Here is a 72,089-nt window from a genome sequence, read left to right as displayed (position 1 = left end):
TGAGGGTTAAAATTTTACACAATGCCACTTGCGTTGACCTTGCATTGGATAGTTGAGTAGAATATTTGTGAACTTGAAAGGCCTGTTAGGTGCTGTAATATCTGGTCCCCTTAATTTAGAGGGCTAACATTTAACAAAACACACTTTAATTGTAGTGAGTAGGTGAGTAGACTATTCCCCTTCTTGGGTTCATCCCATCGATTTATCAGGGAACTTCAAATACAATATATTATTCAGTGCTGTATCATTTGGTATACCATTAATTTCGAGAGTTACCACTTTCTGAACAACACTTGAATTGGCCCTATATTTGGGGAGGTGAGTAAAATATGTGTCTGCATTATATTGTCCTTCTTGGAGACAACTCATCCTTTTTTTGTGAGGATGCTAAATATAGCTGCCAAATCAGTGCTGTAATATTTTGTATAATCATTATTACGAGTGATCCATTTTATGAAAACATTGAACTCCCATTTATTGGAGATGCATATACATCATTTGTCAGCACTTTAATTTCCTTCTTGTAGTTCTCCTATGCTTTTTGGTGAGGATACTAAATATAATAACTGTTATGCTGCTGTAATATTTGGTATCCAATTTTTTGAGGGTTAACATTTAACACAATGCTGCTTGACATGACTTATACTGGGTAGATGTGTAGAGTATGTGCCCACACAATATCCTTCTCAGAGTCCTTCCATCCTTTGTTGGGGGATGCTAACTGTAGCAGCTGGTTTAATGCTGCAATATCCCTTTGATTTCAAGAGTTAACATTTTATAAAGCCCTGCTTGAAATTCCTTTGTATTTTGGAAGGGAGTACATCATTTGTCTGCATTATGTTGTCCTTCTTGGTGTCCTCTTATCCTGTTTTGTGGGGATACCAAATATAATAGCTGGTATGGTGCTAAAATATTTGGTATCCCCTTAATTTCAGGGGATAGCATTTAACACTTGAATTGGCTTTTGGGGCTGTGAGTACAGTATCTGTCTACATTATAGCCTCCTTCTCAGAGGCATCTCTTCATTTTTGGGGGGAGATATCAACTATAATATCTAATACAGTGCTGTAATATTTGGTATGCCCTTGTTTAAGACGGTGAACATTTAATAAAATGCTGCTTGAACATTCTTTGTGTTGTGGGTGAGTAGAGTATGTGCTTAAACTATTTACCCCTTTCTAGAGACCTTCCAGTGTTTCTTGTGGTGTTTCTAACTATAATAGCTGATATGGTGCTGTAATATTTGGTATCCCCTTGATTTTGAGGGGTAAGGTTCAAGTGCCACTTGAAAAGGTCTTGTGTGGGGTATGTGCATAGAATATTTATTTACACTCTATTCCCATTCTTGGGTCCTCACATTCTGTCTTGGGGGCCTAACCAACCAAAATAGCTAAACACATGCTGCAATATTTGAGATACCCTTGATTTTGAGAGAACATTTTTAACAAAACGCTGCTTGAGCTGACTTGTATTTTGAATGTAAGCAGAGTCTCTCCCTGCACTATATTAGCCTTCTTGAAGTCCTCCCATTCTTTTTGTTGTTTCGGAGATACTTGAAAAGATGATAATGTTCTGTAATATTTGGTATCCCCTTGATTTGTAGGGCTAACGTTTAAAAAAACACCCCTTGAACTGTTCTTGTATTAGCCAGGTGAGTAGAATATGTTCCTCCACTTTAGCCCCTTTCTTGGTGTCCTCCCATCCATTTTTGGAGGAATGCCAACCATAATTCCAAATTCTTTGCTGTAATATTTTCTATTCTTGTGATTTTGTGGGTTAATGTTTAACAAAACATCACTTGAACTGGCCTTGTTTATGGTTAGGTAGGTCAATAGGGTATTTGCGTGCTCTCGTTCTTGCACTGCTCCATCCATTTTTGTGGGGGTGGGCAACTTGATTCAGTGTTGTAACTTTTGGTGTCCCCTTTATTTCAAGGGCTAACATTTAAGAAAACACTACTTGAATTAGCCTTATATTGACAAGCTGAGCAGAGTATGTGCCCACACTATTTCCTTCTTGTACTCCTCATATCCATTTGTGTGAGGTTACCAAATATTATAGGTAAGATAGGGCTGTAAGGCTGGTACTGCGTTTGATTTTGAGAGCTAATGCTTCATACAATGCTGCTTGAACGGGGCCCTTTGGTCAATGAGTTGAGTACAGACCCTCATTATGTTCTCCTTCTCAGAGTTCTTCCATAATTTTTTGTTGAGATGCTAACTATAATAACAGATTCAGTGTTACAATATTCAGTATCCGTTTGATGTCAATGGTTAACATTTAACAAACCACCACAGGAACTGGGCTTGTATTGGGGAGGAGCGGAGAGTAAGTGCCTGAACTATAATCGTCTTCTTGCATTCCTTTGGTCTAATATTGTAGGGGATTCCAACTATAATAGCTGATTCAGTGCTCTGTTTGCTCGCCACTTGATATTGAAGGGTTAACATGTAACAACAATGCTGCTTGAACAGTATTTGTATTATGGAGGTGATTATTATTATTTTTTATTATACTGGATTTAACTATTTTACTAGTTTTTACAAGTTATGTGGGCCTTTAAAATTCTTTATCTTTCTTTAGTCCTTTAAATGAAGAAAATGCAAAGTTTCTAGAAGGTCTTTCTTTGCTGACGACAAAAGAAAGAAAGTTTCCTTAAGTCTTGATTGAAAGTGATTATTCTGGGTCCTTTCCTGTTTCAGCAGATTGTTTGGTGTCCAGGTTAAGACTTTCTATAAAGTTTGCTACTGTAATCACCGGTTTGATGTCTTCTCCGCTCATCAGATACGCCAACCAGTATTCTTCGTCCAAGCTATAGCAGTACGCAAAAAGGAGACCGAGATGTGTGCTTCTATTCGCCGATAGGCCTTTACAGTTAAAAAGCAGATGTTTTAGTGTTTAAACTGTTTGAGGCTTGTCACAATTCGGCATTTGTTGGATTTGGTTTTGTCCCGGATTGCTTGGATTTCTTTGGTTTTTAAAACGTTTAGCTTGGCTCTCATGAAGACTGAGCAAATTCTTTTGTTGGGAAATTTCATTAGATAGTTTACAGTCACATTTAGTTTCTGGGCCGATATAGGTAAGTGCCTTGTTAGCTTATTCCTTCCAGCCAACTCAGCTGTTTGGCACCAACCCATTTCTCTCCGTTATTTTGCTGTTTTCGTTGGATTCTTGTCAAGCTCCTCCGCACAGCTCCCGATTTCCTCCAAGAGCTGCAGATTATTACGAATTTATTGTCTCCTTTGTTTATTTCTGTCTGGATAATCGGCTACATTTTCTGGTTTGGTGCACACATTTTTCTAAATAGCATTAAGCCATTGAGGTCAACGGTAGCCTTTAATGAACTTAGTCTTAACTCTCGTCTGATTGATGCTATGGGAGTTGAAGATGGCAAGTGCAGTATTTTTCTCCAAAATAATCCTTCTATTTTTGGCCAGAGTTCCGATGGTATGGATGGCATAGCTTCTGCCCCGTAAACTATTGCCAGTACTACTTTCGTTTTGTAGAAGGTTATTGATGCTTTGAGGGAAAAACAACCTGAATTTCTGTCCATCATCTGGGTCTGGATGGTTAGATTTTTGTTTTTTTGGCAGATGGTTACCTGCATGGGTTTTTCTTGCGGATTGGTGCTGAAGGTTACACCTAAGTATCTGAAGGCTTGAACTCTTTCTAGTTGTTCTTTGACTAGGTGCCATGTTGGTATGTTTTTTTGTTTTTGTTTTAGAAGCCTTTTCGATGATCATCACCTTGGTTTTTGTTATATTGATCTCTAGGTCGTTCGATGTAAGATAGGCTAAAAGGTTGTCAAGTTTTCTTTAGAGGCCTACAGCAGTTTGATCGATTAAGATAATGTCATCTGCGTATAGGAGTCTAGAGATCTTTGCATTGCCCACAGATGACGGGAAGGTTCTGATGGTACTCTCTGCGGTTTGGAGGTCACCAATATAGGCTTTATAAAGCGCAGGACCAGGGGACAACCTTGTTTGACCCCTCTGTAGGCGGAAATACTTCGGGAGAGGAGCCCCGCCTAGTTGAGGCGTACTCTCATAGAGGTATCTGTGTGAAGGGGTTTGATTGGGGCTAGTATAGATGTAGGACAGCCCCAATTGGTGAGTTTGTCGCAGAGTTTGGCTCTGTTCACCTTATCAAAAGCCTGAGAGAGATCAATGAAGGCCAGCATGAGATGAGGAGAACCTTCTAGCACTTTAGATTTCAAGATGCTGAGTGTCATTATGTTGGCTGAGGTTCCAAGGTTTTTTGTGAAACCTGTTTGGAAATGATCATGGCCTTTTGAGGATGATGACCATGATAAAAAAAATTCTAGAAGAAAGGCTTTGAAAAGTTTACTGATGCAGTCCAATAATGTGATGGGGCGATAGCTGACCGGATTTCCCTTGTCCCCCTTTTTGTGAATCGGGACAATATTGGCACTTTTCCAAGATTTCGGTATTGTGTTTGTCTCGTCGCATGTTTTAAAGATTTTGGCGATCAAGGTCGACCATGCTTCAGGGTTAGCTTTTAAGTCAGCGTTTGAAAGCTCATCTGGGCCACACGCTCTAGATGATTTTAACTTGTTGATCTTGTGCATAATGGTCGTCTTGTCTTGCTCTATATCCCATTTGTCGTTGCTAAGAACTTGCTCCCGATGGTTTAGTTGAAGTTTATCAAAGAGTTTTGTGAAGTGTAGGATCCACTCATGCTCACTGACGCTGTTCGATAGATTATCTTCAGTCGATTTTCTATCTGATGACACTAAGGACCAAAAAGCTTTGGCTTGTTTCCCGCTCAGTGTTCTCAGCATGTTTTCTGAGCCATTTCGATATAAAGTGATCTTATGTGCTTTGAGCCAATGTTTGTAATTCTTCAAGGTGTCTGCTAAGGAGATAGAGCGATGTTTCTTGGCGTTTTGAGTTAAATGCCTCAATTCCAAGCGTTTCAGTCTCAGAATTTGATTGTTCGAGTGATGGTGGGCCGATGTAGGTTTAGTTCTTGAAGCCGGACACTGGTACAGGATGAGCAAGAGACAGTAATATGTTGGTAGTGATTCACTGGTCAATTTATCTTGGTCTTTGGTCACCAGGTATCGCCTTCTTATTTCCGCGATTGCTGTGTCGTTTAATCTGAGCCTGGTTACAGTTAAGTTGGTCTCCACATTTGCCTCCATTTTTCGGTCCATGGTTGGTGGTTCAGGGTGTTTTCCATTTCCCATTTAGTCTTGAGGAGATTGTGGTCGCTGTTCAGTGTACGAATAACTTTGAAACAGGTTATTTTTGTCAAGAGAATTCTGGAAGTGTAGATGTGATCTAGAGTAGCTTGTCTTCCTGCAAGTTCCCATGTTAGAATTATCGGGTTGTTCTGGTTTGTTAACCAATGGAGAGTATGTAGGTCCCAGGAGTCCATAGTTACGCTCCATTGTTTCCCTCTGGTTATTGATTCCGGATCGGAGTAAGTTTGATTCCTTTTGGGTTTGTTGGTGAAATCTGTATTTTGGCTGGTAAATTGTCCTAGCGAATCGATTGTCGCGTTTAGATCCCCGCACAAGATGATGTTGTCTACTGGGCAGGCATCATTTGAGCCATCAAGCAGGGATTCAATTTTTGTAACGAAGTAGTCCACTGAGAAGTCTTTGGGATTGCAGTAGAGGTTGATCACCAAGTAGGTTTTAGGTTTGGTCTTGTGTTTCTCCGTAAATCTTGGTTGCCAAAAAAAAAAGGGTAGCGAGGATGTGTGGATCTCTTGTTAGAATTTTTTCTAGGTGAAGGGAACCCCCTAACCTAATGGCAGTCAGGAGCCCAGCTCAAGGTCTTCCAAGTGGACCTTTTAGTGCTGGAGAAAAGGCGAGTTCGTAACCATCAATGAATGGTTTGTGCATCATCCAAGTCTCTTGCAGACACAATAGGTCGAAGGAACCTAGATTTATGTCTGAAGTGGACATCAAGTGAGAATAACCCCTTGTGTTCCATGACCCGAGTGTTATAAAGTTGGTTGGGTTTTTTCCTACATGGGTCCGTGGGTTTGGACGACAGAACAATTTACTTCGTTGCTAGGATTTGTTGGCAATCAGGGCTACCGGGAGCCAGGACCAACTTTTTAATTCTTCGGTTGTCTTCCTTTGTTGCGTAAACTGGTGATCTTCATTGATTCTTTTGTTTTTTTAAATGTCTTGGTCGATAGTAATAAACAAGTTTTTCTGGGGGCCTGCTGGTATTCGCTCTTTCTCGAACAAACTCTCCCAATGAGAGTTTGCATCAGTTTGGTTATTTGAGTACGGTCTAAAGTTGATTTTTTGGATTGTTCTGTCACTTCTAGTTGGGGTTTTGGATTGTCGGTTTTTGATGTCCTCTCGAGTTCTACTGTGTATTTTCCTAACAGCTATCGGCTTCCGATGTCTAGAGTTCTGTCTCATGTTGGAAACAGATTTGGACCGGTGTTGGCTGTTCGCATGGGTTTTCGTTCTTCCATCAGTCATGTTGCTTATTTTTCTGGATCCTGACTTGAGACAGTGTTGTCTACTCACGCTTGAGCACCTTCGATGTGAATCAGTCTGTGCTTCGTAGGTAGATTTAATCAAGTCAAACGATCTCTTGGCCCTTTGATCGTTTCTTCTTTTTGAGCGTGATGGAAATCTGGACTTGATTCCACTAGGTGACCTAAGTTCTGTTAGATCGTATCCAAGTTTGTGGAGATTTTTGGTAGCTTTACTTAATAGTTTCTTTGTTGTAGAAGATTAAAATATGCAAGTAGATTGGATCTGTGTCTTTGTCATTCATAAACTCCACTATATCAATGTCTCTTGTGACAAGTTTTCTCAGGGGCTGGACATGATGCAGAAGATTGAGAGTGGTCTTCCTGTTCAGAATCACATGATCTCCATCTTTCAGAACACGTTCCAATGCAAAAGATCTCACTAGTCTCTTTCTTTTATCTTCTCGATAGTAATCTTTTCCTTCCTGCCTTCTGTTGCTTCTAGATTTTTGGAAGCAGGAGTGTTCTATTGTTCGAACGCTTATCCGGGCTTTAGATATCCATCTTGAGGTCGGGCGACAATCTCGAGACCCTCTCACGGCAACATCTTTTTAAGTCTTGTTAGACTTTATCTCTCTGTTCGCTAGAGGACTTGTGATAGGACTATTTGCCTTTCGGTTTCTGATGGTTGAAGTCTTATTGGAGCTCTTATTGGAGCTCCTGTTGGTCGGCTTTTTAATTGGGGTCCCTTCTTTTCTTTCCCTCGAAGTGAGGACCCTAGTCGGTTTGCTATGCAGAGCTATGAATTTTGCTTCTGGTTCTAGTGTAGATAGACTTTCGCGGGATGGAGTAGCTTTTCTTTTGCCCCGTGATGTGGTCACCAGTTCTGGTTTAGAGGACTCTATAGAGTGTTGATTCAGGTTCAGGGCGGCTTCCATCAATTCACTTTCCGTGGGCGACGGTGGGGCCAAACGACTATGTCGGGTTGCTGGTAGTTGCTGGTAGTTGTCCTGTCGCCAATTCTTGGAGTTGTCTATGAGCCTCATTACACGGTAGGCAGTAAGGGTTTACCGGTACCGGTATTTTACCGGTAAATCCTTACCGCCTTACTATGAGGTCCCTTTGCGGGTTGGGGAATTTAACGCTTTTTGCAGGCGTTAAAAATCCAACCCGCAAAGGGACCAGGGAGCTAATTACGGTACCGCAATTACACACTTTAATTGTAGTGAGTAGGTGAGTAGACTATTCCCCTTCTTGGGTTCATCCCATCGATTTATCAGGGAACTTCAAATACAATATATTATTCAGTGCTGTATCATTTGGTATACCATTAATTTCGAGAGTTACCACTTTCTGAACAACACTTGAATTGGCCCTATATTTGGGGAGGTGAGTAAAATATGTGTCTGCATTATATTGTCCTTCTTGGAGACAACTCATCCTTTTTTTGTGAGGATGCTAAATATAGCTGCCAAATCAGTGCTGTAATATTTTGTATAATCATTATTACGAGTGATCCATTTTATGAAAACATTGAACTCCCATTTATTGGAGATGCATATACATCATTTGTCAGCACTTTAATTTCCTTCTTGTAGTTCTCCTATGCTTTTTGGTGAGGATACTAAATATAATAACTGTTATGCTGCTGTAATATTTGGTATCCAATTGTTTGAGGGTTAACATTTAACACAATGCTGCTTGACATGACTTATACTGGGTAGATGTGTAGAGTATGTGCCCACACAATATCCTTCTCAGAGTCCTTCCATCCTTTGTTGGGGGATGCTAACTGTAGCAGCTGGTTTAATGCTGCAATATCCCTTTGATTTCAAGAGTTAACATTTTATAAAGCCCTGCTTGAAATTCCTTTGTATTTTGGAAGGGAGTACATCATTTGTCTGCATTATGTTGTCCTTCTTGGTGTCCTCTTATCCTGTTTTGTGGGGATACCAAATATAATAGCTGGTATGGTGCTAAAATATTTGGTATCCCCTTAATTTCAGGGGATAGCATTTAACACTTGAATTGGCTTTTGGGGCTGTGAGTACAGTATCTGTCTACATTATAGCCTCCTTCTCAGAGGCATCTCTTCATTTTTTGGGGGGAGATATCAACTATAATATCTAATACAGTGCTGTAATATTTGGTATGCCCTTGTTTAAGACGGTGAACATTTAATAAAATGCTGCTTGAACATTCTTTGTGTTGTGGGTGAGTAGAGTATGTGCTTAAACTATTTACCCCTTTCTAGAGACCTTCCAGTGTTTCTTGTGGTGTTTCTAACTATAATAGCTGATATGGTGCTGTAATATTTGGTATCCCCTTGATTTTGAGGGGTAAGGTTCAAGTGCCACTTGAAAAGGTCTTGTGTGGGGTATGTGCATAGAATATTTATTTACACTCTATTCCCATTCTTGGGTCCTCACATTCTGTCTTGGGGGCCTAACCAACCAAAATAGCTAAACACATGCTGCAATATTTGAGATACCCTTGATTTTGAGAGAACATTTTTAACAAAACGCTGCTTGAGCTGACTTGTATTTTGAATGTAAGCAGAGTCTCTCCCTGCACTATATTAGCCTTCTTGAAGTCCTCCCATTCTTTTTGTTGTTTCGGAGATACTTGAAAAGATGATAATGTTCTGTAATATTTGGTATCCCCTTGATTTGTAGGGCTAACGTTTAAAAAAACACCCCTTGAACTGTTCTTGTATTAGCCAGGTGAGTAGAATATGTGCCTCCACTTTAGCCCCTTTCTTGGTGTCCTCCCATCCATTTTTGGAGGAATGCCAACCATAATTCCAAATTCTTTGCTGTAATATTTTCTATTCTTGTGATTTTGTGGGTTAATGTTTAACAAAACATCACTTGAACTGGCCTTGTTTATGGTTAGGTAGGTCAATAGGGTATTTGTGTGCTCTCGTTCTTGCACTGCTCCATCCATTTTTGTGGGGGTGGGCAACTTGATTCAGTGTTGTAACTTTTGGTGTCCCCTTTATTTCAAGGGCTAACATTTAAGAAAACACTACTTGAATTAGCCTTATATTGACAAGCTGAGCAGAGTATGTGCCCACACTATTTCCTTCTTGTACTCCTCATATCCATTTGTGTGAGGTTACCAAATATTATAGGTAAGATAGGGCTGTAAGGCTGGTACTGCGTTTGATTTTGAGAGCTAATGCTTCATACAATGCTGCTTGAACGGGGCCCTTTGGTCAATGAGTTGAGTACAGACCCTCATTATGTTCTCCTTCTCAGAGTTCTTCCATAATTTTTTGTTGAGATGCTAACTATAATAACAGATTCAGTGTTACAATATTCAGTATCCGTTTGATGTCAATGGTTAACATTTAACAAACCACCACAGGAACTGGGCTTGTATTGGGGAGGAGCGGAGAGTAAGTGCCTGAACTATAATCGTCTTCTTGCATTCCTTTGGTCTAATATTGTAGGGGATTCCAACTATAATAGCTGATTCAGTGCTCTGTTTGCTCGCCACTTGATATTGAAGGGTTAACATGTAACAACAATGCTGCTTGAACAGTATTTGTATTATGGAGGTGATTATTATTATTTTTTATTATACTGGATTTAACTATTTTACTAGTTTTTACAAGTTATGTGGGCCTTATAAAATTCTTTATCTTTCTTTAGTCCTTTAAATGAAGAAAATGCAAAGTTTCTAGAAGGTCTTTCTTTGCTGACGACAAAAGAAAGAAAGTTTCCTTAAGTCTTGATTGAAAGTGATTATTCTGGGTCCTTTCCTGTTTCAGCAGATTGTTTGGTGTCCAGGTTAAGACTTTCTATAAAGTTTGCTACTGTAATCACCGGTTTGATGTCTTCTCCGCTCATCAGATACGCCAACCAGTATTCTTCGTCCAAGCTATAGCAGTACGCAAAAAGGAGACCGAGATGTGTGCTTCTATTCGCCGATAGGCCTTTACAGTTAAAAAGCAGATGTTTTAGTGTTTAAACTGTTTGAGGCTTGTCACAATTCGGCATTTGTTGGATTTGGTTTTGTCCCGGATTGCTTGGATTTCTTTGGTTTTTAAAACGTTTAGCTTGGCTCTCATGAAGACTGAGCAAATTCTTTTGTTGGGAAATTTCATTAGATAGTTTACAGTCACATTTAGTTTCTGGGCCGATATAGGTAAGTGCCTTGTTAGCTTATTCCTTCCAGCCAACTCAGCTGTTTGGCACCAACCCATTTCTCTCCGTTATTTTGCTGTTTTCGTTGGATTCTTGTCAAGCTCCTCCGCACAGCTCCCGATTTCCTCCAAGAGCTGCAGATTATTACGAATTTATTGTCTCCTTTGTTTATTTCTGTCTGGATAATCGGCTACATTTTCTGGTTTGGTGCACACATTTTTCTAAATAGCATTAAGCCATTGAGGTCAACGGTAGCCTTTAATGAACTTAGTCTTAACTCTCGTCTGATTGATGCTATGGGAGTTGAAGATGGCAAGTGCAGTATTTTTCTCCAAAATAATCCTTCTATTTTTGGCCAGAGTTCCGATGGTATGGATGGCATAGCTTCTGCCCCGTAAACTATTGCCAGTACTACTTTCGTTTTGTAGAAGGTTATTGATGCTTTGAGGGAAAAACAACCTGAATTTCTGTCCATCATCTGGGTCTGGATGGTTAGATTTTTGTTTTTTTGGCAGATGGTTACCTGCATGGGTTTTTCTTGCGGATTGGTGCTGAAGGTTACACCTAAGTATCTGAAGGCTTGAACTCTTTCTAGTTGTTCTTTGACTAGGTGCCATGTTGGTATGTTTTTTTGTTTTTGTTTTAGAAGCCTTTTCGATGATCATCACCTTGGTTTTTGTTATATTGATCTCTAGGTCGTTCGATGTAAGATAGGCTAAAAGGTTGTCAAGTTTTCTTTAGAGGCCTACAGCAGTTTGATCGATTAAGATAATGTCATCTGCGTATAGGAGTCTAGAGATCTTTGCATTGCCCACAGATGACGGGAAGGTTCTGATGGTACTCTCTGCGGTTTGGAGGTCACCAATATAGGCTTTATAAAGCGCAGGACCAGGGGACAACCTTGTTTGACCCCTCTGTAGGCGGAAATACTTCGGGAGAGGAGCCCCGCCTAGTTGAGGCGTACTCTCATAGAGGTATCTGTGTGAAGGGGTTTGATTGGGGCTAGTATAGATGTAGGACAGCCCCAATTGGTGAGTTTGTCGCAGAGTTTGGCTCTGTTCACCTTATCAAAAGCCTGAGAGAGATCAATGAAGGCCAGCATGAGATGAGGAGAACCTTCTAGCACTTTAGATTTCAAGATGCTGAGTGTCATTATGTTGGCTGAGGTTCCAAGGTTTTTTGTGAAACCTGTTTGGAAATGATCATGGCCTTTTGAGGATGATGACCATGATAAAAAAAATTCTAGAAGAAAGGCTTTGAAAAGTTTACTGATGCAGTCCAATAATGTGATGGGGCGATAGCTGACCGGATTTCCCTTGTCCCCCTTTTTGTGAATCGGGACAATATTGGCACTTTTCCAAGATTTCGGTATTGTGTTTGTCTCGTCGCATGTTTTAAAGATTTTGGCGATCAAGGTCGACCATGCTTCAGGGTTAGCTTTTAAGGCAGCGTTTGAAAGCTCATCTGGGCCACACACTCTAGATGATTTTAACTTGTTGATCTTGTGCATAATGGTCGTCTTGTCTTGCTCTATATCCCATTTGTCGTTGCTAAGAACTTGCTCCCGATGGTTTAGTTGAAGTTTATCAAAGAGTTTTGTGAAGTGTAGGATCCACTCATGCTCACTGACGCTGTTCGATAGATTATCTTCAGTCGATTTTCTATCTGATGACACTAAGGACCAAAAAGCTTTGGCTTGTTTCCCGCTCAGTGTTCTCAGCATGTTTTCTGAGCCATTTCGATATAAAGTGATCTTATGTGCTTTGAGCCAATGTTTGTAATTCTTCAAGGTGTCTGCTAAGGAGATAGAGCGATGTTTCTTGGCGTTTTGAGTTAAATGCCTCAATTCCAAGCGTTTCAGTCTCAGAATTTGATTGTTCGAGTGATGGTGGGCCGATGTAGGTTTAGTTCTTGAAGCCGGACACTGGTACAGGATGAGCAAGAGACAGTAATATGTTGGTAGTGATTCACTGGTCAATTTATCTTGGTCTTTGGTCACCAGGTATCGCCTTCTTATTTCCGCGATTGCTGTGTCGTTTAATCTGAGCCTGGTTACAGTTAAGTTGGTCTCCACATTTGCCTCCATTTTTCGGTCCATGGTTGGTGGTTCAGGGTGTTTTCCATTTCCCATTTAGTCTTGAGGAGATTGTGGTCGCTGTTCAGTGTACGAATAACTTTGAAACAGGTTATTTTTGTCAAGAGAATTCTGGAAGTGTAGATGTGATCTAGAGTAGCTTGTCTTCCTGCAAGTTCCCATGTTAGAATTATCGGGTTGTTCTGGTTTGTTAACCAATGGAGAGTATGTAGGTCCCAGGAGTCCATAGTTACGCTCCATTGTTTCCCTCTGGTTATTGATTCCGGATCGGAGTAAGTTTGATTCCTTTTGGGTTTGTTGGTGAAATCTGTATTTTGGCTGGTAAATTGTCCTAGCGAATCGATTGTCGCGTTTAGATCCCCGCACAAGATGATGTTGTCTACTGGGCAGGCATCATTTGAGCCATCAAGCAGGGATTCAATTTTTGTAACGAAGTAGTCCACTGAGAAGTCTTTGGGATTGTAGTAGAGGTTGATCACCAAGTAGGTTTTAGGTTTGGTCTTGTGTTTCTCCGTAAATCTTGGTTGCCAAAAAAAAAGGGTAGCGAGGATGTGTGGATCTCTTGTTAGAATTTTTTCTAGGTGAAGGGAACCCCCTAACCTAATGGCAGTCAGGAGCCCAGCTCAAGGTCTTCCAAGTGGACCTTTTAGTGCTGGAGAAAAGGCGAGTTCGTAACCATCAATGAATGGTTTGTGCATCATCCAAGTCTCTTGCAGACACAATAGGTCGAAGGAACCTAGATTTATGTCTGAAGTGGACATCAAGTGAGAATAACCCCTTGTGTTCCATGACCCGAGTGTTATAAAGTTGGTTGGGTTTTTTCCTACATGGGTCCGTGGGTTTGGACGACAGAACAATTTACTTCGTTGCTAGGATTTGTTGGCAATCAGGGCTACCGGGAGCCAGGACCAACTTTTTAATTCTTCGGTTGTCTTCCTTTGTTGCGTAAACTGGTGATCTTCATTGATTCTTTTGTTTTTTTAAATGTCTTGGTCGATAGTAATAAACAAGTTTTTCTGGGGGCCTGCTGGTATTCGCTCTTTCTCGAACAAACTCTCCCAATGAGAGTTTGCATCAGTTTGGTTATTTGAGTACGGTCTAAAGTTGATTTTTTGGATTGTTCTGTCACTTCTAGTTGGGGTTTTGGATTGTCGGTTTTTGATGTCCTCTCGAGTTCTACTGTGTATTTTCCTAACAGCTATCGGCTTCCGATGTCTAGAGTTCTGTCTCATGTTGGAAACAGATTTGGACCGGTGTTGGCTGTTCGCATGGGTTTTCGTTCTTCCATCAGTCATGTTGCTTATTTTTCTGGATCCTGACTTGAGACAGTGTTGTCTACTCACGCTTGAGCACCTTCGATGTGAATCAGTCTGTGCTTCGTAGGTAGATTTAATCAAGTCAAACGATCTCTTGGCCCTTTGATCGTTTCTTCTTTTTGAGCGTGATGGAAATCTGGACTTGATTCCACTAGGTGACCTAAGTTCTGTTAGATCGTATCCAAGTTTGTGGAGATTTTTGGTAGCTTCACTTAATAGTTTCTTTGTTGTAGAAGATTAAAATATGCAAGTAGATTGGATCTGTGTCTTTGTCATTCATAAACTCCACTATATCAATGTCTCTTGTGACAAGTTTTCTCAGGGGCTGGACATGATGCAGAAGATTGAGAGTGGTCTTCCTGTTCAGAATCACATGATCTCCATCTTTCAGAACACGTTCCAATGCAAAAGATCTCACTAGTCTCTTTCTTTTATCTTCTCGATAGTAATCTTTTCCTTCCTGCCTTCTGTTGCTTCTAGATTTTTGGAAGCAGGAGTGTTCTATTGTTCGAACGCTTATCCGGGCTTTAGATATCCATCTTGAGGTCGGGCGACAATCTCGAGACCCTCTCACGGCAACATCTTTTTAAGTCTTGTTAGACTTTATCTCTCTGTTCGCTAGAGGACTTGTGATAGGACTATTTGCCTTTCGGTTTCTGATGGTTGAAGTCTTATTGGAGCTCTTATTGGAGCTCCTGTTGGTCGGCTTTTTAATTGGGGTCCCTTCTTTTCTTTCCCTCGAAGTGAGGACCCTAGTCGGTTTGCTATGCAGAGCTATGAATTTTGCTTCTGGTTCTAGTGTAGATAGACTTTCGCGGGATGGAGTAGCTTTTCTTTTGCCCCGTGATGTGGTCACCAGTTCTGGTTTAGAGGACTCTATAGAGTGTTGATTCAGGTTCAGGGCGGCTTCCATCAATTCACTTTCCGTGGGCGACGGTGGGGCCAAACGACTATGTCGGGTTGCTGGTAGTTGCTGGTAGTTGTCCTGTCGCCAATTCTTGGAGTTGTCTATGAGCCTCATTACACGGTAGGCAGTAAGGGTTTACCGGTACCGGTATTTTACCGGTAAATCCTTACCGCCTTACTATGAGGTCCCTTTGCGGGTTGGGGAATTTAACGCTTTTTGCAGGCGTTAAAAATCCAACCCGCAAAGGGACCAGGGAGCTAATTACGGTACCGCAATTTGCGGTACCGTAATTAGTGCCTTCCCCATTCCCATTATGCCCTATGGGGCAAAAATGGGAATGGGGAAGGGCAATGGAGGAAGGAGGATTTACCGCCTTCCCAACCTTGGAATAGGGCGGTAATTCCCCTTTCCTCCAAGGCGGTACTGGTAAATTACCGGCATGAACCATGGCGCTAATAGCGCCATGGTTTACCACCTACCGTGTAATGAGGCCCAGTGTCCTTTTAGCAAAGTTCTTTTTTCAAAGTTAAGGACTGCTTATTTAATGTGTTTGCAAGAGACCTGCTTGTTTGGTTTAATTTTGGTTGGAACCTCGCGATGTTTGTCAATGACAAGATCAGCCTCTTGTATGGAGCAACCATTTTATTTCTGTATGAAAAGGGATTTGTTTGAGGCTTTGACTTCAAGTTCAAACTTTGTGGGCCTTTCTTCTGGTTTTCTTTGTTTGTGCTCTTTTTCTGTTTTGAGTTTGGATTGGTGTTTTCTTGCCTTTGAGGTTTCATTTTCACCAGAGCAGAGGTTGATGGAAGACACACCGGGATTGCCAAAGCTGGGAGCGGGGCTCGAGCCGGGGCCAGCTCCGTAACCGTTGATGAGAAGAGGAATACTTTAGTGGTTAGGGGGTCCATTTGTGTCTCGGCGTTTCCATTGTGGGGTTGGAGTTTGTTTGTGTTTGAACAATTGAAGTAGAGATGGTTGATCTTGGCGCTTCTTTCGCTAATATCTAGCCTTCCAGAAAGTTGAGTCTGGGTGTATGCGACAATTGTTAGTTGGTCCTTCAAGGTGTCGTTTATGGCTTCATAAAGCTTGGTGAAGGGAGCCAAAGCTATTGTTAAGGTGCACATTATGGAAAAGAGGTCAATTTTTTTGTGTGGTGTTTCAAGTTCAGCCACTCCCTGAATCTTACTTAGGGCCTCATTAAGAGAAGTGCAGTAAAAATGGGGAAATTACCGGCACGGAGGAACTAGTGGGCCTGTGCTCGTTTGACGCTGCTAATAGCGGGTGATTATGAGTGCGTGAGCACGCGTGAACCCCCATGCTGGTAATGGCCATACCGCCATGGTGCTAATGGCCCTCCAACCCCCCGATAGCGCCATCACGGGACACGCCGATACCACCTCTGCCTAGGAGGCACCCCTTAATACTGACCCAGTAATAACATCATGCTAATACCGGGCTCGTAAAACCGGACCCGGAAGTAACGTCATTGTGTGGAAACAGGAAATGCCCAGGCGGCCATCTTTAAAAACACAATCCTTTGCAATCCTCCCAAACCACCAGTTGTGTACAGGAGAGACCAGTGCCAATCTATTCAACATGTCTAAGGCTACCAGGAAATCAAACCCCCACCTGCGCAAGAGGCGTTTTTCGGATGAAGAACTCAACACGTTTGGTGGACACCCTTGCTGCCCATGCTGAGGAGATTAACCAGCACAACATCAAAAAGGAGGTGCAGCAGAGAAAAAAGGAGATTTGGGAGGAGGTAGCCCGCAAGGTCTCGTCAGTCGGCACCACCCCACGGACAGTAAAAGACTGTAAGAAAAGGTGGTATGACCTCCACCTCAGGGTACGGAACATCCTGGCCAGCAATAGGAGGGAGGCCAGGGCCACAGGCGGGGGTCCCCACTCGCCCACAAAACTAATGCGCTGGGAGGAGACGTGCAATTCCTTTATCCAGATGGAGTCCATCGAGGGCTTCGGGGAGATGGAGATGGGTGCCGCAACATCTGGAGATGGAGGTGAGTGACCCTGCAGATCCCAGTAGGGGAAACCATGACGTAGCACAAGTGATCTGGAATAGAGTCTAGGCAGGGCAATGCATGTCCCAACACACACATCAACAATCCTTGTCCAGATGGAGGCCCAAACCCTGCCACACTAAAATGCTAAAATGCATGCTGAGTGCCAATCCCATTACCAACAGACAGCCAACACACACGGACCGTGCCCATGTAATACATCACACAAACCCCAATACAACAGCATGCCACCTGCCATGCAGCATTCCTGAATTGAGACATCACGGCAAATGCCAAAATGCCCCCTTCATGCTACCCTGTGTGACACACCTGTAAGATATGAATGCATGATAAATGAAATTCTCCACAACACCATATAATGCATCTTGCATGTAACACTATCACTGATGCCTTGCATCTCATCTACCCCCCCAGACACAGATGTAGAGGATGCCAGTGAGGAAACACCCACAAGGGCATCCACGTCCTGGCACAAGACAACTCCCACAGGCAAGACCACCTCCAGTGTAGCATCGCAGGCCACACCAAAACCCAGGGCGAGTGCCCAGGCCATGGCCGCACATGAGGGCCCCACATCTACGCCTGAGACCGGGACCACAGAGCTGGCAACACCAGTGGAAGGCGAGGCCAGTGGCACACATTCGGCAGCAACAAGTTCGGTGGGCGAGGCAGCAGCCACTGCCCCAATGAGCGACATTGAAACTGCAGTGGAGGAGTATGTGGACGAGGATGGACTAACCCATGTGGCATGTCCACCCTCCCCAAGCCCCGTGTCCACCCCCCAGCCCCACACTCAGGCCACACCTACCAGCAGTATTGAGGATCCTTTACTCCACAATTCGGACCTCAGCACCCCCCCGAGGACAGCCTTGCCAATGCACGCCCGGTCGCAGCACCCTCAACCACTGCTGCTCCCACCAACCTTGAGGCACGGCTAGCAAGGGTGGAGGCTAGACAGGACTCAATGCTGGACCTTGTCCGACAATATGTTGCGGATGGAGAGGACACGAGGCATGGATTGCGCAGGCCATATTGGCGAACACAGCCACCATTAATGCCTCTGCGTTGATAATGGGAGACAGTCTGGGGCCTGTCACGCAGGTCCTCACCTCAATCCTGCTGCACATGCAGCAGCAACAACCCGCACACGCCGTGCCAATCACCACGGCTTCCACCCCATCCACCACATCCCCATCCTCCACACCTGCTTCCTCTGCACCCTCCAGACCTGTGCGCCCGACAAGACGGAGTGCGAGGCAGTCAGAAATGCTGCCCCTGGACAAGAAAGCAAGGAAATAGTGTGGGAGAACAATGGGAGTGGGTCAGATGGTGTCGGTGGTGTATAGGTGTATTAGGGGGAGTTCATTGGGGGATGGGGAGTTCATTGGGGGGTATGGGGAGTTTTGGTGTTGTGGGGGGTGGGGGATAGCACATTTCTGTAGTTGATATTAATACACCCGTTCTGTGAAAAATCACTCAATGCCTGGACATTGTTCATTTCGTGTGTATACAATTTATTCATGACAGTGCACAGTGCCAAACTCTCCACATTCCCTGTGTTCATGTCCACATGGACCCAGTGTACAATGTGTTACTGACACATATCCATGAATGTCCCTGTGGGTCAGAAGTATTCGTCAATCAGTGATTGGCGTACTGCACAGCCATCTTGTGCATCACGTACTGGCAGGGGTTCTGCTTCTCCTCCGTCTTCATTCTCATCATCCTCACCCGGTGCATGCATGTCAATGTCAGGTGGCAGTGGTACATTTCTCCGGGCGCACATGTTGTGCAGCATGACACAGGCCATGGTGATCTTTGCCACCTTCTCAGGCCTATAAAGGAGTGCTCCACCAGACCTGCTTAGGAAGCGGAACCTCGCCTTCAACAGGCCAAAGGTCTGCTCAATCACAACACGGGTACTGGTATGAACCCGATTGTACTACTCTCCATGGCTGTTCCGCGGGTTCTGCACAGGGGTAAGTAGCCACGGCTTCAAGGGATATCCTCCATCACATGCAAGCGAATACAAATAGGTCTGTGTGAGTCACTCTGAGCTGCCACCATCAGGATTCACAGCCATGGCCGCAGCAATTGACATGCACATGTCCCTGTACGTATGCACAAATATTATCTAGATGCATTGTATACTGCAATATGGTGTGGTAGTCTGGATGGTGTTGTACAGATGATGGAGGGTGATTTCTTGCATGCTGATGCGGATGTACTGTGGATGCAGGACAATGTTTTGCCTCCCATTATTGCTGTGTATACTACACTGTGCATGATCACACTAGCCACATTGGCACAGTTGCAATCATGTTTAGTCATGCATTGCTTGACATACCCATGGTGGCCAGGTTGTGCGTCTTACATGTTGTCACTGATATACAGCATTGGTCCAATGTGTGGCAGTGATGTGTCATGTTCGGGTTGGGAGGTTCAGGTCAGGAGTGTTTAGCTCTGCGTGCATTTTCCACTCACCGCCCATTCCCACCCCGGTGGACTATGCATCCTCCCACCTCACAACCCCGTTGCACAGCCATGGGCCAGTCAGACAACTCACCAAGCAGCCAGGCACGTCATCCAGGATGTCGTTCCATGTAGCGGGGTAGCGTGGAGTTACGCAGCACCATGGCATCATGTGTTGATCCGGGATATCGGGCGCAACAATGTGTGATGATCTTTCTGGAGTCACATACCATCTGCACATTGATGGAGTGGTATTGCTTGTGATTGCGGTACACCGCCTCTAGGGCATGGGGGACTAACAATTCTACATGGGTGCAGTCGAGGGCACCAACACAATTGGGCATGCCTGCCAGTGCATGGAAGCCTACTTTGGAGTCGGTTATCTCCTGGGCAGTACGTTGTAGGGATATGTGGGTGCTAGTGTGCTTCAGGAGGACATCCAGCACTTGGGTCAGCATGCGTGAAAATAGTGGTTGTGAAATGCCATGCAGCTGGCCCACTGTGTGCTGGTAGGTGCCTATGGCCAGGAAGTGGAGCACAGACACCACCTTTAGTAGCGGGGGGATGGCAGTGCGTATTTCTATGAGGCTGACGATGTCGTCATGTTTCATGTCCACAATGGTGGTGATGGTGTCCCGGTCCAACCGGTACAGGGTGTGGATCTGCTCAGGGGTTAGACTGAATGGACTGGGTGTGATGCGAGGGATGGTGGCTGCCTACCAGGTATTACTGGCTGCACTGATGGTAATTGCTGGCCCTGCCTCCTTCTCCTCCTGCGTCTCCTGTGTGCTCCCTGTTGCTGTAGCTATAGTTGTTGTTGTGGTTGGTGTTGTTGCTGTAGTTGTAGCAGTATAGGCATGTCCTCCAGCCCCATGATTGCAACAGCTAGTGGCATCATTTTGGTGTAGGAAGGGGTGTGGTGTGTGGGTGTACTCCTTTTATACTGGGTCAGGCTCCATTGACTTCACCTGTGATGATTGTGTGCACCAGTTGGCAGTTGACTTGCTATTTACGGGTGCTCCGTGATGCCTGTATGGCCGCCATCGTGCAGGCCCTAATTACCGCCTTCGGGATGCCGGTAATTGCATGCCTGTGTGAGTTGTGATGTCCTCCTATTACCGGCATCCCGGTATTTACTTCGCGAAGTGGCGCGTGTACGGGCGGTGACAGTATTGGTGGGTTGTCGGGTCGTAATGGCCCGGATCCGTTGACGATGCCGGTATTACCATTCCACCTTCCTTTTTCCATTACCTCCATTCTCGTAATGAGGCCCTTAGTCTTGGTTTGCCTCTTGGAGCTTCAGAGAAAGAGGGAGCAGTGCAATGTTCTTGAGTAGGTGTAGTATTTAAGGGTATTTGATGATCTACTGATCCTGCCACCGACGGTGGAACCAGGGGAGCTTCATTCAAGGAGTCCGATTCAAGAGCTTTATTGATGTTTGCTGACTTTGCTTTGTCAGTTTCTTCCTCCTTGAGAGGTGGTAGATCAGCCTTTTGGTTTTGTTTGCTGTTGTGTTTTGTGATATTCAAAATGTGCTCCTTTGGCTTTTTCTTTTGTGAAATAAGTGAGTGTTGGGAGTAGATTTTAAGGCAGGAGCCCGACTCACTGGACAATTTTGAACAGTTGAAGTTTTCGACAGAAGGTTCCCACATGCCATGTTTTCTGAAAGAAGTTTTCATTTGTAGTGATGTTAAGAATTTTTTGGAGGCAAGTGGGTACCTGTTGAGGCTGAGTCGTGACTCCTTTTGAAGGCTCGACCTCTACCAGGAATCCTTCTAAAAGATCGGTGTCTGACATTTCATGTTTTCCATTGGTGATCATCAATCTTTTTTTTAAGGGAAAGAATCGCGTGATCTCTGTTTTGCTGGTTGAGGCTCGGTTTGGGTTATAATCCAATTTTGGAGAGTTTTTTGGGTGGATTTTCGATCTTTCAACAATGATTTGTATTTTTGTGCTCCAAGTGAAAGTTCCAGCTGGTGTGCATCCATTGAGGTTCCGGTCTCAAGACCTGTTGTCAGAGGGTCTATGTTGTTTATGTCCTGTTTTTGAGATGCTTTGCATTTGCTGGCAACCTTTAACAGGGTTGCATCCGGTATTTTGCCGTGAGGCGTTGTTGCCACTGAATCAGATTCAGAGTCCTCGATTGTAGTGTAAGAACATTCTTCTATAGCTGAGGACTCTCGGTCCATCAGGCTGCAGGTTGTGGGGGTTTTCAAGTCTGCCCCTGTCTTTGTAAAATGGATTTCTATGATAGTTTTCAGTGTGGAGGGTTGGAAGTTAGAGGCATCTCCTGAGTCCTCACCTAGATTCTCTCTCAGGGAGTCTCTAGTGTCAAGCGTCCCAGTCGGGACTTCATCCTCTACATAAGCCCGCCTCTCCAGAGCCCCGTCGCACGCCGGAGAGGCCGACCACTCCCTCAGTACATCCACAGGCTGTGCCCTCCGGTTGCCGTCCGAACGAGGCATCTCCAGGGGGGCTCCAATCTCCGGCCCAGGCAGCCCGAGCAAGACGGGAGCGCAAAGCCACCGACAGACCAACGCAGAGGGTAAACCCTCTGCCAACCCCGGCAAAGAACTCGTCGACTCCTCCACGATCGCTGACCCAGGAGACCCCGCCGCCTTCCCCTCATCCACCACGGCACCCACGACCGTCATCTCCATGACGGGCGTTGGACCGGGAGCGCCAGCCAAGTCCAGCGGCCCGAGGGCAGAGGAACTAGCGACGACGTCTGGCCCAAGGTGAGGAGGTCGTTCTGGGTGGATCTCAATTGGGGCGTTTATTGAGTTCCAGGCAGTATGCCTTGGTACTGATATTGTGTCGTTAGGTGGCTTCACTTCCGTGTGGGGTTTAGTCCAGGAAACGTATCCCTCATAAGAGGGTGGGGGGTTAGTGGTTATAGTTTGCGAGGCTCGTGCTAAATTAGCACGTTGTTTCGGTTTGATGCTTTCACTAACCCTGGGAGTTATGGGTCCCATGTTTTCCATGTTTTCTTCGCTGGTCTTGACAAATACTTCCTCGGACGTGGCTGTGAGCGTTGAACGAGAAAAGAACAAGTGGTCTTGCCACACTTTTTTCGGTGCAGACTTTGTGTCTTTAGTGCGACGGCCTCTAGAGTTGAGTGGTTTGAGAGGGCTTTGGCATTCTAAGCTGCTATCTTCACTTCTTGTTAGACGACTCCGGAGCCACGGCCCTGCTTCTGCTTGAGGGTCCGTTTAAATAGTTTGCATGATAGCTAGGTCGCGGATGGCCACGGACTGCCACTGACTGTAGCAACTCAGCTGCAACTCTGCAGCCGCTCCTCGGCCTTCCGGGGGTTTTGAATGATCTGTAGCCACTCCTTCAAAACGAACCGGATAGCAGAAAGACTGCTCTGCAAGGGGTGACTGCCACTGACTGCAGCAACACAGCTGCAACTCCGCCGCCGCTCCGCGGCCTTCCTGGGGTTTTGAATGATCTGTAGCCACTCCTTCAAAACAAACAGGATAGCAGAAGGACTGCTCTGCAAGGGGTGACTGCCACTGACTGCAGCAAATCAGCTGCAACAATTATAGCATGTGTCTACATCATGTCCTCGTTATAGGAGTCTGCCTAACCTTTGTTTGTGGGGATACCAAATATAATAGCTAATGTTGTGATGTAATATTTGGTATCCCCTTGATTTTGAGGGATAACATATAACAAAACACTGTTTCAACTATCCATTGTGTAGGGAAGGTGACCACATAATTTCTCCACACTATCACTCCTTCTGGAAGTCCTTCTATCCTTTTTCTCTGGGACTAAGCAGGATATAGTGTTGCCATATTTGGTATGCCCTTGATTTTGAGAGTTAGCATTTAACAAAACAATGATTGAACTATCCCTTGTATTGGGGCGGTGAGCACATCATTTGTCTACACTATGACTCCTTTGGTAAGTCCTCCCATCCTTTTTTCTGGGGATACCTGCTAGGGTAGATTTTCATTTTATGCATAATCTCATGGGAGTCCCCCAGCACGTTTTGCTGGATTTATGAATGTTTGCTCTGTTCCCTTGAGTGAGTGAGAAACTTTTTGGGATACCCTATCTTTTGGGATAATTTGTATTCCATTTTGTAACTCTCTCTTGGTGAAAAGCTTTCCTCCTAGTTATATGGCATCTATCATTGCTTTTTGCTACACACAGCACTCTCTGTGCAGTATGGCTGGGAGCCCCATGTGCTTCCCTTTTTTATTTCTTCTGTTATTTTCCTTGCGAGAACTCATGTTCCGGAGGGTAGGGAGATATTTAGTATCCTTCCTAACCTTTCCCCTTTTCCCCCTGTATCTCCTTTCTCACTGCTCCTGTAACTTTTTGGTTACAGTGGCAAGCTAACCTGAATGGCTGGTGGCAGTGGTTTTATCCTACCTGCTTTTGTGCCATTTGTACTCCCTAGCTGTACTCACAGCCGTGGTAATGCACAGAAGGGTCACCATTGACCCAACATGGTGGCTGTATTCTTTTTTCTTCAGTTCTTGTTTGCTTGTCTCTTTTTGGTCCTTCGTCTGCCGTGCTGGGTGTGGAGGCCCTGGTGTCACTTCTGTCTTCGGTGGGAATCCTTTGTGATTCCAACCAAGGCTGCAGTCTATCTGTGATGACAGGAAATGGGGGGGCGGGAGTCTGAAACTTCCCTGTTCTTTGTCTTCTGGTATGCCTGCCTGCCACCAGCTTCAAATGGTGGGGTGGCTGTCCTGAGGGCAGCCACCACCCAGAGTTTCAATGGTTCATGGGTGCTATTTGACTGGGTTCCTGTATAAAAGGCATGGATCCTGAGGATGAAGACAAGCTTACCCCTAGAACAGAAGAACCAACAAGGACGAAGAGGAGAAGATGTCCACAGCCACTTCCAGATGACCGGAGAAGCTCTCTGAGTAACTGCTGCTGTCTGACCCCTTCTTCCAAGTGTCAGGAGAACTACGAGGAGGGCAACTCTCTCCTATATACTGGTGGGACCAACCTACGACGGGCTGTGACCTTCACATGCTGCAAAACGCCAATATCCTGGGACCTATGCCCACTGTGCAGTGCATCATCTTCCGAAGATCGAATCCTCCCAAAACTTCTGTGGACTCCTTCTGGACCTCCAGAGGCAAGATACCACTCCTTGAAGTCTGCTCATCAGAGTGCAGGACCGAAAAAGTAAGATGTATGGCCCAGGCGGTAATCGTTCTTCATTGGTGCTTCCTAAAAGGTGCCAATCTCACAGAACCCCAGATAATCCTTTGCTGGAAGCCCCTTCACTTGACTGCTGCTGCGAGATCCATTTCAGTGTTCCTTCTTTCGTCTGCCTGACCGAGAATCCAGCAACCGGGTCTTCTGTTACTGCATCGTGCTGCAACTCCTTCTTCACTCCACCGGTATTGTGAGACTCTTAGTAGAGCGTATCTAGATTTTAATTGCTGCTCTTGTGTTGCTGGAGTGCTGATTTGTATGATTTAGCTGGTCAAGTGGCACAGCGAGTAGAGCGCTCGCTTTGACACCCGTGCAGAGCCTGTTAATGCAGGTTCGAATCCCGGCAGGGCCAAACTCAGCCTTTCATCCTTCCGAGGTCGATAAATGAGCACCACACACCGTGGGTAATAATAAGCAGCGCTCAGATACCTGAGGGTTTGTAGCGCTATATAAATGCCTAATTATTATTTATTATTATTATTGGGAGTATGCCCATAGATGTTCGCCCAGGCCTAACACCTGTGGGCCTGCAGGGAGATTTCTCTGAAGTCCCGGGGCCCGTTTGCCAACAAAGACTGTTACTTGCTACTGAAGATGTCCTCTGGAACTTTAGAACTTTCTACAGCGTGTGCCTACATGTATTTGCCCTCCAAACTGACTCTGAGACACTCATAACTTGTTAGGGATGGACTTCTAAAGTTTTAGGCCTCTAAGAAATGATTGCAAAGTATTAACTCAACTTGTGTTTGTTTTGTTTCATCCATTTGTACCTGAAACAGATATTCTGAAAAGCTGTTACACATGTTTTACTCAACTTTGTATTGAATACTGCCCTTCCAAAAGTATTACAAAGTGGTTTAATTAATGTGAATAATGCATTGGTTTTTGCTAAAGTTACTTATTGTGTGTTATAGTACTTACCTTTTAACTTTACCTTAGTGTATGAAATAAACCATTATTTTGATATAACTGCTAGTGTGTCAGTGTTTCTTTGGCCTATATATATACTCTAAGTTCTTTGTACCATCTACAGTCCCTTTCTCCCTCCTAAGAAAATCCTAGGTGCCCAGCCATTTCTACTAGTTTTTTGTGTGGTTTAGGCATATCCATTGTATTGGGGAGTTGAGCACACCATTCATGCACACTATCAGACTCATTACAAGTTTGGCGGTCTGGAAATAATAACAGGACCGCAAAACTACAAAAATGCCGGTAGGGGCACGGAACTCCCAGCAGGCCTGACCTTCGGAGTGATAAGGTACATGATAGAGCCACTCAATGTTCTTTTTCTGACAATATTCCAACTTGCCTTTTAAGTGTGAGCCATTGTCACTCTGGATTTGAAAGGGCACACAGTAATCCAACGTAATTTGATCTAACAACTTAATGGTGTTCAGTTGTGTGGCTCTCTTTATGGTAGTACCCTCAGATATCCAGAATATGTGCCCACAATTTTACATGCATACTGACAACCTTTACTGATTGGCAGGGGTCCAATATAATCGATTTGCCAGAATTTACCTGGTAACTTGCCTGTTCGTAAAGTGCCCTGGACAATAAGAGGGATGGGTCTATGTTGCTGATGTTGACACACAGGACATTGCAGAATGATTGTTTTCACTACCTCTAAAGGGATATTAATCCCTCGAGTCTGTGCCCACCTGCAAGCCTTCTCTGCCATGTGTCCACGGTTTTGGTGAGCCCACTTGGCCAAACCCTCCAAATTGCCCTCCTGAGACTCTGTGTCCACAGAGGAAATCTTGGTGTGTTTGTCTGCAACAGAATTGAACCAGCATTCTAATGCGTCAGTAGTATAATGTGCATCCATATGATACACTATTACTGCACTTTGTGATAGCATTTACCAGATATCTTGCCACAGTAATTTTACCTGCAATTCTTTGGAATTAATTTTCCACCCATTCTTTTGCCATGTCGGCAGCCATTGGCCACTGACCATGAATCTGTGTACAAGTAACATTGACCAGGTATTTCTTGTTTCAAAACTTGATATACTGTCATGAACCATCGAACTCGCCCCTACTGGGTCTGCTGGTCCCTGACATGTCGGGCCTTACACTCCATAATATTACCAACATGATGGCAAGCTCAGTACGCTGCTCACCAGTCTTCACGTTCTACGCAACATCCTCTATAAAGAAGCCACACCCCCGCGGCCCCGTGCATCTCAACGCTGCTACTAGCTGTGACCGTACGTGTGCTCCGAACCTTCTCTAGTGCTACTTGCTATCCCCTGGCCCCTGGATTCCCTTCTCCCGGCTTCTTCCCTCTTTCCTAACTTCCCGGAATCCCTGCGTCGCTTCCGCGTGCCCCCCAACTCCTTCTTGAATACTCCCGGAGTTTCCGTGATCCTGGACACCGAAGCTGAACGTAATCTGGAAGCCGAGGACGGCCGAGCGGGCTTATTTAAGTCCCGAACCATATGTCACTGTGCTTAGAGAGGCTCAGCTTCACCTCACTGATGATGCCCAACAAGGCTGAAACATGTGTATGGGGTTGCTGATGGTACTCTTGTTCAGAGAGGAATTGCCATAGCATTTCGGTGCTGGACTGCCCTTGTGGGCGGGACAAAGACTGATATGCAAATGGATATTTCCCATCTGTGAAGGTACAGTGAGCAAAAAGCAATGGCTGCGAACTCTCAATGTGGTTAAAACCACTGAACAGGTTATCATGCCTTGTTCTTTCGAGAGAGGGGCGCCTGCTACCTTTTTTGCATTTTTGAAAGGAACTTGGGGTTGGTCACCTTAGGTTACCTGGGGGCAACCAGACGTGGACTCCCTGCTCACTGTGCTTAGAGAGGCTCAGCTTCACCTCACTGATGATGCCCAACAAGGCTGAAACATGTGTATGGGGTTGCTGATGGTACTCTTGTTCAGAGAGGAATTGCCATAGCATTTCGGTGCTGGACTGCCCTTGTGGGCGGGACAAAGACTGATATGCAAATGGATATTTCCCATCTGTGAAGGTACAGTGAGCAAAAAGCAATGGCTGCAAACTCTCAATGTGGTTAAAAACCACTGAACAGGTTATCATGTCTTGTTCTTTCGAGAGAGGGGCGCCTGCTACCTTTTTTGTATTTTTTAAAGGAACTTGGGGTTGGTCAGCCTAGGTTACCTGGGGGCAACCAGACGTGGACTCCCTGCTCACTGTGCTTAGAGAGGCTCAGCTTCACCTCACTGATGATGCCCAACAAGGCTGAAACATGTGTATGGGGTTGCTGATGGTACTCTTGTTCAGAGAGGAATTGCCATAGCATTTCGGTGCTGGACTGCCCTTGTGGGCGGGACAAAGACTGATATGCAAATGGATATTTCCCATCTGTGAAGGTACAGTGAGCAAAAAGCAATGGCTGCGAACTCTCAATGTGCTTAAAAACCACTGAACAGGTTATCATGCCTTGTTCTTTCGAGAGAGGGGCGCCTGCTACCTTTTTTGTACATATGAAAGAAGACTCCACCTAAAGAGGACATCAGGCAACATAGACAGGTGAGAAGGGGGGAAACCTGTGACAGATTGAGACGCCACCTGACCGAAGTCGATACAGACATGGAGGCGGCCATCCAGGATCTTATGCGTGGCATGCAAGAACTATCGACCGAAGTACAGAACTTGAAAGCGGAGAACGCCGCGCTGAAACAATTGGTACTTTCACGCGACTCTGCCTCAAAGTACAGCGTGCTATTGGGTGGCGTTGTTGACAAATATGACGGCTGTGCAAAAACCCTCTGAGGATTCCTGGATTCTTGTTTGGTCCACTTTACCTTTAAACCTTATTATTTTTCCACCCCCAGGGCTAAAGTGGGCTTTATTATTTCCCACCTCTCCGGGAACGCCTTAGTCTGGGCCACACCATTATTTAACACCGGAGATTCCCTTTTGGATGATTATGATGGATTCATTCAAGCACTAAAAGCTATGTTTGACCGCCCAGAACAGGTCTTTAGTGCTCAAGAACGTTTACTCAATTTCCAGCAAGGCTCTCAGGACATGCTCACCTACGTAACTCGATTCAAGCAATTGGCTAAAGAAGCAGGTTGGCCTTCTGAAGCTTGCTTCACCCTCTTTCGAAGAGGGCTAAATGAAGATGCTAAGGATGAATTAGCCAGGGTAGCATGTCCTAATTCTTACCAGGCACTTGTAGATCTTGCTCTACATATTGATTTCCGCATCCAGGAAAGAAAGGGAGAGAAAAGGAAGACCAAGTCAACCATCCAAAAAAAACCTCTTGTGAGCCCTTCAAAATCCGAAGATTCTGCTGTTCCTACAAATCAACCCGAACCCATGCACCTAGGGGCCTTCCGTGGACCCATATCCCCCCAAGAAAGGCTGAGAAGGATCCATACTGGCTTATGCATGTACTGTGCCTCGGACAAGCATTTAGTCAGAGAATGTCCCTTAGCCCCTCCACGGCGTTCGGGAAACGCCAGCTCCCGATCCTAGATGGAGCTCAGTTTCGGAAGAGAGATGCAGGCTCCACATCTATACCATCCTTGAACTCTCCTGGACAAAACTTCCTGGTAGTCTTACAGGCCTTTCTATCGTCATCTAAGAAGGAATCCTACCCCATTCTGGCACTAGTGGACTGTGGGGCCATGGGAATATTAATAGATCAGGAAAGGGTCCTTAAACATCATATTCCTTACAAATCCCGGAACATCCTGCAACCTGTAGAAGCAATTGATGGAAGACCCCTTTCTTCTGGCCCCATAACCCTTCAGACTAAGGAAATTGAGCTTTCTATAAACCACCACCGAGAAAGGATAAAGTTTGACATCATAAAATCTGCCCATTAGCCAATGGTTTTGGGAATGCCCTGGCTACAAAAACACAACCCATACATCAATTGGACAGCTGGTTCCCTGTTCCTAGGTTCCGAATTTTGCATGTCCCATTGTCTGCTCCAGGATCCTTCACCGACAACATCAGAAGAACATTCAACAACTCAGCAAGATCCTCTTATGATCTCCAACATCATCCAGGTTCCTAAAACCTACCAGGAATACGCCAATGTGTTCTCTTCTGCTATTGTCCAAGCCCTACCACCCCATAGGCTTGATGACTGTGCTATTGAAACCGAACCTTCAACCGTGATTCCCTTTGGAAGGATGTTTATCTTGTCTGAACCAGAGAAAAAGGCCCTCCGTGAATACCTAGATACTAACCTAAAAAACTGCACCATACTCCCATCCAAGTCTCCGGCTGGAGCCTCATTATTTTATGTTCCTAAAAAAGACACCAAGGAACTCAGACCTTGTCTTGATTATCGAGGTCTTAATCAGTGCACCCTTAAGGATTGTTATCCATTACCCTTGATCTCGGATATCCTGGAAGCCGTAAGAGGAGCCGTAATATTCACCAAATTGGATCTCAGGGGTGCTTATCACTTGATTCGTATTAGAGAAGGTGACGAATGGAAGACAGCCTTCAGAACACCCTTTGGTCATTACGAATACTTGGTCATGCCCTTTGGACTCTCTAATGCTCCGGCAATCTTCCAACGCTTTATGGACCGGGTGTTTTCAGATATGCTATTTCTTTTCGTCATCGTCTACTTGGACGATATTTTGATATTCTCTAAGGATCCTCTCAAGCATGAAGAACATGTTAAATCAGTGTTACAATGGCTACGTGAACACAAGCTTCTAGCAAAACCAGAGAAATGCCTTTTTCATGTTTCCACTGTTCACTATCTAGGATTTGTCCTTAGCCCAGATGGCATAGGCATGGATCAATCCAAGGTTAAGGCCATACTATCCTGGCCAACTCCGACCTCTGTAAAACAGATCCAATCTTTCCTGGGCTTGGCCAATTTCTATCGGAAGTTTATACCATCCTTCTCCGAGATTGTTCAACCGATCATCTCCTTGTTGAAGAAAGATATTCCCTATCATTGGACCCCAGCCCAGGAGAAGGCCTTCCAATGTCTGAAAACAGAATTTACACAACCCCCCATCCTGGTTCAACCTGACATAAATCGACCATTCCTAGTGGAAACAGATGCCTCTAACTATGCCATCAGAGCAGTTCTGAAACCAGAACTAGATGACGGGCTGGAACATCCTATTGCCTATCTTTCAAGGAAATTGACCTCCAGTGAAACTCATTATTCAGTCTTAGAAAAGGAACTTCTCTCCATCCGTCAAGCCTTCACCGAGTGGCGTCATTTACTTCTAGGAGCTAAACATCCTGTCCAGGTTCGGACGGACCATCGAAATCTCCAAGTGTTACAGGCCCTGGAATGCAGGAACAGCCGTCAGGCCCGTTGGGCGTTCTTCTTTGCTCAATACCAGTTTCAAATTCACCATGTTCCGGGAACAAAAAACGTAATTGCTGACGCCTTGTCTCGGCGCCCTGACTATGAACCTCCTGATGACTGAACATTTCCCAAGATGTTTCCCCACACAATAATTGTAGCCCAGGCGACCAGCCTCCTAGATGAAGTCCGCAGTCAGACTCAATCCTCAGAACTCTGGAAAGATATCTCGGACAAGAACCAGTGGAAACTGAAGACCAAAAATGGATACTTGTTCAAAGACAATGCCTTGGTCATCCCAACACAAAAACTACAGCAAAGTATAATAAATCTCTGTCACGATACTCTTTACTCCGGGCATCTTGGTATTACCAATACCCTCCGATTAATACAAAGGCAATTTTGGTGGCCTGGAGTGAAAGCTGATGTACAAAGGTATAACAGTCATGCTCTGTCTGTAATCAAAACAAACATGACAACAAGAGACCAGCGGGTCTAACAGACTTCATTGTGGAATTACCACCTTCCAGGGGATACACAACCATCATGGTCACCATTGATTTGTTCACCCATGTGGCTCATTTTACACCTCTGTTTAAACTGCCATCCTCGTCAGAACTTGCTGGAATTTTCCTGGAACACACATTCCGACTGCATGGACTTCCTTCCAAGATCATATCAGACAGAGGGCCCCAATACATTTCTCAGTTCTGGAAACATCTTTGCCAAATATTAGGAATCCAACGCGCTCTTTCCTCAGGATATCATCCCCAAACCAACGGAGCCACACAGCGCGTAAACCAGACCTTGGAACAATACCTCAGTTGCTTCGCTATCAAGGTCCAGGACGATTGGTCCCTCTTAATACCAGTGGCAGAATTCGCCTATAATAATTCGGACCACTCTGCTATTAAGACCAGTCCTTCTTTCTGTAGCCAAGGATTCCACCCTTCGGTTCTACCCTCCATCCTTCCTCATCCTACACCAGTTCCAACAGTCGATTCCTGGATTGAAATGCTCATTAATGTTCAAAGAGAAGCCAAAGAACAATTAGAAAAGGCCAGGACCCAGACCAAACTGTGTGCGGACTCCAAACGAAGACCAAGCCCCTCCTACACAATAGGGGATAAGGTTTGGCTGTCCTCGAAAGGGCTGCCACAGCATTTGCAACCAAATAAATTGACTCCTCTATATTATGGGCCATTCCTTATTAAGGAAATCATCAACCCAGTGGCCTACCGACTCAAGCTTCCAGACTCCTGGAAGGAAATCCACCCAGTCTTTCACACGTCCTTAATGAAGCCATATGTTCAGACCTCTCGAACTAACCTTCGGCCCAAACCAGTACTCATCAATGACCAAATGGAGTATGAGGTCTCCAGGATTTGCGATTCTAGTTATAGATGTGGCAAACTCCAGTACCTGGTGGAATGGAAAGGATATCTCCCCAGTGAACGCACTTGGGAACCTATCTCAAATCTAAATACCCCCAGGCTACTCAGAAGGTTCCATCTCATACACCCGGGCAAACCCGGTGGAACGAGTTTTCGGAGGAGGCATGCTGTCATGAACCATCGAACTCGCCCCTTCTGGGCCTCCTGGTCCCTGACACGTCGGGCCTTACACTTCATAATACTACCAACATGGCGGCAAGCTCAGAACGCTGCTCGCCAGACTTCACGTTCTACGCAGCGTCCTCTATAAAGACGCCACACCCCTGCGGCCCCGCGCGTCTCAACGCTGCTACTAGCTGTGATCGGACGTGTGCTCCGAACCTTCTCTAGTGCTACTAGCTATCCCCTGGCCCCTGGATTCCCTTCTCCCGACTTCTTCCCTCTTTCCTAGCTTCCCAGAATCCCTGCATCGCTTCCGCATGCCCCCCAACTCCTTCTTGAATACTCCCGGAGTTTCCGTGATCCTGGACATTGAAGCTGAACGTAATCTGGAAGCTGAGGACGGCTGAGCGGGCTTATTTAAGTTCCGAACCATACGAAAGAAGACACCACCTAAAGAGGACATCAGGCAACATAGACAAGTGAGAAGGGGTGAAACCTGTGAGATATACTGCATAAAGTTCTGCAAACTGGCTGCTCTTTCCTTTACCTGACGTGGTTAGGATCTGTTTTGTCTTGTGGATTATACGACGCCGCTTTCCAATAACACTCAGTTCCTACATAACAGGCTGAGCTGTCGGTTAACCAGGCATGTTCTGTTTGTTCTACCATCAAATCCACATAAGGTACTCCCCATTTTACTGCAGACTCATGCACTTCGGTCACTTCCTGCTGTGTATAGTCTACAGGTGGTACACTAGCCACTTGCTCATGTAGTTTTGCAACCTTACACTTTCCTGATTTTGCCCAGTCCTCGATATACCATTTCCACTTGATTATACTGGCTTCTTGGGCATGTCCTATCCTGTGTGTTTTAGGAGAACTCAAAACCCACTGCATAATTGAGATTTCTGGCATGATCAGTAGCACATCATGACCCACTGTCATTTGCTCGGAATCAACAAGCACCCAATAGCATGCTAGCAATTGCTTCTCAAACAGAGTGTATCTATCACCAGCCTCGGGTAATTTGCAACTCCAAATTCCTAAGGAAACTTGTTTTCTGTCTTTCTTTTGCCACAAGCTCCAGTTAGCATAATCTTCTTGTGCCAACACATTCAACTCCACGTCTCCTGACTTCAAAGGCCACAAATCAAGTACACACTGCACAGTGTATTTTGCCAAGTCAAACACTCTCTGTTGTTCCTCTCCCCACTTAAACTCATACTTCTTTCACGTCACTTTGTAGAGTGGAGCCAATATTTGCCCTAAATGTGGTATATGCGGCTTCCAAAATCCAAACAGCCCTATGAACTGCTGAGCTTGTTTCTTGTTCACAGTCATGGTAAGCTCAAGTATCTTTTGTCGGGCTTTCAGCACCCTCTCTCAATGCCCGTTATGCCACTGAATTCCCATAAATACCATGGTCTCAGCTGACCCTTGGATTTTGTTATGGTTAATCTCCCACCTTCCCTCTTCCGCCCATCAATGATTACTTCTAACTGATTTCCCACACTTCGCTCATCTTTGCCCTGAATCAAAATGTCATCAATGTAATGTGAAATCTGTATGTCAGGTTTGCATGGTATTTTTCCAAATGTTCTGCCACCAGCCGGTGAAAAATAATCGGGCTATGCAAGTACCCCATGGCCAATCTCGTGAAGGTATACTGACACCCATTCCAAGAAAAGGAAAACTGCTCTTGGCACTCCTCAGCAATTGGCACAGAGAAGGCATTTGTTAAGTCTAAAACAGCATACCTGTTCCCTCAAACTTTTGTACGTTCTCAATCAAGGTGATAGCATCTGTGACTGCAGGGACTAAAGGAGGAGTGTATTTGTTCGATTCTCTATAATCGACCATCATTCTCAAGCTCCCATCCCCTTTTTTCACAGGCCAGACAGGGTTATTCCAAGTGGTAGTAAATGGGTGTAACACTCCTGCTTCTACATATCCATTAATGGTGGCTGAAATGTCCTTATGTCCCCTGTGAAATCAGGATTGCTTCATAGATACACGCTTTGTTGCCAACCGGAGGGATTTTTGATTTGCCTACAATAACTGGTGTACAAGTTAATGCGTTTACTCAAAATTGAAATGTTTTATCTCCTAGGCACAAAGTCAAACCCTCCAAAATGTCAAAACCAATTATATACTCAGGTTTCGGGACAATCAACGCTTGATATTTCTGCTTAGACAAATTGCCTATCTTCATCTCCACTCCTGTCTGTACTCTGGGTGTTTCCTTTCCCCCAGCCCGGTAATGGTAAAGTGTTGACCTGTAAATCTTGAAGGATTTGATTGCATCAATGAAGCCTCTGCCCCGGTATCTATCAAAGCTCGGACCTCTTGTATGTTTCCAGGTTCCAAAATATCTTAAATTTAACATGAGGTTGTGTGTCAACTTTTATACAAGCAGATGCTTACGGGGCTTGGCCATAATCCTAGTCAAATTTGGAATGAGTATATCCGGACTATAACTGTAACGCTCACCTGATTCCCATAGCGCCTGGGCGAGAGTTTTGCGGTAGGCTTTGCGTTCTGTAACGCTCACCTGATTCTCGCAGAGGCGCCGGTCTTGACTGGGCGACTACCGTATCTTCAAAGGTGATGTGTAGCACCCGGTTGGCTCTTTGGGCTGGACCTCTGTGCACTGTGCACTGTATGCCTGACGTGAAGAGTAAGATGTCTGCAGATAGAAAATATGGGGTTAATGAACTGGGGTTATTGGGGTGTCCCTATCTCTTTCCTCTTCTCCTCTCCTGTAGACCCCCAAAGGTTAACGCTCTCACCTTAGGTAAGTGAATGCCGAGCTCTCCATCTGCCTCGGGGCAGGGTGCTGTAACCAGTTTCTTCACTGGATAGGTAGCGCAGGCCTCTTGACTTCAGAGGACTGCTGTCTGTCGTTTACTGCACGAACGGTAAGTTTCGAGTAATTCAAATGTCTTTAAAGTCTTTAATAATGATGTCTCTTGTTTTGCAGGGTTCCGGCGATGGCGGATGACGGGCTGAAGTGAGTTGAAGATGGAGCCCGTGTGATGAATAGAAGCGCCTGGAAGCACGTAAGTAAGCGCTTGTTGCCGGCTTCACGATGCGCTCTAACTGTCTTTTTATTTTGCAGGTACAAGTTCGGAGCGGCTGCAGGGTGCCGGAATACCCACTGGGTTAGATGTGGAAAGGAGTAATGGCACGTGAGTATTAAAGTTCCCCAATGTCTTTAAACGCACCTTGTTTTGTCTTTCAGATGCGGGATGCAGCGCCGACGGCCTCCGGAGCGTGCGAAGAGTTGGTAAGCTTTTGTCTTTCAGATGCCGGAATGCAGTGTGAAGACCTCCGGAGCGCACGAAGAGTAGGTAAGCCTTTGCCTTTCAGATGCCGGAATGCTAACCTGTTCTTTCTTGTCTTTATAGGAGTTGCTGAAGACTGGATTCAGGATGGTAAGCCTTTTTCCTTAGGCCCAGGACCGGATGCAGAAGACACGATGAGCGTTCTGCTGCAGAGGGTGCAGAATAACGCAAAGCAAGATTCATCCACCGGGTGTGGTTTAAATAGCCTCCTGTAGTGCTTAGGTGTCTCCTTCCACAGCCACGCCTAGGTAAGAAAAGAGTTCCTGCTTTCCAGAAGAGTTCCAGTGTTCTGAATCTAGGGAGTGGCTCCAGCCCCACCCAACAGGAAAAGTAGTTCCAAACAGAAGGGTATCAGAGGCTCAACTGGCAGGCAAGTAAGCAGCATGGTCTGCTGCAGGTAAGTCCACCCAAGCATTATGAGCCCGGCGCTTCCAGCGCTGGGACTGGGCATATTTATGAGCCTGGTGCCACTGGCGCCAGGACTGGGTCCAAAAGGTCCCAATTGGGACTGGTTGGCACTCGGAACCTGGGTTATGGATCTGCTTCCAAGGGAGTTGGGAAAACCCTGACCTTTTGGAAGCAGAGATCATGACAGTACCCCCCCTCAAGGCCCCTCCCAAACCGGGCTTCTCCGGGGGTTTTGGCTTGTCAGGAAATGTTCGGTGAAATCTTTTGATTAGGCGAGGAGCGTGGACATATTCAGCAGGTTCCCAGGATCTCTCTTGGGGGCCGTAGCCTTTCCAGTCAATTAAGTAGAATAGTTTAGATTTGGAGATCTTGGAGTCCAGAATGCTTTTGACTTCAAACTCGAGTTCTCCATCAACTAGGATAGGTTTTGGAGATTTGGTTAGTCGGGTTTGAGGTTGCACGGGTTTTAATAGAGAGACGTGGAAGACCGGATGTATCTTCATGTGCGGGGGCAAGTCCAACTTGACCGCTACTGGGTTTACTAAGGTAGTGATGGAATAGGGACCAAGGTATCTTGGGTTGAATGTGCGTGGCCCTTTTAGAGATAGATATTTGGTGGATAACCAGACTTGATCCCCTACTTGATAGTGAGGGGCTTCCTTCCGATGTTGATCTGCTCCTTTCTTGTATTGTTCTTTAGCCCTTTGAAGGTGAGAAACAGCTTCCTTAAAGGCTTGGGTGATTGTAGAATGCAGGTAGTCTACTGCTGGTGTTTCAAGATCTTGGAGGGGATCCAACTCCGAGGTTCGAGGGTGACTGCCGTACAAAAGAAAAAACGGGTTTTTCCCAGTTCCCGAATGGACAGAGTTATTGTAGGCATATTCGGCTATCCAAAGGATATCTTTCCAAGTTTTTTCAGTTTGTTGCAGCATGCAGCGTAAATACTGTTCCAGAGTTTGATTGGTCCTCTCGGTTTGTCCGTCGGTCTGAGGGTGGTGACTGGTCGATAGTCTCACATCAATTTGAGCCGACCGACAGCAACTTCGCCAAAAATGAGAAATAAATTGACTACCTCGATCCGAAATTAGAACCGAAGGAAAACCGTGCAGTTGGACGATGTTTTCGAGAAATTCTCGGGCCAGAGTTGCTGCTGTTGGCAAGCCTTTGAGCGGAATGAAATGCGCCATCTTGGAGAATAAGTCCACGATTACTAGAATCGTATTGTATCCGGAGCATGGAGGTAGATCGGTGATGAAGTCCATAGAAAGCGTATGCCAAGGGCGAGGTGGGATGTCAATAGGGCGTAAGAGGCCTGCTGGTCTTTCCTTTTGACTCTTGTTTTGGGCGCATACTCCACAGGACATTATAAAGTCTCTGATATCTTTTTTCCAAGATGGCCACCAGAAGTAGCGCTTGATCTTTTCTGAGGTCTTGGCCATACCGGGATGACCTTCCATTAAAGAGTTGTGATAACAAGAGATTACTTTTTTCTGTAAATCTGTGCTGGGTAGGTATAATCGTTCTTGGAAATACAATAAGTTGTCCTTTACTGCAAAGTCCTTTCCCTGCAGATGCCAATTCTGTATGTCTGCTGGAGTTACAAGTTGCCTGGCTTTATCCTTAACTTCCTCTATGGATTCTGTGGCGATTACACCCAGAATTCTTTGTTCGGGAATGATTGGTACAGGTTTAGGGTTGATCAAGTGTTCTTCCACTCCCATCCGAGAAAGGGCATCAGCTTTACCGTTCTTTGTATCAGGTCGATAGGTAATTATGAAGTCAAACTCGGCAAAGAATAATGCCCAACGGAGTTGTCTAGAGGATTGGGCTTTTGCGGTTTTCAAATATTGCAGGTTTCGGTGATCCGTAATCACAGTAACGGTGTGTCGGGCCCCCAGCAGATAATGCCGCCAAGCCTTAAAGGCAGACTTGATAGCCAGAAGTTCCTTGTCAGTAATCGTGTAATTGATTTCAGGAGGCGAGAATTTGCGGGACCAGAATGCCACGGGATGCAACTGATTGGTTACCGGGTCCTTTTGTGATAGAACTGCCCCCATGGCAAGGCTTGAAGCATCAGTTTCCACGATGTAGGGGAGTTCGGGGCGAGGGTGTTTTAAGATTGGTGCAGAGATAAATTTAGTCTTCAAATCCTGGAAAGCTTGTTCCGCCTCGGTAGACCATTCAAAACGTTTGTTTTTCTTTAACAAGGCAGTGATGGGCTGGACTATTCGAGAGAATTCGGGGATAAACCTGCGGTAAAAGTTAGCGAAGCCTAACATGCTTTGCACACCTTTTACGGAGGATGGTGATGGCCATTTGAGAACTGCATCGACCTTCTTTGAATCCATACGCACTCCGCCAGGTGATAATATGAATCCCAAGAATTCAACTTCAGTCACGTTGAAAACACATTTTTCCAACTTGGCGAAAAGTTTGTGTTGACGCAATCTTTCGAGGACCATTTTCACGTGTTTCTGGTGTTCAAATTCCGATGAAGAATAAACGAGAATGTCGTCAATGTAAACAACAACACACACATCTATGAGCTCTCTGAGGACATCGTTCATAAAATATTGAAAGGCGGCCGGGGCATTGCAAAGTCCGAAGGGCATGACCTGATATTCAAATAGCCCATACTTGGTGCGGAAGGCCGTCTTCCATTCATCGCCCTCTTTTACTCGTACCAAGTGGTAAGCTCCTCTAAGATCCAGCTTTGTATATATGCATGCTTTTCTGACTTGGTCCAGGAGTTCAGGGATCAAAGGTAACGGATATCTATTCTTAACGGTGATCTGGTTCAGGGAGCGATAATCGATACAAGTTCTAAGGTCTCCTTCCTTTTTTGGAACGAAGAACAAAGCTGAAGAAGCAGGAGACTTGGAGGGGCGAATAAACCCATTTGCCAGGTATTGATCCAGGTATTGTCGAAGGTGAAGGTTCTCGGGCTCGGTGAGGGCATAAATTCTACTACAAGGAGGAGTAGATCCAGGTATCAGGTCTATCTCGCAGTCATAAGACCTATGAGGAGGTAGAGAGTTAGCCTGCTCCTTCCGGAAAACATCTTGGTATTCTAGGTATTCGGGAGGTAACTGGGGAGTCTCTGAAGAAATTGCTGCCAGTGCAACACCAGGTGGAGGGTGACAAGTAGAGACACATTCTGGAAACTGGACCGTTCTTGCTCGCCAATCGATCAGAGGATTGTGTTTCTCTAACCAAGGTATTCCTAGAATAATCTGAAACTGAGGGGCCTTGATCACATCGAACACGATCTTCTCATGGTGTCCATCTTGACTTACTAGCGTCACCTCTTGAGTGGTATGCGTTACTGGCCCGGAGGCTATCTCCGTACCATCCACCGTAGTAATGACGTCCTTTACAGCCTTGGGACAAAGAGTTAGATTCATCCTCAAAACCATTTCATGATCCACATAATTGCCGATGGCACCGCTGTCGACGTAAGCTTCAATTGGATGTAATCGATCCTGATTATCAGGGCTAATGAGGACCATAGGTATCACGAAATGCGAGGTCACGGAACTGGTTTTCACGCTCGGCAAGAGGACCTCTATTCTTGTCGGGCGAGGTCGTTTCCCTGCTCAGAGTTTGTAACTTTGGTAACTGCAGCTCCTACTGCCTTCTTGGCAGGTTTCACCGGACAGTCTCGAAGAAAGTGCCCTGAGTTTCCGCAATATAGGCATAATTGCAACTGTTTTCTCCTTTCCCGCTCCCTTTGTGTTAGAGGACCTTTCAGACCCCCTATTTGCATGGGTTCCCCGGAGTCTACTCCTTTGGAAGGAGTTGGCGGTTTGGAAAATACTCGAGCATCAAACTTGGAACGATCGGCCTTCCTGTTCTGCAGTCTGTGATCTATTTGAACGACCAAGTCTATATAATCCGAACAGTCTTGTGGGGGATTCACTACTTGGGCTAAAACGTCTTTGAGCTCTCCACGTAGACCTCTATAAAACAGCGTAATCCTTTTGTCCTCAGGCCATTGAGTTTCCACTATTAGTCTATTGAAAGATGCAATATAAGCCAAAAGGTCTTGATTACCCTGTCGCAACGAAAGAAGCTCATTGTCCAAGGCCTGCCCCTGTGCATGTCTTGCGAACAGTTTTTCCATACTAAGCTGAAAGGCTTGAAAATCATGGAGAACCGGATCATCTTGATTAACTAGAGGGATCGACCAGTCTGCCGCATTGCCACTAAGGTACGAAAGTACAAAAGCTACTTTAGCTTGATCAGTTGGAAAGGCTGCTGGCCGGCATAAGAAGTGCAACCGGCACTGATTGATAAATACTGCAAACCTCTTTGGGTCACCAGAAAATCGTTCGGGCGGAGCCAGAGGTACATTCCCAGGTAGGTTGATCTGCACTGGATTCATAGAGGATGTTGAAGGAAGATTTGCCCCTGATGCGGGTAACGGGGTCTGTCCGGCTTGTGACTGTAGCAATTGTCTAGCAAGATCATCTGTTCTCTCCTTGGAAATAATTAGTTCCCTTCTTAGAGCATTCGTTTCCTGACGAGCTGCATGCACTTCTGCCCTTAGTTCCCCAAGTAACTGGGCTAGGTGGTCAGTATCCGAGGTTCCCATAGCGCCTGGGCGAGAGTTTTGCGGTAGGCTTTGCGTTCTGTAACGCTCACCTGATTCTCGCAGAGGCGCCGGTCTTGACTGGGCGACTACCGTATCTTCAAAGGTGATGTGTAGCACCCGGTTGGCTCTTTGGGCTGGACCTCTGTGCACTGTATGCCTGACGTGAAGAGTAAGATGTCTGCAGATAGAAAATATGGGGTTAATGAACTGGGGTTTTTGGGGTGTCCCTATCTCTTTCCACTTCTCCTCTCCTGTAGACCCCCAAAGGTTAACGCTCTCACCTTAGGTAAGTGAATGCCGAGCTCTCCATCTGCCTCGGGGCAGGGTGCTGTAACCAGTTTCTTCACTGGATAGGTAGCGCAGGCCTCTTGACTTCAGAGGACTGCTGTCCGTCGTTTACTGCACGAACGGTAAGTTTCGAGTAATTCAAATGTCTTTAAAGTCTTTAATAATGATGTCTCTTGTTTTGCAGGGTTCCGGCGATGGCGGATGACGGGCTGAAGTGAGTTGAAGATGGAGCCCGTGTGATGAATAGAAGCGCCTGGAAGCACGTAAGTAAGCGCTTGTTGCCGGCTTCACGATGCGCTCTAACTGTCTTTTTATTTTGCAGGTACAAGTTCGGAGCGGCTGCAGGGTGCCGGAATACCCACTGGGTTAGATGTGGAAAGGAGTAATGGCACGTGAGTATTAAAGTTCCCCAATGTCTTTAAACGCGCCTTGTTTTGTCTTTCAGATGCGGGATGCAGCGCCGACGGCCTCCGGAGCGTGCGAAGAGTTGGTAAGCTTTTGTCTTTCAGATGCCGGAATGCAGTGTGAAGACCTCCGGAGCGCACGAAGAGTAGGTAAGCCTTTGCCTTTCAGATGCCGGAATGCTAACCTGTTCTTTCTTGTCTTTATAGGAGTTGCTGAAGACTGGATTCAGGATGGTAAGCCTTTTTCCTTAGGCCCAGGACCGGATGCAGAAGACACGATGAGCGTTCTGCTGCAGAGGGTGCAGAATAACGCAAAGCAAGATTCATCCACCGGGTGTGGTTTAAATAGCCTCCTGTAGTGCTTAGGTGTCTCCTTCCACAGCCACGCCTAGGTAAGAAAAGAGTTCCTGCTTTCCAGAAGAGTTCCAGTGTTCTGAATCTAGGGAGTGGCTCCAGCCCCACCCAACAGGAAAAGTAGTTCCAAACAGAAGGGGATCAGAGGCTCAACTGGCAGGCAAGTAAGCAGCATGGTCTGCTGCAGGTAAGTCCACCCAAGCATTATGAGCCCGGCGCTTCCAGCGCTGGGACTGGGCATATTTATGAGCCTGGTGCCACTGGCGCCAGGACTGGGTCCAAAAGGTCCCAATTGGGACTGGTTGGCACTCGGAACCTGGGTTATGGATCTGCTTCCAAGGGAGTTGGGAAAACCCTGACCTTTTGGAAGCAGAGATCATGACAATAACATTGCACTCACCACTTTTCTCAAATCAGCATATTTTGGCTGGTATTGGGAAGGGGTCTCCATACACCCTTCTTCCTGTTCCTCCTCAGGAGGAGCCGAAAGTGAAGTGTCCCTTTTCAGCTTTGTCAACACATGCCTCTTGTTTATAGCGCTCCTTCCCAGCAAGCCCTCTCTTTTTGTACAACTCATACATCTCCCTGGTTTCAACGCCATGGATCTTCTCCCGTGGTACACCATCTTTCAACAATGCCAGAAACCTGTCATCTCTTGACACCCGGGAGTCTCTACTATCCTGTCGCCTGCCCTGTGTTTTTCTCTCACTTTGTCCCTCTCTCTCTCAGACTATCCTCACCTTTGTCCCATTCACCCAGATCTGATAGTTGCCGAATTGCACCAACCACCTCACCAGTTGTTTTTCTAGTCATACCTACTAACAAAGTCATAATGATACTTTTATATGCGGGTGGGGCAGGTCTTATAACCATATTTCTGGTTAACACTCACAGTGGCACCACCCCCATTTGTACCGGTTTGTCTACATGAATTGCTTCCTTCATGGCATCCTCCCTAATTTTCTGAATTCCCTCTTTCAATGTGTACCACTTCTTTTCCTCACTGGGCCAGTCAGTGGTGATAGGATATGCTAGGTGCAACAGAGACACCTGCAAAGGTTGGGTATTTACATCTGGGGGAGGCCCTGCCCATAATACTTCTTGTATATTGGTGTCATTGGACCGAGGCAGGAATCGCAGGGAATCTGTGGAGTCTACCAACAGGCCCCCGGTACCACCATTAAAAATTCACACCATCCATGTAAGCAATGGCTCGCATGCTCTCTGCCTCAACCGAGTAATAATCTCCCCAACCTCTTGTTGTGTGTAATCTTCCAGCATATTCAAATCCACAACTCCCTCTGGAAGGAGGGCCAGCCCTATGCCTTGTTATTGGTTTGGCAGTTACTGTCTTTTTGTCAGGTTCCAATTTAGATTCTGCATCCACCTCTGGACTACACTCCAAGTCAGTGGAATTCCAAACATCACCATCCCACTGATGGGGGTCCTAGTCCCCCGCTGCCGTGGCGAGTACAGCTGTCACCTTCCTTTTGCTGTTATTACCTCGTCATTTCTTATATTTATATCGAGCAACCCTGACAGCTGCCCGCTCAGCCACCGCCTGGTATTTATCTGCTTTATCGTGCCAAAGTATAATTTGTAATTGCTGCATTAGTGAGATGTGCTTTTCAACAGCTAATTCTTTCTCTAAATGCAAAATATCTTCATTCACTTCAACATTTCTCTGGTGCATTTTTCTGTATGCATACAATAAAATCCACCCTGCCTTCCTAGTGTGGCAAATTCCTTTCCCTCTTCCACTGAAACCTGATTTAAACAAGATACAACCTCCGCGGGTTCTGCCTCACCTAAACTTTCATCCCACTGTTCGCTCAATCCAGTACTGCATGCCCATTCTTGTGCCAATTTATCATATGGGCTATTTGCCCACCCTGGGCTCATAATACCAAGGCAGTCTCCGCCAGTGGAGGACCCCTTATCTTTTTTCTTAAACAAAGGCCCTCATTACAACCCTGGCATTAAGGGATTACCGGTACCGGTAAGGGTACCGGTACCGGTAAATCCCTTAACGCCTGATTACGAAGTCCCTTTGCGGGTCCCGACCTTAACCGTTAAGGGAAGGACCCGCAAAGGAACCTTGAAGGTGATTACGGTACCGCATTTTGCGGTACCGTAATTACCGCCTTCCCCATTCCCATTGAGCCCTATGGGGCAATGCCGGGGTTGTAATGAGGGCCAAAGTGTTCATATTTACAAAACATTACAATGATCTATCTACAGTTACTTATTCACGACAACCTGAATGCAGTCACGCAAAGTGCACTCACAAAACACTTATTAACGCAGCCTGACTTCCACTGCAAAGGGAAAAAAACTCATTTCTCTATAAATCTTGCCCACCAGCGTTCATGCACAGATCCAATGATGCCTGGAATTCTTCGTCACAAGCCACCCTGCTCACAGCGCCAAATGTTTTGCTTTTTAGAAAGTGCACAGATATATTTCTGTTTTCTCCCCAGTACACTGAATTAAAGCGTTGAACACTGGGAGGCAATTATTCACCCAAACACACACACACACACACACTCGGCTTGGCTGTAAAATGCCTCTTATGCAGCCTCTTTATTCACCAAAAGCATACAGAAATGAATAAAGGCAACAAGAAAAATAAATGAATTAAAAAAATCTAGATAAAATACATCACTGTTGACACAGATGCAAAACACACCCTCATCTCGCCAGCAATCCCTGAAAATCTTCCAGACAATCAGGCAGTCAGATAGATTTTGGCATTAACAGGCCTTATGCGTCCATCCTTCAGTGAAGCTTTCTGTCTGACTGCTCCGGTGCCCCTTATTTTAAGACATCCGCAAATGCGTGATGGCATTTTCCAGAACTTTCTGACTTTCCAAGTCCCCATCTGTTGACAGATCTCATGGGCCCATGGCCGGAGTGGCCCTTGGTAACCACAAGGGGCAAAACTCTTCTCTTTCTCAAGAAAACAGCAAAAACAACTACATAACTTCTCTTCGGATTTAGCAAATTCCATAACAAAGTTATCAAGTGCCGGCGGGCACTGGCACAGCCTATGCGTGCATCTTCTATCCAATGTGTCCTTGGAGCAATGCAGAATAACATAAGAAATAGGCAGCACTGAAAACATGTTTACCAGTGGAATGGGGCGTGGCCAGCAGCCAATGCAGTGAAGCGGTCTTCTCTCGAAGCTCCCGCATAATCCTATAATTGGTAGTTGTATTAGTGCGTAAACTTTTTAACTTGCCCTACCGGGCAAGGAAGGAGAATCCAACTCAGCGACCACAGGGGTGAGCTCCCAAGATGGTGACTGGGAGTTCTGAGAACGCTGCATAGAGCAGAGCTTAGCCGGGGACACTGAGGTGGTTGACTGACTGATGAGAAAAGGCTGTGAAGGGTGCCGGAAGAACCGGATACAGTAAATACTCTGAGAGATACCTAGGGTTGAAGCACCGGACCCGGTGGCGGGACGCGAGGGGGTGGCTGCGCATTCGGCGCAGACCAGTGGATTTCTGCCCACACCCGCTGGATGAGAGGCTTCTTTCACAACAGGCACAAGAAGCACTGGACACTGCAGATGCTGCTACATGTCTCCCAGCCGACGTGAGAATGCGTGCCTGGCGACTGCTTGTGGCCTGGCCTGGCTGTTGATCGGAGAGGCTGCTAGAGCAGTTTGAGAAGACTTGGGAGAGCAGCTGCACTTTGCGGCTGCTGCGGAAGCATCTGAGCATGCACCCACAAAAGCGGCGGGTCTGGGGAGTGGAGCCCCAATGCTGATGCTCAGGGTAGGCTGAACATGGGAAGATAACACACCTGGAGGCCGCTGTGTGTGCATCGGAATGCATTCTTGACTCGGCTGCCTGAATAAGGGACTAAACATCTTCATTGTTGAGGTAAGGGGGTGCCTACTTCCCCTTATGTGAAATGGATTGTGCAGCAGGCACTTAGATCGCCTCTGATAGCAGCAGAAAAGGCAGAGCCTTGAGGGGGGCCTGGAAAACACACAGTTGAAGCAAACAAGAGCTCCAATAGACTGCTGACTTAAGGGGCACCCTGAGACACTGCCGCACACAACAAGGATATATCTGTAGTACCCATGGCAAGACCAGTTTCTGTGCAACAGAGCCTCACTTGAACCGCTCCCTGGGTTCTGCTGTCTGGGTTCAGTGCCCTTGAACAGTTAAATTGGTGAAGAGGAGTATATCTGCTTTGGCAAGCCAGAGAGCACACTATTGTGGAGTGGACAAGTTGGCAAACGATTGATGTCTACCTAGGGTCTGGAGTGCGGGACAATTCTGGCCTGTGGCATGACAGCGTGAGTGCTTTTGGGGGCCCTGTCTGGCACTGGTGGCCGAGCTGCTCCCGGCAAGTTCTGCCGCAGGACTGTTAGATGACCAGCTGGGGGGGGAGAAGTCTGCACACATGCTGGATAAACATCAACGCAGCTAGGTGAAGCAAACAAACATAGAGGCATTTGTGAAGAGGGGCGCAGGGCCGACCCAGGACAGTGACGGAGACATAGCATCCTCGCAGAGTGGAGTACATGGAGAGAGTCACACACTCGCAGCAATTGCCTCACTAAAAGCGGGCCTGGATGCAGTCATCGTGGATGTGGCTCTATTAAGACAAGACGTATGGCCCCTGTCTGACAGGATAGGGACGGTGGAGACACAGGTGAGAGAAAACACATCCAACATTGCTACCACATCGTGGACATGTCCAAACTGGAAGCCAGGATATGCATATTGGAGCACTGGATGGAAGACTTGGAGGGTAGAGCTCGTAGAAACGACATAAGGATCCTTGGGTTACCGAATCGAAAAACATACTCCTGCAGGAGGTGGGCCCTGGGACACTAACACAAGGTTTCACGGTTGAAAGGGCACACAGATCACCAGCTCAAACCCCTCCCCACCACCCTCCGGGAGCCCCACCAAGACCAGTGATTGCAAGGACCGTGAACTATAAAGATCAAGAGAGGATCCTGGCATTCTCCAGAGCGGTGCAAAGCATAGTCCAAGCATCAGCGAAATTCGCCATCTACTCGGGCTGCACAATGTTAGTACAAAAGAAGAGGGCTATGTTTTGCCCCATGAAAGAGTGCTTGCAGAGAGCAAATGTAAGATATATGCTGATATATCCACCAAAACTTAAAGTAATTCATAATGGGAAGTCACACTCTTGGATGGATTTTCAGGGGATTGCTCAGCTCCCGGAGAGGAGAAACAGGTCTCTGTGAAGAATGAAGTTCGAAAGGTGGGAAGCGGCTGCCTTCACAAGCACTTAAAGCCACAATTGAGATGCTATACGCAGGAGCGGACACTTGGAGATGGTGCGAACTATGTTGAGGAGGCAGATGATGGCCCGGGCAGGCTGCTGGGACACCCCGGTCAACACTATTTTTGATGCCCGTTCCACAGCATCGCGCTGCTGTGCGACTCACAAGTGGGGAGTGAGGGGAGACCAGGAAGCAGAGGAGCCTGTGCAGACATTATGATGCAGGGAACTTGTTTTTTTGGATGGGGAAAGGGAGGGAGTGGACACAGTTAGTTTCACCTCTCTGTAGGGTTAAGGGGAGTTTCAGTGTTAGTTGTTTACACATTCAGAAATTGCTCAATTGGCATTTGAGGGAAGGTTGCACATGTTACATCAAGACTGAAGGAACTGGGTTCATGGCAGGTGTAAGGTGTAGAATGCAAAGTGCGTCGGCTGGCGGTAGGACAGCGAAGGGCGGGGGAGTCCATAGAGAGGCATTGGGTCGGGAGGGGGCTGTTGGGAATTGCAGCGGCCGGGAAGGAAAGAAAAGGCACATAAAAGAAAAAAGAAGGGTGTATGGCAGGTGACCTAAAGATAGTTTTGTGGAATGTCAGAGGGCTGAATAGCTTTGTAAAGAGACTTAGAGTGCATACTTACCTTAAGTACAAGTGGCACTGCTGCAAGAGACACACTTAACCTCAGACAGGCAGAATGTGATTAGTAAGAAATGGGGGAAAACTGTATGGCTCCACTTACTCGAGGTATGCAAGGGGCGTGTTAATATGGATTGCGCTAGGGGTCTCCTTCGACTGGTGGAGTTTAGGCATGATGAGGAGGGCAGGATGGTTCTGGCACAAGGGTTCATCGAAAACAGGGAACCATGCATTATTAAAATTAATGCACCTAATAGCGATCCCACAACATTTTCAGGTCTCTTTATCACAGGATCACTGAGTTCTGAAGTGTTACGTGGGTTTGGGGAGGGGACTTCAATTGTACGATTAGCCCCCTACTGGACATGTCACATAACAAATATAGCAGACCCTCCCCTCCCGTGATAGCACTGGGAGCAATACTGAGGGACCAGTGGATATATGGAGGGGCATCCACGGGTAGGACAAGGGTTACTCAGATTATGCGGCTCCTTCTGGGGTCCTACACATGGCTGGACTACCTGTTCACAGGGAGGAACACTGCTGGGGAGTTTGTGAGGCGGAGTACATGGCCAGGGTCCTTTCAGAACACGCCCCACTGATTGTCACCTGGCAGTGATACTTCCCTAGTCCTTTGATCCGGACCTGGCGCCTTTCGAGTTGAGGCCCTACAGGACGGCGAGTTCATGGAATACCTTCAAGAGAGAATAAGGGAATATTTTGAAATAAATACAGGCAGCGTAGGAGAGGGAGGTGTTCTCTGGGATGCATTCAAGACAGTAATACGGGGAGCAGCTATTGGGAAGATGGGGGGGGGGGCTCAGGAAGGAACTCCTAGAGACACCGGAGAGAGTGGAGGTGGAAATGGAACTGCTCGAAGCGAACAGGGACATGGCGGGGAACATAGAGGGATGCCTTTTGGTAATCAGACAGAATTGCATTAAGAAGTGGGATAGACTTGAATCTGTCAGATACACCCAGAGAATGCATGTGGGAGGGGATAAACCAGGCAGGCTGCTGGTGTGGTTATGCAGAAGGGAGAGTTGTGGCACGCCCTCGGTCCAGCAAAGCGGGCCACAGATGTTGTCGGGATCACCCGACAGTGACCAGTTGGGCTATGATCACGTAGCAAACAATGAGCCGGGATCACCCTACTAGCCCCGGATCACTGGAGCAGACCATGTGGGCTGGGGGCATGCAGCTCACAGCATCCCTGGCTCTGGGGGCACCCAGGCTGGGGTTGCACCTTCAGCCATGGTCACATGGCCCTTACATACATAGGGGACAGTGTTGCCCAGCAGGGGCACCGTCCTCGTGCAGGGCCTCGTCCCTGGGCCTCCTGTGCATGTGGTGTGGCACCAGCATGGTGCCTGGAAAGAACGACACCGGAGTCAGCTTGGGATCGAATGATGAGCCGGAAACGGCTCCTTCTTTTTATTAGCTTCGTCACATGCTTGCCATGCTGGTGCCACGCCGCGGCAGGGATGGACAGCCTGGAAATTCCACTTACGGTGGAAGAGATCCTGGCAGTTATACAGTCACTGCCAATGGCCAAAACCCCTGGGCCGGATGGCGTGCCGGGAGAATTTTACAAAACGTACGCGGCTGAGCTTGTACCAAAGCTTCTGGAATTATATGAGGAGGCATGGGAAAAGAGCATACTCTCTCAAAGTATGCAAGAGTCCATGATTGTACCTAGACTAAAACCGAGCAAGCCTCCCCAGGACTGTGGCTCTTATAGACCGCTCTCCATGATAAACTAAGATTGTAAAATTCTCATTGCCCTGCTGGCAAATAGATTAAAGGATGTGATTAGCTGCTTAATACACACAGATCAGACGGGGTACGTGCCAAACAGGAGCACTGCTTGGAATTTACTGTGAGTACATCATGTAGTAGACAGTACCAGTCTTTTGGGGATTTAATGCGCAGGAGCTTCATCGGATGCAATCAAAGCGCTCGACACTGCCAGGTAGGACTGTATGCATGCAACGTTACAGATATTTGGGATAGGGAGTTGGTTTCACAGATGGGTGGAATTGCTGTATACGAGGCCCCGGTGCGAACCGGACGACAGATATCTGTGGAATGGGGGTTGCAGAGAGGTACAAAACAGGGTTGCTTGTTGTCCCAGATGTTGTTCATCTTGGCTTTAGAGCCACTGGCGGTCTTTCTGAGCAAATAATATGAGGCAGCAGGGATAATGGTGGGTGGGGTTTGGCAACTCATCTCTGTGTACACAGACGACAAGCTGGTCTATGTACACTCACCAGCAGTTAATTTGCAGCGTATACTGGATGCAATATACCAGTTTGGCAGGCTCTCTGGCATCCAAGTGGGTAGAGAGAAGTCCTGCCTGCTCCCACTTGTGAACCTTGTGGGGGTAGACCCGGATAGCTAACCTGAGTTGTGGCTGCAGTGACAAGTCGAATCCTTTTGATACTAGGGGGTAGTCATCAAACACGACAGGATTGTAGCGCATAAGCATAACACACAGAGGGTCTTGGAGGGTGTTTATAGATCAATGGCCTTTTGGCAGCACCTGCTCCTGTCGATGATAGGTAGAGCGGGTGGTGTTGCCCCGTCTGCTCTACCACTTCATTAATACTCCATATAATATCCCCAAAACGTTCTTTGTAGATATAGACTCGAGAGTGCTTACCTACTTATGGGGGAATGGCAGATGCAGGTTAGCCTTGCAAGTCTTGCAAGGGGAATATGACCAAGGCGGAATAAGGCTGCCTAATTTTGAGTTGTATTATCTCATAGGGCAGCTACAGATCATCTCTAGTTGGCTGGCTATGAGCTGGACACTGGGTTGTTACAACGGTCAATAGGACAATACTTCTTGAAGGAGGTCCCGTGGGTGCCTGACTTAGGTGTCAAGGTAACATAGTGGCTCCTACAATTAGGAATGACAATATGGTTACGAGTATGGAAACTGGTGGGGATTGGGAACCCATATTTCCTGAACATTCTGCTTATTAGCTTTGTGGGGATAGGATGGGACCCTGAGTTGCAGATCAGGAAGAGATGGGAGGCACATGGTTTAGCAACAATAGGGGACTTGCTAACAGATGGGAAACTGGTAGACTTTGGAACATTGAGGTAACATACTGGCATACATGGGGACTGTTCTTGATGTTCTAGATCCTGGTTAACAATATTCAAAGGAGATGGGCAAACTTCAAAGAGGGTATTGACGAAGATTGGTTGCTAGGCACGCTGTACGACATAGCTGAGGGGGGCATAAGGGAGGCATGGAATCACAAGTATGTGACAGACGCAATGGGTACAATTTGTAAAACCTTTATAGAAGTTGTTGGGGCTGGAGAAACTCCTACTTTGCCCTATAACTAAGATGGGAGTAGTTTCGACCATCAAAAAATAAACAAAACAGTCCCAGTGGAGTCAGTCAAATCAAAATTGTCTATGCTAACAAAACCTAATGCCTGGCCTATCTCTTGTACAAAAAAGTGAATAAAGGAAAAATGTATGCAAAGGAAAAGTCAGTGTTCAAAAGAATAAATGTGGTTGAACCAGCTCTCCTCCCCACGTTAGACCTCACGGAGTAAGGCTGTGCCTGTAGGCAGAATGACCGACTCTGGCTCGGTTTTCAACACAATAAACAGTTCTTAAACGTGGATTGAGGCCTGCCTGGCCTTCCACGTTAAAGTCTCTTTTCCTGACTAATGTTTCATCAAAACGCTCACATGAACCCCCCCATCTGTCGGGCTCAGACCCTTCACAAGAAAGTTCACGTAGGTCCCCCTCTGTCGGGCTCCGACCCTTCACAACAAAGTTCACGTAGGTCCCCCTGTGTCAGGCTCAGACCTCCACAACAAAGTTCATGTAGGTACCCCTCTGTCGGACTCACACCTTTCACGACAAAGTTCGACAAAAACTTGCAAGGGGTCTCCCTTCCTCAAGATTATTACACTTCGGGTCTCCCTCTGTCGGGCTTGAACCACTTTCGGATGTCGAAGACTATCGAATGTGCGTGGCTTTCTTTAAAGACCACCGCAGGACCACTTTGACTCAAAGATCACGTTTTAACTTTCACTCTCCCCTTCTCTGGGAGTTAATCTTGCTTAATCCACTTGTGCTGTTCATTCGCTTTACACAGAGTCTTTTGAGTGGGCTACTTCCTTTCGGCAGACCACTCCGTTAATTAGTATCGCTAATTTCACGGCTGTCCTTACTTCAACATTCATTCATAGGTCTGCCTTTCTTTGCATCTCATCCACACGCGTGCAGCCTTCACTTGCGATATAATATTGCTTCTTCAAACTTTACCACACACTGGTCTCTCAGGTCGCTTGCCAACAAACCGGCTGTGTGCGTTTCTTTCTTGATTTTATGATTTCCAATTCACGAGTCAAGGTTAGTACCACAGGCTTGGCCTCGCCTCCCCAACTCTGCCGTTCACCCATGAGGGTCACTGGCATCCTTGAAACACAATGCAGCCTTCTGATGTGGGATCTGGCCTTCTCCACGTGTCTTTCACGCCCTGTCAGAGGCAACGACCTCCAGTAGGGAACGCTTGAGGTTTTCGACCCATTGCTCTCGTCCCTTGGTACGTCACTCAGCTCCAGTAGGTTGCCTTCGTACTCGTGTTCTGCCTTGCACAGAGTGTGAAAGTGAATGTTGTTACTCTCAGTCACCCACTTGCTCGGCCCAGTGTTTGTGTAAAAAGCGGGACAGGGGGGAGTTGGGACCTCGGAGAATCCTAAAAAATAGGATGGGTTAGATAAACACCCACTCGAAGACCCCTCACCCAGGTGATCCTCCCGCACTGGTCCACCCCCAGGGTCTAGATCCAAAGGCGATGGCCGTGCCTTGGCCACCTGACAGAGAGATCCCCAGGGACTAGCGGGTGAGACACCCTCTGGTTTCTCACAGGGACACACAGTTTCTAGACTGTATGAACTGCTGCTGTCTACACAGGATACAGTGGAACACAAGCTGCGTGAGAGATGGGAAGCAGATGTTGGACGAGAGTTTAAGGACACAGAAGGCTGCGTGCATTGGCATTCACTGAACTAGTGTCTAGAAATTCTAGATTCAAGCTCACTCAGCTGTATGTGTTGCACAGAGCCTACCTAACGCCCCCGTACTCCACCTCCCATAGGATATCACAGTTTCAGGGTGCAGGAGCATCTAATTGCCCCATATGTGGACATGAGGTTGCTGACTTTTTTCACATGTTTGATCATGCCCTGTCATAGGCAGGTTCTGGTAAGGGGTGGTAACCTGTGCTGCTGAGGGAGGAATGGCGATGCGGACTTGGCCCCCTGAGGCATTTTTGTTGGGTCTGTACGCTGGGAGTGGCAGACATGAGAGGTACATTACTCGTATTAAATACCTCATTTGTATACTAGCCAAACAACGTCTAGCTATGTCCTGGAAGAATCCAGAGGGGACTCAGCATTGAAGCATGGCGAGCTGACTTGAGAGAATGGGCTCTTGCTGAATCAGTGGCCTCGCGCAGGGCTGAATAGAGCGGGTCTGGAGAGGGATGCACAGAGGTGAATACTAGGGATGCACTGGTGCAGACAATGTTCCCTCCATCGGTTGAGCTTCCACTGTAGATCTTTGATTGTCATTGTAGATCTTTGGTTGTCAAAGCGTATAATAACAAATGTTTAAACCTGACCATTGGTGGGAGTGTGGAGGGAGTGGCCTTGCCTGCATGAGGGATCTTCTTAGGAGATTGCAGAACACATGGGGCACTTGAGGTGCAATCAAGGCACTCCCCCCTCTGAGTTTGGGGTGCAAGACTTCAAGATGGGTCAGTACTGGCCCTCATGATACCGTCTGAAGCATGCACATCAGTAACAAGCAAACAGTCACTATTAAGGATGACAGGATCTTGTCATGAAAAGCAGGGTGGGAGACTGCGGAACCCACAGTAATGGGGTCACTGCAGCAGGTGCGCCAGTCGCAAGAGAAAGTTGATTTGGCATTATTTGAATGTACTTAGACATGGGATTTGCTGTTTTGATCTATTTCCTTTTTGCCTCTTTCCTTCTTCTTCTTTTCATTTTGTTTGTCTATTAAATGCCAATAAAGAGTTTTTTTTAATGTTTACCAGTGGAATAACACGAGAAGAGTACACATTAAGTGCAGCTTCAACTGAGGCCTGGAGAAAATTTGCAGTTTTCACTGAGGACTGTCTATTATGGCTATGGGAGTACCCAAAATGCACCATTTGTGAAGGCATCATTAAGCAAGAGGCAGAAAACAGATTCAAAGTTCAAACAAAAATCAGGATGGTTTAAGGCCTAACTTTTCCAATACCAAGAAAAGTCTGAGTCAGTAGGTTCAACTTAGAAGTGTGTCTGTGTCCAAAACCTATACTTGTCCTCACAACTAAGCTAAACAATGTGTAGCTGGAGTGTGTGCTGTGCTCCAAGATCCCGCCTTGCCCCGTGTTCAAAACATGGGTAAGGAAGACCCAGGCTAACACATCCTGACATATTATTTATGAACACTTCTTTCTTTCCTTGAAAATCATCCCTCACCCTTGTTGTATTAGTTGTAAGGTTTGGCAATAGGTTTCTAAATATAGTTTTTTTTTTATTTTACGCAACGCCATTAGGACTACTTTATTTTCATTTGATAGTCAACGCTTGCTCCCATCTTAGATTTAGGTTTAGATAGGCGTTTTTCCAACCTACATACAGTTTAATAAATACCCTTGAACTGTGATCACTTGTGTCTGTCTTTACTGTTGTGACCATGAGTTCCTTACAGTACATAATTTGTCTACACTATGACCACTATGACTCCCCCTGGAAGTTTTCTCATCCTTTTTTTGTAGGGATATCAAATATTATAGCTGATATAGTGTTGTAATATTTGGTATCATCTTGATTTTGAGGGTTATCGTTTAACAAAACACTACTTGAACTATGCCTTGTATCGGGGAGGTGAGTACGTCATTTGTCTACACTATGATTCCCCCTGGAAGTTATCCTATCCTTTTTTTCTGAGGATACCAAATATTATAGCTGATATAGTGTTGTAATATTTGGTATCCCCTTGATTTCGAGGGTTAACCTTTAACATAACACTGCGGGAACTATGCCTTTTATCAGGAAGGGGAGTACATAATTATTTCACACTACAACTCCCTCGTGAAGTCATCCTATCCTTTTTTTCTGGGGATACCAAATATTATCGCTATTATAGTGTTGTAATATCTGGTATCCCCATTAACAAAACACTGCTTGAATTATGCCTTGTATCTGGGAAGGGAGTACATCATTTGTGTACACTATGAATCCCTCTGGAAGTTGTCCTATCCTTTTTTTCTGGGGATACCAAATGTAGCAGCAGATATGGCGTTGTAATATTTGGTATCCCCTTGACTTTGAGGCCTAGTGTGTAATATAATATCACTTGAATTGACCGTGCATTGCGGAAGGGAGTGCTGTATTTGTATGCATTATATTGTCCTTCTGTTAGCCCTCCCATCCATATTTGTTGGGATACCAACAAAATAGCTAATATACTGATGTAATATTTGGTATTCCATTGATTTCGAGGGCTCTCTTTTAACAAAACACTGCTTTTGCGATCCTTGCATTTGGTAGGTTAGCAGAGTATGTGCCTGCATGATAGTCTCCTTCTTGGAATCATTCAATCATTCTTTTTTATGTGGATGCTAAATACAGCCGTTGATTTAGTACTGTAGTATTCAGTATCTCTTTCATTTCGAGGGTTTTACTTTGAACACAATGAGAATCTAAATTGCTGTGAATTGTATAAGTGCATAGAGTATTTGTCTACACCATATTATCCTTCTTGAAGTCCTTCCATCCTGTTTTTCTGGGTAATGCCAACTTGAAAAGTCCATTATGTGCTGTAATATTTGGTATCACCTTAATTTCAAGGGCTATCGTTTAACTAAATATCACTTGAAATGGCCTTGTATTGTAGAGGTGTGTAGCCTAAGTGTGCCAATTCTGATCTGTATTATTTGGCATCCCATTTATTCCGAGGGCTGGCATTTAACAAAATCTGCTTGAACAAGCCTTGTTGTGGAGAGGCAAGTAGATTATTTATTGTCCCTCGTGGAGTTCTATCATAATTTGTTTGTGGGGATGCCAACTTTAAAAGCCAATATAGTGCTATAATATTTGGTATCCCCTTGATGTTGAGGATTTAAATTTGGCAAAATGTTTCATGAAACACAGTTGTATTGGGGAGTGGAGTATGTGCCTGCTGATTTTTTTTCTACTTAGTCCTGCTAACTTTTTTTGTGAAAATTGAAAATATAATAGCTTATATGGTGCTGTAATATTTTGTATCCTATTGACTTTGTGGGCTGCCAGGGCAGGGCCATTGATCTTGGATCCCGACCCTGGGGGTGGATATGTGAGGGAGGATCATCTGGGTGGAGGGTCCTTGGGCAGTGGAGGAAAGCTGCCATTAGGTGAGGCATGGTATCCCGCTTTCCATTATCAGAATGCACCCTGCCCTCCTTCTACCTTTGTAGGATATTATCAGTCTTCCCCATTGTCACACATTCCAACTGTCCCATATGCATATCCCTTTAAGACTGGGACGAAGAAGAGGCAACCAGGAGTAATGCACACTACCCACTGTGCACACCACTTTGGTACTGGGACGAGGAAGAGGACTGCAGAACACTACTATGAGGGTCAGGCATGTCCCATTGACAGAAGTCATTATGGTCAGACCAAGGACTTGCACCAGCAGCCAATTAATGGTTCACAGGTGCATGTAAAGAGAGACCAGAGAAAGACACGAGGAGATCCAGGTGGGAAGGAGAGCACGGCGACCCTAGGTGGTGCAGGCAGCAGAAGGGCTGGTGAAAAAGAAGCCGATTACTGCAGGGAAGCCAGAAAAACGCTGAGGCCAGAACGGGCTGCGAGAGGACCAAGGCCTCTGCAGAGCCCTGTGCCGCATCTTCCCCATTGGAAGTGGGGTGTACTGGAGTCTCCCATACGCCTCTGACAGCTCCAGGAACGTTTGGAGGAAGTGAGCACTGCTCGTCGGAGCTCCCGGAAAGAGAGATGGGAGCAAGCGATAACCGAAGAGGAAAGCCAAAGCAGCTGCACACTGGTGAGTGGCAGGGAGAGATCACTCAGGTCGGGGCGCTCCAGCGGCTTGGTGTGGGTGAAGAAAAATGCTGATTCAGTACAACTATGGAACAAATGGGTCTGGAGACCAAATGAGAAATATTGAAACCCAAACTAGCGGTATTTACTGAGTTACTGAATACTGAACTAATGAAAGAAATGTGCAATATATATGAAAAGTGAAAGGAAAGTGATGTACATTTCTGAACGCATTGAAATCAAGTAACAAGCCGTTTTATTTAACTGAGTGAAAGTGCAACCCAAGTCTAATGAAAGCCTCGGAGGCGAGTGAAAAACATTTGAGAAGCACTGTGGGACAGTGTGAAAGCCAGGTGGTGACAAGGAGAAATACCACAAAGTGAAGTGTGTGAAAGTCACGTGTTGCCAGAGCCAAAAGACTGTCAAAGTAAAACAAAAGTGTATATGGACTAATGACAGTTGCGGAAGGGAAACCTGTGTTGCCAAGGAAGTCCAAGGAAAGTCAATGAACATTACAAAGTGCCAAGTGTTATCGGTTACGTGACCTGTGATGGGTGGACAGTGTGGTCCAACAACTGTGCCTAGACCGAATAAACCCTACTTGGAGTAAACAAAGGAAAGTCAAGAGGCTGAAGCTGTAATCCCAAATAAATGTTCAAGCGACTAAAAGGAAGGCGAATAAAGAGAGCTGATGAAAAGTCTGAAAGGTTAAAAAGTAGATTTGCTAAGAAAGTTGAATTGACTGTGAAAGTCAAGAGAGCTGTCTTCTCGGGGAAGGGAAACTCGAGACATTCTGTGGAACTATGTTGAACTTGGGCGAGGGAGCACCAAGTTCTTTTTGTGGAACTGTTTTGAACTTGGAAAAGGGGATGCTGAAAGCAAGCCAGGCGCTGGAAGAAGCTCACAACATTATTTTGAACACTGTTTCTTTTGGTTGCTGACATCCATACAAATTGTATATCTTTAGTTGTGAGGGCAAGTATAGGTTTTGGACACAGACAGACTTTAGAGTTGAACTTTATGACACAGACTATCTTTAGTTTCTTTAGGTAGAGAAATCCCACCTTAGCATAGGGCAAGTTAGGCCTTACTCCATCCTGACATTTAAGAAATAAACCATGGCTTTAAGAAAAAGTGAATCTGTTGTATGTGTCCTTCTTCATGATGCCTTCACAGGGCTAATGCTTAAGAAAGCAGCACTTGAACTGTCCTTGTATTATGTTGGTGAGTACAGGATGTGCCTTACTATACTCGTAATGCAGTACTCTTATCCCGGGTTTTTTTATTGGGCGGGTGGCAACTATAATAGCCAATCTAGTGCTGTACTATTTAGCATCCCTGTGATTTTGAGAGTTAACATTAACACTTCACTGCTTGAACTGGCCTGTTTGGAAGGGGAGTAAGGCATGCCCCCTGTACTATATTCTCCTTCTAGAAGTATTTCCATCCATTTTGTAGGGATACCAACCATTAAAGCGGATTCAGTGTTGCAATATTTGATATCTCTTTGATTCTGAGGTTAAATATTTAACAAAAAGCCACATGAACTGGCCTTGTATTGGGGAGGCGAATAGAGTATGTTTCTGCAGCATAGTTTCCTCCTTGGAGTATTCCATTCTCTTTTGGGGGATACCAAATCAAATAGCTATTAAACAACTGCAATATCTGGTATCACCTTAGCTTTAGGTAATTTCCAGTTGCCACTCTGGTTGGGGTGCAGGGCTTAGGCCTCTAGGCCACTGGACGTGGCTACAAGGAGACTATGGGGCACCAACTTGACCGCTAAATGATCACTGGACGAGGCATAGCCAAGTGACTCCAGTCTCAGCTTTGTACAAACTAACATGTATTATTTCAGAAGGCTTTTACTCAATCCTAACCACTGGCATTGCTCCGGGTAGCCTTCCATACCATAATTTTTAAATCCATCTATACAATTTCAAAAAGGGATTGACATTATTGAAATTAGATTAAGTCCTTCTGCCCTTATTAGCAGTGTGGCCCAAACTGCAAGGCCATGTCTCTGCTGCAGCATTACAATCAACCAGCAGATATATTTAGGCCTTGTTGGCCCTCTTCAATGAGATGCAGTGAGCAAGGGACTCACATTTGGGCGTTCCGTCTCCCAGATAAGGAGAAAAATGATAAACAAAAAGTGGTGGATGTAGGGCTTTGGGTTAACCATAACAAGTGTCATTGCTCTCTGTATGTGACAATCAGTCATATTAAGATTCCGAAAATGAACAGGCAAGGTTTTATTATTCCATTTTCTTGCAAGAAAACAGACGGTATTACATCGTAACTCCAAACACCCAAACACTCACTAAAACAATAAGTTCCTTGTCTTTTCGGTGAAGTCCATCATCTGTTTCCACCACTTATCAGACATTACATGACGTACTAGTTCCGGTTTAGACCAGCCGTCGCATCGACTTCCAATCCCATCCACCTCATGTTAGCGGTATAGGTCCACAGCTCCCTTACACACATCTACCCCGAAAGAAGTTCTAATTGTTGGAGTTGGATAAAACGAGCACAGTCCAATCATGGCTGATGGGCCTGGGTGTCTTTCACCCAGTCCCACTAAACCCTGAGCTTAGCACCCCTTATTGTTAATGATCCGTTTGCAATCAACAAGCATTGTCAAGTGCCAAAGGGGCAATCCTTAACCTAAGTCTGCTAGGGTTTTAAAAAATTAAATAAACGCTCAGGACTGGAATATTTGGGTGCAGCGAAGGCACCCAAAGAGAAAGTGTTTAACGCTGGAAATCCCACCCACTGTATTCATTTGCCCTGCCTGCACCCTATTAAATATCCATGGTGACATCATATTATTTCACATAGCCTGAAGCAGAGGTTGACAACGCTGACAGTAAGTAGCCTTCCATACCATCATGTGCAAATTACTCTTGGTGCTGCCATCAATTGGAGCAATCCGTCCAGAAATGCTAGATGGTAGGTGGCACAAAGTACAATAACATTTGTGCTGTATGCTCCTTATCCAGTCATGACCGAGCCCTATGTTATACCAAAAGTTTCAGTATGGCACGCAATACATTTTTCTGTTAGGAGAAATCCATGATTCGGAAGTGATGGTTTCATGCGCGAGTTAACAAAAAAATGACTGTGTGTTTACTATTTAAATAATACTACTTTTATGTTTAGAACAACACAGTTGTCTATTTAACCATGTATGAATGAGGCCTTTTTAGTGTAGTGCATACTTCATTAAACCACTTTTAGGTGATCCCAGTTTTCACAGCCAATGAAAATATGACCCATTTCGGTGATTAGATTTGGCCAAGATCACATAAATGCCAGGGGACTGCTGGGCTTTAACGTTACATTTGTCTGTCCTGTTTTCTCTATTTTGCACACAGGGTGAAAACACCTCCCTTGCTAACAGAACATCTAGCCCACGTTTTTTTTTCTGTACGTTTTCAGGCATTCGATAAAATACAGATAAACCAGGACTGGGTGACCATTTCCCATATAACCTGGGAATGCTGGGGTGTAGTCCCCCCCAAAAATCTTTGCCAAACAAGTAACATAGTGGCAGGGGGTAAAGACGGTTCTTGAGGGAATGTGAGGTAGTTGTGTTTTAACTTTCAAAATCGTCTTTATTTTACCCCAAAAAATGCTCTCTGTCAATTTTGTATCGCTTACCAGCTTTCAAACTCGTCCACAATGTATTGCCAAAAATGTCCATATTTGCACACAGCTTTCTTTCAAGATCGTTATTTTATTTGAAAATATCCTCTCATACTTTTGAAACAAGTAACATTGTGGTATAGTGGGAGGGGGGAGACTGTGTGTAAAGGGAAGACGAGGTAGGTTTCTTTAGCTTTCCAAATAGCCCTTATTTTACGACAAAGAAATGCTCTCTGACAATTTTGCATTGTTTACCTGTAGACAGCTTTCAAAGTCTTAATTTTATTGCAAAAAATGCTCATACCTGCGCATAACCATCCTTATTTCATTGTAAAAAAAAATGCTCACCCCTGCACGCAGCTTTCAGAAATCATCCTTATTTTATTGCACAACCTTTAAAATCATCCTTATTTTATTGGAGAAAAAAAATCCAAACTTGCACTCAGCTTTCAAATATATTGTAAAAAATGCACATTTTGCATCATTTTCCTGCAGACTGCAAAACATGCACATACCTGTGCATAATCCTCCTTATTTAATTGTAGAAAATGCTCACACCTGCGACCCGTCATGTACCAGCTGTCAGGTAAAGGATGCGAAATTAGCATTTTTACTCTATATTTGACAGCTGTGCGCAAGTTTGATTTTTTTTCTCCAATAAAATAAAGACAATTTTGAAAGTTGTGCAATAAAATAAGGAAGGTTTCTGAAAGCTGCATATTGCACAACTTTGAAAATGGTCCTTGTTTCATTGGAAAACATGTTCAAACCTGCACACAGCTGTCAAATATCATGTAAAAAATGCTAATTTTGCATCCTAACCTGCACATGGACAGCTGGTAAATGAAGGATCGCAGCTTGGTTTGCAGCTGTTTTAGTCTGCTTTTACATTGACTACAAAGACAGCTGAAGACAAGGGGATTCCAAACATTACATAACACCGGCATTGCCTGCCTGACTTATAAATGGCTGCTGTTTAAGATACTCACCCCCCTAGAGATCTAATGAACAATCTCAAGATTCACTCAGACCTCATGACTCGATAAATGGGCCCTACCAGTACAGATCCTACCCATCACCTACCTTTCAGCCACGTGCATCTAACGTCAGCCCACGGTCTACGAGATACCACCCAACGCACACATACCCGCCCCACTCCCTCCCTCCCTGATACCAGCAAAATTCCCAAGGAAGCAGAGCCTCGCCCTGTACATCATGCAGATAGTGATGATGGGGGCGTGGGCTGAACATTATATTTCTCCCCATCATTTCACTGATGAGTATGGAAGATTAATGTAAAGAGAGAATCGGGAAACACCATTGGATAGGCTCACTGAATATTGGGGCTCATTTACATTGTGATTGGAGGGGGCTAAGCTGGAAGGTGTTTGGGGATAAGGAAGCACTTGTTTTTGTGGCTTATTTAGGAAGAGCAGTTGTATGCTGATTAAAAGTGGGTCAGAGGATTCCAAGATGGCCGCCGACGTGTGATGACATGTTCTCCTGTCCTCTGTCGGGGCACAAAAAAGCAGGCCTTTGGACTGTCAAGGAATAAGTACCCCCCCCCCCCGTGACACAGCCATCGGAGCAGTCGAAGAGCAGCAAGTAAACACACGCGGCCGGGCATTGCAAATTGCCTCGCGTGTCGCAACTAAGCGTCCCCACAGAGGAGAAGATTCCAGTCCCTTTGCCCTGGGCGTAACATCTGAAAACAGAGCAGGGAAAAGACTCCCAGGGCTCCCATCGGAGCAGTGGAGCTGAAGGTGTGCGTATGGGAGCGTTGAAGTGTAAATTGCTACACAGAGACCAGACGGGCCCGGAGCAGAACAAGAAGAGGAGCAGCCCAGCAAGGGACACCGCTCTCCCAACAACACTGGGAGGTGGCCAGACTCCCAATGGAGTACGCAGTGAGCGGGGGTAGCATAAGGGGGGAGTGCACTTTCCTCCCACCCCCTGAAATCTGCCCAGAGGGGCTTTTGAAGCTGGCAGTTGCTTTAGCCCTTCCCACTCCCTATCTTGGGAATATAAAAGGCATGGAGGAGGCAGGTAGAGCCTCATTCTCCTCACAGTGCAATCATGCCATCGGGCAGAGGGGATGAGCCATTAGACATGCACAAACTAACAGAGCCACAAACAAGAGCCCGGCAGCCTGCCGAAGGAGCAACATGAGGGCACATTCCCTGTGGCAAGGCAGCACCACAAAGAAGAAGGCATATAAAGGATTGAGGGAACAGTCACTCGGGAGGAGACAGAGAACCACATTGAGGAGGCCCTCCCAATTGCAACCTGGGGTGAAAATAGCACACAGTAAACTTAGCCAAGACAAGTGACACAGAGATAGACTGCAAAAGGAAGGAAGCAGCCACAATATTGTTGCATAAAACATCCTGCGGCCAACTGGTACCAGTGGGCAACCCAGCGACCTCAGTTCCTTACTCCCTTGCCCAGAAGCATTGCCAGACCGTAGCCTCAAATTGATAGAGGAAGGATCCCAGAGGAGAGAGGGGGCAAAAGCTGAAGAGTTAAGCCAAGCTCTGCGAACAGCGAAGAAGGGGTAATCAAAGACAATCCCATGAGTGCCCTCCAGATGCCAGGAGCCAGGGGGAAGAGTGTCCCAGCTAAGCTTAAGGGGTCGTCCGAACCGCAAGAGGGCCAGCTGGAACGTTGTTGGCATCAGCAGTCCAAAGAGGCCCCGAAAGTGGGCTCTGGGAAACAGCCAAAAAGTGTGCTCATGGAGGGAGAACCACACACGATGGCTCTGAACAAAGAGGACTTACAGGACTGTCTTAGAGGTATGAAGACAGAATGATGAGTTCCTTCCAAGACCTGATCTCTAAAATGAGGGACGAACTGCGGGGCTCACTACAGGAAGTCAGGAAGGAAGTCACTGATCTGGGCACCAGAGTGCACATAACTGAAATGGGCCTATCGGAAATGGTGGAAGAGGTGAAGCAGAGCAGTGACCTTTTGGAACAGGTAGCCAGAGCCACCTATAACCTCGAGCTGAAGTCAGAAGACCTGGACAACCATTCTCGTAGGTCAAATATTTGGGTGAAAGGCATGAGTGAGGCGATTCCTGATGCAGACCTGAGAGACACTGTACAAAAATTCTTTCGAAGCCTGCTGACAGGGATGCAACCGGAGGACGTGAAAATAGACCGGGTACATAGGGTAGGACCAAAGAGAAAAGTTCCAGGAGCGAGGCCTAGAGACATTCTAGTGGCCCTATCATCTTAGACAATGAAAGAAGACATACTCTGCGTAGCAAGAGCCCACCGAGGAGTGTCAATAAACGGAAGTCAAATCCAGCTATGCCAGGACTTGCCACTATACACGGAGGAGATCCTCTGGGTTTAACCAGGACTGCTGCCCCAGGATAGTATCTGGGGTAGTTCTTCTGAACAATGACCCAGACTGCGGGGGCAGGGCAGTTAAAGTCTTGGTGGTTAGGGAGGTGGGGTGTTGGGTTTCCGGAAATTGGGGAAAAGGTGAAGGCTGGGAGAAAGTCCGACAGCGGGCTCTGGGAAACAGCCAAAAAGCGGGCTCACGGAGGGAGAACCACACATGATGGCTCTGAACAAAGAGGACTTACAGGACTGTCTTAGAGGTATGGAAGACAGAATGTTGATTTCCTTCGAAGATCAGATCACTAAAATGAGGGACAAACTGCAGGGCTCACTACAGAAAGTCAGGAAGGAAGTCACTGATCTGGGCACCAGAGTGGACATAACTAAAGTGGGTCTATCGGAAATGGTAGAAGAGGTGAAGCAGAACAGTGACCTTTTGGAATAGGTATCCAGAGCCACCCACAACCTCGAGCTGCAGTCAGAAGACCTGGAGAACCGTTTTTGTAGGTAAAATATTTGGGTGGAAGGCATAAGTCAGGCGATTCCTGATGCAGACCTGAGAGACACTGTACAACAATGCTTTGGAAGCCTGCTGACAGGGATGCAACCGCAGGACGTGAAAATAGGCTGGGTACATAGGGTAGGACCAAAGAGACAAAAAAATGACTGTGTGTTTACTATTTAAATAATACTACTGTTGTGTTTAGAACAACACAGTTGTCTATTTAACCATGTATGAATGAGGCATTTTTAGTGTAGTGCTGACAGGGATGCAACCGGAGGACATGAAAATAGGCTGGGTACATAGGGTGGGACCAAAGAGACAATAAAATGACTGTGTGTTTACTATTTAAATAATACTACTGTTATGTTTAGAACAACACATCCAGGATCTATCATCCTACACAATGAAAGAAGACATACTCCGCATAGCAAGGGTCCACCCAGGAGTGTCAATGAACAGAAGTCAAATCCAGCTATACCAGGACTTGGCACTATCCACTCTTCAAAAAGGAAAGCTATGAACCCGGTGACCAAGGTCCTAATTGCTAAAAATATCCCTTACAAATGGACATTCCCATTCGGGCTTCTCTTCTTGTGGGAAGGCAGGTAACAGAGAGTGACGTCATGTGAAGAGGGCCTGTCAGTAATGAACCTGGAGGAGGAAGAAAGGCACACTCTGCAAGCATCCAGATCATTGTCTCCTAGCGGAGGCACCAAACCTTGGGAATGGTCGGGGGTTGGAGGGAAGGAGGGGCAATAGAGGTGCAAAATTTAGAGGCCCCCCAACCAAGATGGGAGGACCAAATCCCATGGACGGAAAATGACATGCCTATGGGGCCTTGTGATACAAGCAAATAATTGCAAGACATGTTGGGGTACAAAAATTCTAAAAACTAAGTGCTGCTGAAAGGGCAGGGAGAGCACTAAATGTTAGAGGCCAGACAGGGGAAGGATTTCAGAGACCACCACAGAATCCGATAGGGGGCGTAGTTCACCCCTGTGGAGGGGTCCCCGGGGTTTAACCAGGACCGCCATCACAGGATAGTATCTGGGGTAGTGCTTGGGAACAATGGCCCTGACCGGTGGGGGAGAGGAGGAGGGAGTTAAAGTTATGGGGGTTAGGAAGGTGTGGTGTTGGGTTTTGGGGAAGTTGGGGAAAGTGCCTGAATGGGAAGAAAGGGTGATGGCCAGGGGAAAAACCCAGATGCATAGAACACGCTGGTATAACAGTAAAATACTGACAGCTTTGGAAAAAGATGGGTAGAAGGGGAAGCCCAGTAACCATAAAAATGTCTTTCACAATAATGTCACATAACGTGAGGGGATTAAATTCTCCTTTTAAACGCAAGAAAGTGGAGGGGCAGCTGAACCGTTGTCCAGCAGACATAATAATGCTCCAGGAGACCCACATTAAGAAATCTGACCGAGCGGTGAAAACAGAAATAAAATATCAAGGCAGAATACCCCAAAAGGAAATACACCAGACACGGGTTACAAAGGAACATACAAAGTACTTTATTCTATACTGAATTCAATTACAAAAAACAGAGCAAAATCAGATAGCTATCGGCCCTCAGAACAACACAACGAACTCCAGCGTGGTTCAGTGTGTTCAGTGAGAGACTCTGTACATTAGAATGCATTCACTTTTTATACATTTTGTGGGCGCGATGCCCAACCCCACTTCGGGTTAATATTCCTTTTAATATATCACCAATTCTAGGGTTCGTGCCGAGTCTCAAATAACCACATATAACTGGTTTGTCTTTTAATACATGTAACAACAAGCGTATGCATTAACTGTGTATTCTAAAGTTTCCCATGCAGGCCTTCTTAAACATAAATACAATGTAGTAAGACAGATGTTCTTTGTTCAGTATTGCCTTAATATATGCTTGTGGATTAGTTTCATTGCATGAGTAATCCCTTTACACATAGGTCAACGAAGAACGAGGTCTCAGTTCATGACCTCAACAAGTGGCCTGCAGGCAAATTACACATTAGATATGTACAGAGGTCAAGACGGCCATGTTGTGTTCTGCAATGACATCGTCCACCATTTTAGCTCACAGGGTGATTTTACACAACGAATCCTAAAATGGCGGTTTGACCTAAAATGGCGGCCTACATAGATTTAAGGTCAGGACCTTGCAACACAGATTTCTTTCGCAAGCGACTTTCAAGCAGCGTGGCGTAGGCCAATAGTAATATATTTATTACAATAGGAGGCACGATATACTTTCTATTCCGACAAACCCTCCTTTTGGCCTATGCCAAGTGCTAAAAACTACTTTGGGTCTCCTTGCAAATAACTCCATGCATCATTATCCATGCACCCTGAATCTCTATCTGAAATATCTATTGCCATTAGGTCTTTTGCTAAAATATCCTTTAACACATATTCTTTGGAAGTCTTATCTGAGGCATACACTTTATGTCCTATCAAATCTATCGCTTGTGCGCAACATCACCCTAGCATCGAACACATACCAGGCAGACACGGAATACAGCAACAAAGAAACAACAGAATTCCCAAAATAATGAATAAGACCAAAAGTACCTTCCAACCCCAAGATTGCAAGAAGTCCCAGAACCAAGCGCTAAGATCCCAGTTTCCCTCGGGAACATGCACTTCGGAACTAAGGACGTGCAGATTCTGTATTGCCTTGAAGATAGTTGGGGAGGACTCTGGTACGAAAACGCAGCAAGCGGACCCCACTAATTTACATACCCCACCACGTTCAGCCAGAATGACATCGAATGCCATCCGGTTCTCGAGATCTACTAATCTTATTGCTTTCTGCTCTAAAGTCATGTTGTAGAGTATATCCGTGGTCCGGTTGATGGTTCTCTCCAGTACTCTCGCTAGTCTCCTGATATCTTCTGAATGTGCTATCTGCCCACAAAATGGCACAACTGATTTTGCTATATCTCCCAAGACTTGTGCTGGGGTGTCACCATTCTCGTCCCGCCGTGGGCGAGCCTTTGAAATTTCTATAGTACTTGCTATGAACACCCCAGGTAACAGGATCCCTAAATAACAAGTTCCCTGCCAATCTCTGGGCAACCATGGAAACGCTACATTACCGTAAACGAAATAGACAGGTTCGCCAACATACAAAGGTCTGTCTTCCCCAGTCAAATTTGCAACGTTGGCACAACCTTTAAAATCTCCCATTGACCGTGTGCCATTCCTCTGTATGCAGAAAGAAACTGAATCGGGGCTATGGTTAACTGTGTAGGAAGGAGGCATGGCATCTTTATTGCCTATCAGAGACATTTTAAAGGAAATCAAAGATTGGAAAGGACAAGACAGTTTATCAGAAGGTCTAATAGAAGCAACATTCGGCTTACTCCTATTTGCAAAAAGCGAGTATCCCAGGGGAGTCAAAACACGTTTCTCAAAACTATTCAAATTGGTGCCATCAAAGTTCCCTGAGACGCTATCATTCCATCGGCCAAAGAACAGTGCTCTAAGAGAAGCATAGCAGGTAGTTGTCAACGGTAAAGGATGAATATACCAACCTAGCCCCTTATCCCTGTGTTGCGGTAAATGTGAACAGACCCAGCAGTTGGATTTATTAAAAATGGCATGTGTAGCATTCATGATAAGTAGCAAGGTATTATTATGATATCTCTTCCTATGCTGGAAATCTCTAGGAGACAAAGTATGCGAATGTACAAAAGGTGTGGGGACAGTGGGCACATTTTCAGTCGGTAGCAAAAACTCTAAAGGATGAGTTTCTTCAAAATACCAAAGGCCTAAAACAGTGACTATTATAAAACCAAATATTATCATAAAAACACAGCAATACGTTTTCGGGGCCCAAATTTTCTGTCCATTGTCCTGGCCGGTCACCCGATCATTTTCAAGTCCAATACAAGCGGTGGCGGTAGCAGGCATTGTAGTCTTCGGATGGAAACCCCAATGTTTGTTGCTGGCGACCCCCCGGTCGCGCGATTTCTTTAGTCCTTCCACAACCCTGGCCAACAGAATACCCCTCCTCAAATTCGGGCAAAAGCAAGCCCTCGATGATCCTTTCCTTCCTTGAATGCACAGCTGAACCGTGCCGTATGTCTATCAGATGCACAGCAGAACCGTGCCGTATGTCTATTTTCTCGAATGTAAATGGTACCTGGCTGTTCCTGGTACTGATTGATCCGGACACAATGTGTTGTCACTTCCCGTTGGAAGCAACGTATCAGAGGTAAGTGAAGTTGGAACAGCAATTTCTGGGAGCAACATTTTTGGAGAGTGCGGAGACAAAATGGCAGCTTCCCCAAGCCTCACGGGCTCAGAGATATTCTCCAACACACTCTCAGTGCTAATCACTGCTTTGGGATCATTGGTTGCAGGGTTAGCGAGGGGTTCTGTTTCTTCTGTAACATGTGGCATGAGTGAGGAAGTTTCTTGACATGCGACGCGTGGATCCAATGCTTCCGGCCTGCGACGCGCACCTCTGTCTGGGTGACCAGCAGGACCTGGAATTTGCCCCGCCACCGAAGTGCAAGGCAAGTGGAGCGCTCAAAGGACTTCACGAGCACCCACTCCCCAGGCCGTATGCTGTGACCCAGGCCCTCGCATCATACAGGTAAAGCCTCTCGTACCTGGTGATAAATCAAATACAGGTTTTTAGTCAACTGACTACACTAGTCTGAAAGTAATACATTTTCAACGTTTTTTAAACTTTGACATTTTGGAAGGTTCCAGATATTAGCAGGTCTCCCCATTACCACCTCAAAGGGAGAGAGACCAGTCTTAGTTTGATGGGTTGTACACATGGCTAGTAACACGATCGGTAAGGCGTCCGGCCATTTTAGTTTGGTGCCGGCACACGTTTTAGCGAGCTTGTTCTTGATAATGCCATTGTGTCTTTCCACTAGTCCGGCGCTCTGAGCATGTCTGGCCGAATGGAATCGTTTGTCAATTTGCAATGCCGTACATATCTGTAGGATTACAGCAGCGATAAAATGTGGACCATTAACAGACCAGATAACTCTCGGCAAACCAAATCGTGGAAATAATTCCTTTAACATGGTTTTTGCAGTGGTTATGGCCTTAGCATCTTTGACAGGGAAAGCCTCGACCCACTTACTAAAAGCACAAATGACCAAAAGGACATATTTTAGATTGTTGCATCGTTCCATTTCAATAAAATCAAAGTGGATTACTTCGAATGGGACAGAGGGTGGCCCAAAACTTCCACTTGGAGTTGCTGTCCCCTTTCCCACATTATGTTGTAGGCAAATCATACAGTTCTGGACGTAATGCTGAGCAATTTTTGAAATTTTGTCATTTACCCAAACTTTTTCTAACATTTTCGTCATCTGCTGGGCACACACATGCGTAGGACCGTGTGCCATGATAACCATCATCATCACATAAGCATCAGGAAGTAGCCATTTTCCATCACCCATGTCCACCCAACACCCATCATCATCGAGTTTCCCCAAGCCCTCAGCCCACCTCTTGGATTCTTCTAATGTGGCATCGGCTTGGATATCCCGTACAGACCCAACGCCCTCATCCATTACATAGGCATTTACAGTCTCCCTTGAAACATATATAACCGTAAAGAGATCAGTGGCAGTTTGTCTAGCTATTTGATCAGCGAAAGCATTCCCTTTCCCAATATTATCTACATTCTTTTGATGTGCTGCACTTTTTACAACTGCTAACTGAGTCGGAGCACAAGCGCTGAGAATAGGTGTACTATCAGGGAGCCATGTTGAATCTTGGTGCCATGTGAAGTTAAAAACCCTCTTTCTGACCAAAGTCTCCCAAAGTTGTGAGCCACCCCAAAGGCATACTGACTATCAGTATATATATTTACTGTAAACCCTTTGGAAAGTTCACAAGCTCGGGTCAATGCTATAATCTCTGCGGCCTGCGCGGAGTTATGCGTGATTCTCTTGGTTTCCACAATCGTGCTCAATGTGGTGATTGCATAAGCGGATGTGGATGTACCATCCGGAAGTTTAAAACAGGAGCCATCACAAAACAGCTCCCCTTGTGCATTAACCAAAGGAGTGTCTTTCAAATCAATTCTGCCCTTTGTTTCTTGTTCGGTCATATACAAACAATCATGTGACTCTTCATCGCCGCAAGTAGTATCTTGCGGAAAAGGTAGGAGTTCAGCCGGATTAAGAACACAACACCTCTTAATTTGAATGTGAGGGGCAAACAAGATCAATTCATATCTCGTCAACCATGCAGAAGTGAGGTGTTGTGTTTGAGTTCGGTTCAATAGAACATCTACAGAGTGAGGCACCATCAGGGTCAGATCATGGCCTAGGAACATTTCCTCACTCTGTTTAACAGACGCAGCAGCAGCAGCGACAGCACGCAAACATCTTGGCAAAGCGCATGCTACAGGATCAAGGGTGGAAGAATAGTAACCGCACGGCTTATTCTTCCCTCCATGTTCTTGCGTTAATACAGCCAAAGCACATCTATCACATTCATGCACAAACAACACAAAGGTCTTTTCATAATTTGGTGTGCCCAAAACTGGTGCAGAGCATAATGCAGTCTTAAGCAAGTCAAACGATTGCTGGTGTTCCGAGGTCCATGGCAACGACGAAGAAATGCCCTTCTTCGTCAAGGCCAGCATCGGTTTTATCACTAGTGAAAAATTTGGGATACACAACCTACAGTAAGAAGCCATACCTATCAAGGCCCTAACTTCCTTCTGTGTATTTGGGACAGACATGCCAGAAATGTGTTTTATTCTTTCAGGTGTCAATCTTCTTCCCTCCTTTGACAGGAGATAGCCTAAATAGGTGACCTCCTGACAACAATATTGACATTTTTTAAGCGAAGCTTTGTGACCATGCTTAGCTAGATGAATAAGTAATAACACTGTGCCCTCATTACAGGCACTCTCAGAGTCAGCAGCTAGAAGCAAATCGTCAACGTACTGAAGCAAAGTACAGGTAGAGGGCAATTCAAGGGTATCAAGTTGTTCTTTCAAAGCCCTACTATAAATACTAGGACTCTCTGTGTACCCTTGAGGTGCACGAGTAAATGTAAACGAGCGTCCCCCTAAGGTGAACACGAACAAATATCTACTATCCTTGTGTATAGGAATACTAAAGAATGCATTCTTTAAGTCCACAACACTAAAGTAAGTAACTGTAGCTGGAATCATGGTTAGGATCGTCGTCACATCAGGCACAATTGGAAATTGTGGTGCCACAACTTTATTAATGTCACGTAAATCAATTATAAAACGGAATGGAATTACATTATCGCCTTTCTTGTACACGGGTAAAATCGGACTATTACACAAACTTCCTGAAATTTCTTCAATCACACCGCGATGCACAAAATCGGAAACAATACATTTCAAAGCTCGCTCGCCCTCAACCGAAATCTTAGACTGGGGAATGCGTGGCAGCTCAATTCCATGTTTCAAAACTATCTTAACAGGCTCAATCTGTAAAACACTGACATCATTGTCGTTGACAGCCCACAAGCTCTCTGGTACATCAATGAATTCTGGAGGCAAAGGTCTAGTCAAAAATTGCGAGGCAGAAAATTGCTGTGGTGAAATCGTCAAGCGTACTCCATCAGAAGAACAATAAATCACTGCATTTAATTCTTTTAACAAATTCAACCCCAGCAAGTTCTCTCTGCAATCCGAAGTCAACAGAAAAGGACACTGGTCTGTAAAGGGACCCAAAGAAATAGGTACCGGCATAGAAACCAGACAAACAACTGGTGTACCGGAAA

The sequence above is a fragment of the Ambystoma mexicanum genome, chromosome 7p (assembly GCF_040938575.1).
Source record: "Ambystoma mexicanum isolate Mex_15411 chromosome 7p, UKY_AmexF1_1, whole genome shotgun sequence".
Classification (NCBI taxonomy): domain Eukaryota; kingdom Metazoa; phylum Chordata; class Amphibia; order Caudata; family Ambystomatidae; genus Ambystoma; species Ambystoma mexicanum.
The sequence above is the reverse complement of the archived record's forward strand: the minus strand, read 5'-3'. Positions refer to the sequence as shown.